This window comes from Mesocricetus auratus, unplaced genomic scaffold (genome assembly GCF_017639785.1).
Source record: "Mesocricetus auratus isolate SY011 unplaced genomic scaffold, BCM_Maur_2.0 Super-Scaffold_100023, whole genome shotgun sequence".
In the NCBI taxonomy this organism is placed as follows: domain Eukaryota; kingdom Metazoa; phylum Chordata; class Mammalia; order Rodentia; family Cricetidae; genus Mesocricetus; species Mesocricetus auratus.
Window position 1 is genome coordinate 19,037,339 of NW_024429204.1, and position 72,089 is coordinate 19,109,427.

General features: G+C 40.6%; 1 protein-coding gene across 1 annotated transcript; it reads right to left on the minus strand.

The window, feature by feature from the left end:
• Positions 1-21,236: 21,236 nt before the first annotated feature.
• Has2 (hyaluronan synthase 2) lies at positions 21,237-47,714 on the minus strand. The gene is made up of 4 exons (XM_013122555.3): positions 47,148-47,714; positions 35,426-36,052; positions 24,451-24,552; positions 21,237-22,903 (listed from the first exon to the last, which is right to left on the minus strand). Exons 2-4 carry the CDS (start codon positions 36,050-36,052, stop codon positions 21,974-21,976), a joined length of 1,659 nt encoding a protein of 552 aa, XP_012978009.1. The 5' UTR covers positions 47,148-47,714; the 3' UTR covers positions 21,237-21,973.
• Between the last annotated feature and the right edge of the window lie 24,375 nt (positions 47,715-72,089).

The following is a 72,089-nucleotide window of genomic DNA, read 5'->3' on the forward strand; positions in this document are numbered from 1 at the left end:
CTCACATTCTCTACATAGATGTAGTCACCTTTTGACAGTTATTCTATTTCATCATTATGACAACTTTGTAAGATATACATACACACACACATACACACACATACACATTCTGTTTTAGAGACACAACTGATGCAGTGGAGTGGGGGGGGGGTGATAATACTAAGCCAGATGCACAGAAAACAGATAAATGACCCAGGACTTTATTTGATTTTCACTTTGCCTGGATTTATGAGCTTATGAATTAGTACAAAGTGGTTATGTGGACTCCACTTGGTGCTTAGAAGGTCGTTAACTGGAGGAGCTAAGGTCTGGAGTGGGGACCTCGGTCTGTCTCCTACAAGGAAGGAAGATGGTGAAATAGCACACTTACTTTGGACTTATCTTCTAGAATGATACCGAATGGACATTCAAATCCATGTTAAGTACTCAATAGTCATTGTAAATTTGATCATTTAGTCTACCAAACTTGTGACTTTTGACTATTCTGTACAAATTTATTATGTTACAGAGGAAGGTGGGGGGCAGAAAGAATATGAGACTTAGGATGGAGGGAAGAGCTACAAAACACTCTCTTTTGATACAGTACATGAAATGCTCTTTTGGTATAATAATGGCTATCACATTCAAGTCACTTCATTTTGGTCACCTGCAGAAGACCTGCATGAAATCAAGCCAACATATCAGTCTCAATCGGCTTTCCAAAAGACAACACTAATTGAATTCAGTGGATAGTTTATAAAATAATAAAATGAGAGAAATAAAGGGGTAATAAGGCGTGGATATATGAAGGGTGATTGAGGGAGTGACATGGGTTGGGGATATATATAATCAAGACATATTGCAAAGAAAAGCTATGTGATAATAAACCAAATTGTAAGAAAACCACTTACTATGTACATTTTAAATTAGTAGTGTTCTTTGACAGTTTCATATGTGTATATAATGCGTTTGATTATTTACCTCTCTTGTTACCCCTCTCTCACCTTTGTCAGAAAAAGATGGCTAAAAAGCTCTTTCATATTTATGATTGTGTCCCAGTGAGGTTAATCAGTGCCGTTTTTCCTGAACTGGAGTTTGGAACTGCCCATTGGAGCCTGGTAGGCTCATGGATGGATATATGACAAGAGTGATTCTCCTAGAATCTGTTAGTAACCAATAGCTCACTGGTGAAGGGTAGGATGTCATGCCCTCATCCCCACATAAGGCTGAGTGTTGGTGGTGACAATGTCACATGGGTCTGGCACTAATAACTGTAGCTGCTATGAGTTGCTAATAGCAAAAACTGTATTATATTTCAAAGATGATATTCACGATCCTTCTCACCATCTTTTCACCCTTTCATTCTTTCTTTTTTTTAATTTTATTTTCCAGTTTAAATTTAGATAAGAATCAAGGTTGCTTCACAAGTCAGTTCCAGGTCCCTCTCCCATTCCCTCCCTTCCTCCCGTGCCCTCCCCTCCCCCCTGTTATCCTCTCATTTCTCCAGGGAGGGTGAGGCCCTCCATGGGGGTGTCCATAGCACCCTTTCATTCTTTCGACACCTTCTTCCACAATGTTTCTGAGCCTTAGAAGGGGAGCTATAAAAATCTTGTTTAGGGATGAGTAAAATTGTCACTTTTCTTAGCACCATTGGTATTTATGAGTCTTTTCGTCCACCACCATTCACTGCAGAGACTTCCTGATTAAGACTGATAGAAATTTAGTGTATGAGCACAAGCATGAATACTTAGAAGATAATTTGTTGCTATATTCTCTTAGTTAAGTAAGAGTAGTAAGTTGCCTGCTAGGGTGTATGTCTTCTTCGGTGATAGGTTTTGTTTGTTTATTTTATTTTTCTTTCTGGATTCACAGTGCCTGGCGTGGATTCCTTCCAGTGAGGCCAGGGTTCAATCCAGTCAGAGAATGTGTGATTGATTACCCACATAACAGTCATTCCACTACCACACAGGTGGGCTTGTATTGCCTGGTAAGGAGGTATTGCAATTCACGGGGTTCACAGCTGATCAGGCTGCTGATATCTTTTTGGCTCTAGTAACCTGTGTAGTATCTTCTGGGACTGTGAAAGTTATCAGGCAGGTTGATGGTGGTATATCTCAATCGTGGGAATCCAATTTAATCCAATTCTCACCCATTTAAGTCTCAACTTTTCGTTATGTTCTTATGCTATGGTAATGTGATTTGAATAGAACCCAATGGATATGAAAAATTCCTTCAACTTAACCAAATACACAATATGCACAATATGGTTGCTGACTCTGTGAATTTAAAAATGGTATAATCTAGGAATTCTTTAGAAAGGATTATGATGAACAGACTGTTCACATGATGTGATTCTTGAAGTATGGATTCTTGAAGGTCTTTGGCTTTCATAACAGCACAAGAGAAAAGGACACAGGTTGTTCTTGGAAAGGGGGAACTAGGGATAAATGAGTTGTAGGAAATTGTTGTGAAGAATAGTGTACTGTTAGCTTCTGTAAATTTATAGTGGATAAAGGATCTTACCAGGAATCAGATCCGTAAATGCCATCCCTCATTTCTAGTCAATACCATGGTTGTTTAGAACTCAAAATTTTTGACACAAGAAAGGGCAAGAGAGGGTAGAAAATGTTATCTGTGAACTTTAAAAGGAAGAATCATTGGTTTGGGGAGTAATTAGCCAGTCATTGCAACAGAAATGAACTGATTTGACTAGATAGATAGATAGATAGATAGATAGATAGATAGATAGATAGATAGATAGATAGATAGATAGATAGATGCACTCAGGAAACTTAAGGTAAAGATTCCAGGCCTCTTTGTCCTTAATTCTTACTAATTGTACAATAGTCATTAGTCTTTAACACAAGTTCAGGTCGGTTTTTATTTTATTTTTGGTAGAAAGACAGTGAGATATGTATAAACCTGTTTTGAAAACTCAAAAGGATTCTAGTTGTTCTCATGATTAGCTTGGACTCTCTCCTATAACTGCAAACAGAAGATTTAAAAATATACAAAAAAATTCAGAATCAATTTTCATGAAGGACTTGGATTGGGAAAAATGTGAAATTATTCTTGCAAATCTATGTTCCCATAACTGAAAAACCTAATCATCTATATGTTAATTACTACATATGTGAAAAGTGAATAAATTGTCTCCTGCTACCTTGCTACCAAGGAAATATGTGTCCAAGTCGTGCATAGAAAAGAGAATTTCACAATGAGTAAGGAAAGGAGTTAGAGTAAAGTCAAAGAGGGAATGGAGAAAGCCTAGGAATTCTATGACAACTTTTACCAGTGATTTCAGCATACTATAATATGTAACAGTAACAAAACTGTGATGGAGAAGAAACAAAAGTTCCCCCAAAAGTCTGCAAGATGAACAAAGTTGTGTTGTTAGTAATTGACAGCCAGTATTGTGGGTTTTGAATCATACTATAAGGCAGGATGGGATCCGTGCATAGTTCTACATACCGGTTAGATGATGGGAGTTGTATACTCCCCAACTCTACCAAGAGTGTAAACAGTAGTGTAAACTAGTCATCAGTCTTGCTACTTAAGTCAGCCACAGAATCCACTGTGTGGAATTTGAAAGGGACCCTCAGAGCCAGGAGGTCTGACTCTGACAATTGTGTGCCCCTGGCTTCCGCTATATCCTAAGCCCTCATTGCATTTTTATACGCCAAGGTCTCCTCTCTAATTCTGCCTTTGAAAAATAATCCTGGAGAATACAGAACTGCCTTCTGAAACACTTGTGTTGACTAGAAAATTAGCATACTGAAAGAGCATCCCTCTATCACCACCACTTCTGAAGGGATATACACACACTGAAAACCACTGCTCTGTTCTTATCTTTGTAGTTTGATTATCTGTAGAGAGTTAAAGGAATGCAATCATCTGGCACGTGACATTTTGACAATGTATTTTTCCGCTCAGTAGCTCAGTATAATTATCTTGGGACACATCCACGTCGTGTAAATTAATGGCTTGTTCATTTTTATTGCTGAGTAATATTCCACAGCATAGATACAGCACCTTGTTTCATCACATATTCCCTGAAAATCAGTTTGACTTGGTTCCAGTGTGCAATTACCAGGCATAAAGTTGTAAACATTGTGTACATGTTTTTTGTGAGAGCATCATCCATTTCTTGGAAACACAGGGCCAGAAGTAGCATTGATTAACCAGATGATAAGAATGTCTTAGGGTTTTTGTTATTTTTCATTTTCCGTGTGGTTTCACAATGTGGCTGTAGCATTTGATATTCCCACCAACATAGTGTGGGAGTCACAGTGTCTTTGTTCTCACCCATATTTTATGTGTGTTGTCATTGTTGTACTCTACTTCTACATGTAGATGTTTAATGCCCTTGTGATATCCTGTTAATTTTTATTTCCTTGGTGAGAGCAGCACTGAACAATGTTCAAAGCTTATTCAGTATCCAAGTTTTTTTAAAGTGGCATTGACCCTCCTCTTCAATGTCTTTTGCCTTCATTTTAATGAGCAATTTTGTTTTTTACTGTTACGTATTGAGTGTTCTAGATACAACTTTTCTCCCATTTGCAGCTTGTTTTGCAGTTCTTGTCATAGGGTGAGTTTCTCACACATCAGATGTTCTCATTAAGTTCATTTTGATATTCATTTTCTTTTTCTGGGTAGTAACGTCAGGGACATGTCACAGAACTACTCACCAATCCCTGTGTCTGGAGGATTTTCTCCTTATCTGAAATGTTTGTATTTTTTATATATTATATCTAGACATATAATCCATTTCCATGGATTTTAAAATTATACACACACACACACACACACACACACACGCATGCGTATGTGTACCTGGAGAGTCATGAAGAAAGTGTTGGATCTCCTAAAGCTGGAGTTCCAGGTGGTTGTGAGCCTCCTAATATGTGTACTGGAAATTCAACATGGGTCTTCCATGAAGTGAGCATTCCCGATGCTGAGTCATCACTCCAATTACTTGATGGATTATTACATATTGTATTGTTTGTTTTGTTTTGTTGTGACTATAAATTGAGAAAAGGAGAATATCCATGTTTCTCACAACATATCTGAATTTAACAATAGATAGTGTAAAATTTATCATTTTCTTTATTCTTTTGCTAACTAAAAAAATTCATTGTACTATGTATATCTAAGCACAGCTTATCCTCAAATGCCAAGCTTATTATGACACCCAGGAAGCTAATGAATAAAACTCAATCTAGATATTCTGATTCTATACTAGTTCATATCCAGTTTGTCTACTTGTCTCAAACTGGATCCAGTCAAGGCCCACTCATTGGTCTTCAAAGACCCTTTAATCAGTCTTTTTCATAACATGATGGTGTGTTGAAGAGAGGTCATTACCTATCCTGGACATCTTGACTTTCACAGTGTGATACAAATGGAATCATCACTTATGGTCCACAGCTGAGTAAGAAACAAAATTGAAGACAGAAGTAAACATCACATAGGTTTTACTCAATCTAATGGAGCCATTTCTTAGCAACTCAATATATATTTCATACAAACCACACTCAGAGGGGCTAGAAGTTGGTAAGGCACTACCTCTTATCAATGAAATAAAGAAATGTTTGGAAAAGTTACAAAATCTGTCCAGAATGTTCCCAAGAGGTCTCCTCGGAAAAGGAGACACGGCTTAAAACACAGTTTGATTTAGATGCTGGCAAACAGGGGTACCCAGGTGAAGATATCACTGTCAGTAGTATCTTTCACTAATTAATTAATTCACTGAATTTTTCTTGAGTGACATGGTCACTAGATAAATAAGTAAAATTAACCAGGTAAAGTAGTATGTAACCTCTAAGTTAGGGAAGATAATTGTTTTCTCCCATTAATTGAGTCAAGTTTCTTATCACAGTGACCTCAGAAGAAGATAGAACAAACTATACAAGTCTAGATGAATTAAAACACCTGAAATGTTTTTGTCTGATAGTTCTAGAAGCTGGAAGTCTAAAGCCAAGGTATTGGTAGAACCACATGCTCCCAAGTGGATTTGCGGAGCACATTGTATTGTCTCCCTCCAGAATCTCCTGGATGATGGTAAGGCTTGGAGTCTTGACTTGTGGAGTCCAACTTTAGTCCCTGTCATCACACAACAATCTTCATTTTGTGCCCCTTGCTTTGTTTTCACAAGGACACCAGCTAAGTGGGGTCAAGATCCCATCTAGTTTAGAATGGACTCCCCTTAAGTTCATCTTTTTCTCATTTCCAATTAAGGAAAATACTTTGAAGCATATATAGGGTTCAGACTCCAACATTTGGTTCTATGATTCAAAGTGATATGTGTCACCTTATAGTAGAAGCAACTGCAAAATTATTTATGTATACATTGATGACAACATACTTTTTAAAAACTGATAGAGTTTCCTATAAAACAGTACTCTGAACCTCTGTAGAACTCCACAGTCCCCAGGGAGACAGGATATGCCAGGACTCTGACATGCGATTTGGTAAGAGCAACGTGTGATCCTACAAGTTTTGTGAATTGTGTTCTTTACTTTTATTATTGAAAAATGAAGACACATTCTATGATGTTATGGTATATCCACCGTGTATTCTGCAATTGTAATCGGCAGCTTTGAAGGGCCAGCATCTACAGTTGGATTTAATAACAAATTTATGTTTCTGGTTAGTGAGGGCATGTTTCACCACTTAGAGGTTTCTTGGCAACTGAGCTATTTTTACCTAGAGAGGAAAAGAGGAGCTGAGGGGTGTTTAAAAGGACAGAGTCCCAACTGTTTGGAATTATGAGTCTGTGTCCTTGTTTAATGGCTTCCTGGACAGCTGCCTCCCCCACTAGGGCAGCTCTGGAGTGCAGCAGCCAGCACACACACAGACTCTCTGAATGCCTGATGTGCATTGCCTTGGTGTGTATGTAGGGTGGGGGGTTGCCAGTCAGACAAGCATCTACAACTTGTCAATAAATGTCTGTCAGATGAGAGAATGCTGTTGGGAAGTGAATGTCATTCCTACTTTAGGGAGTGAATGCAATTTATGTCAATGATTATTTTTATAAGCAGTGTCTGGATATCACTGCAGTAGCTCAGCGATGTGTGCCAGAGACTCGGCGAATCATCTTGGCTCAGAAAGTCTTCATTTGTGGTTCTCAAGTTATTCTCTTAGCCTCTATACAGCTGATAAATCTCAAAAGAAAAAAAGAAAAAGAAAACTAGCATGGGAATAGCCTGGTATTGGTCTTGGTGTTTGATGTTTTGCAGTAGAGAAACTATTTTTGTTATTGTTTTGTTGCTGTATTTCAGACAAGACCTCATGAACACCACCCTGGTGATAAATTCACTGCATACTGAGGATGCTCTTAAACTTCCTGCTGTTCCCACCTTCCAAATGCTGGGGATAGAGGCACATGCCACCCGTCTGGATGATGTGGTACTGTGGGCAGATAGCAAGGCATTATTGTACATTAGGCAAGCATCCTGAGCTCTATATCTGCAGTCCCTTATTATCTCTGTTCTTTCCTCTCCTTGTTCTCATACTACCTCCAGAGCTTCTGAACAGAGCTTCATTGTGTATGCACACACACACACACACACACACACACACACACACACATACACACACATGCTTTTTTGAAATTATGATGAAATATGTCATTTTCCTTCCTTAATCTTTTCCCATGTTCCCGCCCTTTGGCACAGGTTCTCTCCTCCAGCAGCTGGCCACCCTAAATGTCTGCAATTTAGGGTTTCTGTCAGGGTAATAAAATGTCTAGAATTTCTTCCTTCAAGATGATGACATAGACTTGAGAAGAACAAACAACTTTTTCCCAGTTGCCTTTGTTCATGTCATTGTCAAATTCTCATAACCTTCGTATTGTTGTCACCCATATTCATAATCACAGGCAAGAGTCTATCGGGTACTAAGGGCTAGGCAGTGCTCTACTGTGCTTCATTTGGTCCTCACATAAGCATTGCCACAACCTTGTGAGGTGGTAGGCAACGCTCTTTTCCACCCAAGGCAACATGATGGTGAAACTTAGAGCTTAGACATAGAGCTGAACCTTCTGAGTTGAAATCCCTGCTCAGTATACAACTCATAATACCTAGGGCATGTCATTTAATAGCCCAGTGTTCTATTGTTATAATTAAGCTAGGGGTGATGATTATGATAAGATTACCTGTCTCATAGGAATATTGTGAAGATTAGATATGAAAGCATACAGGGCTTTGAATACATTTCATAGAACAAAAAAAATCAACAAGTGTTTGTTCTTTTATCTCCACTGATTAGATGAGGAGACAGATTCTGGGGCGTTAAATAGCTAGACTGAGGTTACACAATTTTTAAATAGACAAGCTGAAATTTAACCACAGGCAATTTGATTCGCACAGCTTCAATTCAAACCCTCTACAGTGAACATCTCAACAGGGCTTAGTCATGAAATCCACAAGCCATTGAGGAGCTGGCATCATGCCACCTAAATCCACAGGCCAGTGAATGAGAGACACGGATGACAGGGCCTCACAGGGTATCCCAGTGGGCTGGTGTGAAAGTGAAATCTAATTCTTTTGGGAGATTTCTGTGACACTCTCCAAACAGGGTGGAGGCCCTCTGGTTTCAAACCCTCCCAATCCTGGAGTCTGAGTTGCAGCAAAGGTCAAGAGTTGGGATATGGGGATCTCTCATTTGCCTTTTGAAGCCTGGACTAAGTAGAGTTTTAAAAGGAAAAGATAATTGCATTGTTGCCTTCTCTTTTGGTGGACTGGACTGGAGGACAGGCTGTTCTGAGAATAGGTTTAGAACAGAAGTTGGACACCCTGGGTGGTACAAGTTGCCGAACGGAATGTGGAACACAGTTTCTACGTCCTGCGACTTTGAGTGAGGCTTCCCTGCTCGGGTATTTAGCCTGGGTGCTGAAATGAAAAGCTAAGTCACCCTGGGTCTTCACCTCGTGGTGGGTATCTCATGGATTCATTTAGCCACAGCTGTGCCTGACCTTTGACAATGGAGTTTTGATGACAAATAAAAGCCATGACTCTGTATTTTATAAGAACACACACTTTTTTTTTCCTTGTTATTTTTTATTATGTGCACAGACCTGAGCCAAGCTTTTCCAGGCTCCAGGAGTTTCTTGTTTTGCTATTTTCCCCCTCCCTTCTTAAAACTGACACCACGGATATTGCAATGACAGAACTGATTCAGAAGTGATCTGTAAAGCTTCAACTTGGGGGGGGGGGTTGGGCTAGTCAGGCTTAAATAAAAACCAGCACGGCAAAACCAGAGGCGGGGGAACCGAAAGTCTGAGAAGAGCAGACTTTGCAATGGAGACAGATCGCCAGGGACCCTCCTCTTTGTTAGAAGGTCAGGGGACTTAGTGAGGCATCCCAGGTTGTGGTGTTCTGTGTAGAAGGCAACTGACTCCTTGATTTGAAGTTTTCAATGCATGATTTTGTTTTCAGTCCGAATGTGGAGTCTGATAGGTGCCCCCAGGAAAGCCCCTTTACCTGAAGTAGTGTTCATTCTTCCCTTCTGTCATGTGTCCTTCATGTCACCTCCTCCTACTTCATTGGGACTCTTAGTGTTGACATTTTTTACAATTTCTAGAATTCTGGCCCCAACATGCAGCTAACGTCTGAGATACACAGTTAGTGCCTCGGGCCTACGTTACAGCCATGAGAGGAGTTCTGCACATATCCGAGTAGGATCAAAGGATTTTAGGGATTTCCTCATTCACTTGACCTGCTATTGTCTTCAATTCCCCATACAACTGGAAAGTGATTTCAAAATATCCTATGCAATATATTGTGCAATTTATAAAACATTCCTTGTAAGCTCTTTGGATCTTCTGAGCTGGAAGTTTTATGTTTGTGATTTTATAATTAATATTTTGATGATGATGTCCCACAAGGGCACTCCTTCCATCTCAAAGAAAACTATCATGAAGTATAAAGAAGTGGTATAAGAAAGCCTCAGGGTGGCCACAGAAATCACTGGGGCCTTGGGTAGTAGATCAGTGTTCACCATAGTTTATGAATCATCTTTGGGAGCCCATTCCAAATAGAGAGATGCTCTCTCAGCCTGGACACATGGGGAAAGGACTAGGTCCTGCCCTGAATGAAATGACATACTTTGGAGATACCCCCAAGGAGGGCCTCACCCTCCCTGGGGAATGATGTGGGGATTGGGTGGGAGGTTGGGGGGCTGGTGAAGGGACAAGTGAGGAGGGGTGGGAGAGGGACCTGGGATTGACATGTGAAGCATTCATGTTTCTAATTTAAATAAAAACATATATTGAGGAAAAAATAAAGAAAGCCTCAGGGCCCCTTTTTTGTACCTTTGAGATTCTGGGTGCTGCAACTGGTTCCCTTCTCTCCCTTTCCCTTACCCTCCCCCTCTCTCACACAGCCCAGCTCAGTCTGGTCATGTCCATTCTGAACTCTCCCAGATAATCCTGCCTCTACCTATGCTCTTCCTCTTATCTACAATAAACTTTGTCCCCCACCATACCTAGGAGCAGTCAAGACCTTTCCTTTCCCATTTGTTTCCTTCAGGTATTGTCCTAGGGCCCCTCATGCCACAGGTGGTGCTGTGCTCTGCAGGTGACTTGTTAGGAAAAGGTGCCATGCAAGCCTACAGAGAAAGCTAAGACTGATCTCTACATGCCTGGGAGCAGCGCTAGTGACTCCTGTAGGTAGCTGGTCTCAGGAAGGAATCATGGCAAAGGCTGCAGCCACTGAGGGCAATCTTTCCCAGAATCTGAGTCTTGTGGTTCTGCTGAACTGTCTGTCTGGGGTCCAAGCGGCTGGCTGTTTCTGCTTCTCTTTGATACAACTTTACTGTTGGCAAGTTATGGTCTGGATCACCATGGCACGTAGTTCAAGGCCAACTGAACAAAGAGACTTCTCTTTTCCTACGAGAGTGAAAGCAACTGCCTCGTCTCTGGTGTTCCGGGGGAACAGATTGAACGTCACAAAGATACGTGAATAGCAGGTTGACGCTCTGAAAGACGGAATCGACTTGTTCAAACACCAACCCCTTCACATGAAGCCGGAGACTAACACAACCAGAGAGCCTCTCACCCAGCAGACCAAGATATGTTGGTCGCATTAAGTAGATAGATGTTTCACAGAATCCCGGGACCTGAACTCAATGAACACAAAGTGTTGCATGTTGACTGAAGAACTAGGAAGCAGCTAAAGATGATCCTGGACCCAGCTGGACAAACAAGATGTGGGAGAAAAACAGAGATGTAACTGCCTTCCTAAAGATGACGTCACAGGGGGACACAGGACCTGGCTTGAGGAGTTCAGGTCAACCTGGGGAGAAAAGTCGGAGCCTTCAGCCTCACCAACTGCTGCTCCAAACATGAGCCAACCTTTGTCAATGGCCAGCAAGCCCAACATCTGTCCTGTTGCTCACCCTCATCTTCTTCCCGAGCTTCTTCCCTGAGGAGAATCTTTTGCAATGACAGACTGAAGATGCTCTAGAGAAGGTCGTGAGAATTCATCTTGTGCAGACCCTCTCCTGTTCACAAGCCTCAACCAGATGAATTGCAATGCTGCCAACAAAACATTTCATGTTCTTTCACTCTGTGCTAGACACCTGGGCCCTTTCTTAAGCCCTTGCACTGTTTCCTTGGTGCTCTCTGGTGGGAATTTCCACAAACATCAAACTATTGGACTAGAGATCTGGAAAAGAACATGGTTATGTGTCCATCCCTAACATAGGAAACAGGATACCCAGATCGCCTTAGAGGAAGTGTGATGTTATTACTCCTGTGTAAAAGTATCTAGGTCAGTGTGAGACAGACTATGAAGAATCCGCCCTGCCGAAGGACTGCACAAACCTCACTTTGCTGTTCATGGTGTTGTTAAGATAGTTTTACAAATAACTAGTAAGAGAATAAATGGAGGTCAAGAAGAAAGGGCCTGGGCCCTGTCTGAATTATTACTCCACTATGTAAATATGTAATCATCTTACACCAAAAATGCAAAAAGTTTTGATTCCAGAATAGAAGTGCTTTGTGGGGAGCTGGTGGGGGTTATTCCTATCATGCTGCCATCAACTCTAAACTAAACTCATCTTTAGTAGAATGATTTATCTTGATTGGAGAAAAAGATCTCTTGCTGCTTTTTCTTCTGAGAAAAAGAGAGAAGACAGTAACTGATTGGCTGACATTGTTCAACAAAGGATTTTGTTACCATAGGATGAAGAGGTATGCTAAGGTTTACTGTGTTGCACTTTAGAACTATCCTTGCTTAAACCTATCTAATGTGGCAATATTACCAAATTTTTTCTTAGGAAACAAATTCAAGTTCAAGTTAGGGCTGAAATTGTTGTTATTATTATTGCTGCTGCTACTGCTACTACTATTACTACTGCTGCTACTGCTACTACTACTACTACTACTACTACTACTACTACTACTACTACCACTGCTGCTCTGCTGCTGCTGTTATTGTAGCAGCTGTTGTTAAAACTTGGAGTTTACTGATCCTCAGAACAGCCTTCTGAAATTCAAGAGGATGCAGGGACAAAGAGAAACCATAGCAGGCAGCATCTCTGGCCCCTCTGGTATCTATATTGCTGATTGTGGAGTTTGTTCATAACACAAATGCTCTGTCTATAGGACACAGGCAGTCCTCCACCCTGGTTTTGAAGAAAAGGGGAAGCACCATGCCAATGTGTACCATGCTTTGTGGGAGACACCCACCTGGCCCAGATTTCCCCTGGAAGTATATCTAAACATTTTAGTGGAGCATCCCCCCTGAAGACTTTAAGTGTATCAGAGACTTGGATACAAGATGTCGGACATTATGGAAAGTTAGGGGACACCAGGCATATTGCCTTTGGGAGGCACTGAAACTTAGTATCATAATATCATCTCTTGAGAAAGGAAGAGAAAATAATGGCTGTGAAGCAATTCAGGAAGCAATGAAACAGGCCTTGTCATTATGAATTTTCCAGTGTTTGGGGATGTTCACTCTTGCCAGGGACAGCATGGGAAATCTTGTAAAGGGACATCTTGCTAATGAAAGGGAGGGAATTCTTCATGGAGATGGAAAGAAGAAGGAAGAAAATGAGTCTTTCCTCGTAGAGGCTGGCTCCGGTGTCCCTTGCAGCAGGATAGCTACCAGGCTGTAGAGAAGATACAGGCCAGGGGATGCAGGGGTCCTGGAGCTCTGGGCCAGGTATTTTGACTAAAGTTCCCTGCCTGGGAGGCTGAAATGAGCACAGTGTAGTCCATGCCATGCCAGCTCCTCTGCCTTAGGATACAGTTACTCATCCCTCCCACTGCCAAGTGTTGAGTACTGCTTTGAATGACAGCTGAGTTACTCCCTAGGAATTTCCCAGGGAAATACCTATGCTGAGTTGTTCCCTCTGCACTTACAATAGCCCTAAAATAACTTTAATTTCTGGTTAGTACAGTCTGTGGGGTTACAGAGACACAGTCCAGTAGTCCCTTGTCCGAACTAAGGACAGACTGGAGGGCTTTTTCATTCCCAGAAACCTCAGGCAATAGACTCGGGCCTCCATTGCAAATGCATCTTCCTGAAATCTTTTCTTCTACACACCATTGTCCTCTTTCACACTAATTTACACGTGGTTTTCCTGGTTGCACTTTGCATTAAACCGTAGGTAAAATTAGAGGCGAATTCCATCTCAAGGAATGTATGCTAGGAACACGTGTAGAGATGTATAATAAATACTAAGAATTCATTTGAGAGGTTTGTTTCTGGAACTGGGGAAAAATCAACAATGATAAAGCCTTTAGTCCTGGATTGTGTAGTATAAGCCTCCTGAGTTCTTACTCATTTTATTAGGGGTTTAAAGGTGACGATTGAAGGCCAAGTGAAAGGATTTTACAGACATTGTGCATTACAAGAGACAAGCTCATTGTAGATGGGATAATGGAGTGACAGATACAAAAAAAAAGGCACAGCCTAACAATAAAGTTAAGTCAAGATCATGCTGGGCAAAAGGAAAGGCGCCCAGCACACCTTTCACTTACCCATGCAGGAAGCGTCTGTGGCAGAAACTCCCAGGACTTGGAATGCTGTTCAGAAGTTCATAGAAGATGGAGTTGGTTTCTGTAGTCCCCATCACATTACTTCACCTGATTTGTTTAAATTGACTTGTATTTGATTACTGCATGTGGCTGACACTGTCCATCTCCTCTTATCTTCCAAGTGCTGGGCTCCACAGACACCATTCAGGAGCTACTTTACAGCTATAATTTTTAAAGATATGGGGTGTTAAACACAGGCTAATCAGACTCTCTTCTTTAGTGTGTAGACGATTAATTATTATCTTCATGTAAGTTCATTCTTCTTTGTTTCCTCTGGCATGAACCCTGATGAAATTCAATAATATATTGAGTTCTAGAAACAGAAGGAAAGTAACATTTATGGACCACTATACTGTGCCAGATATTCAAAAGAGGCGAAATTACAGACCAAAATAATAACAAGATATCTGATAGAAAAAAAATCACTTTACCCAGAAAATAATCTTATTTGGAAAGCATGTTAAATGACTAATAAAATATACCCCTTGGACCCAGAAAAACTCAGTGTGGGAACAAACTTTCCAGCCTTATCATTCTCATTCATTAGGGACTATTTTCAAACCTTAGTGAGATTTCTAGCAGAGGCTTCTCATTAGCCAAATGAGCAGTTGTGGACCCCTCCAAAGAACCTTGTTTTTCTTTACAAAGCAAAATCTTGCAGCACTAATTGTTCTTCAAGTGTTTGAAGGGACCTAAAACCACTAAAGTTCATACGTAGAGTAATCGGATAAGGTGTTTGAAGCCTTAAAAAGTCAACTAACCAAAGTGACTTGAATAGGATGTGGCTGAATTGGCGTGATTATCTACTAACCAGTGTGCAATCTAAAGTTAAGTCTGCCTTCATTCTACCAATTTGTTTTAAGTAGAAAAAAATAAACTAGTTTACCTTGTCAGTGGGTTTTGAGTAGAAAAGTTGGTTTGTTATCTGTTCCCATTCCCAATAGTAAAGGGAAAAGAAGATGAAGGTTATTACTAAGAAAGGCCACATTTATTGGACTCTGGAACTCAGCTGCATTACATCAGCTCTAGAGAAATAATTCAACCTTTATAGATGGATTCTTACCCAATTGTAATTCTACAGGCTACTCCGTATCTTGTCTATGAAGGAAATGAGTCAAGCATGAGGAGGGAAAAAGGGAAATACCTACAGCATCATTGGAGTCACCCCTTGCCAGATAATGTCATTCCCATGGAGACACTTTCTCAAACAAGCCTCATGCAGTCTGGGCTTCCGTCCATTCAGTGAGATATCATCTCTATATGCCCAGAAGTAATTTTGAACAATTTGGAAAGCAGCCACCTGCTGGGATCACAGCAACACCAGCAGCCTCGGTCTGTCATCATCAGGGGAAGGTCGCTAGGAGTTTTCAGCTTCCTTTGTGTTCCCAATTTCTGAGCTTCTTCTGCCAAAACTCTAATTAGGGAAAGTTACTGCTAGTTACAAATCACAGCCCAATACCTACATCCTTGACTGTACAGAGCAAGACTGCTTTCATCCTGGGCTAGATGTTTAGAAAGTAGTAACTTCAGTATTACAGAAGTGTTTACCTTCCTTAGATTAACAGCCTCATATTTAGACTGGAAAAAAAATGCTACCAGATAAGAAAGACATATTGGGGCTTAAATACACATTCCTGTGGGACTGATCAAAAACATTCTAAAGAGACATCACTCTGGTTTCACAGTCTACCCAAAATCATGCCATCCATTTTAAAAGTATTTGCTTGGGTCTCTAGGAAAAAGTTCTTAATTCATGGCAGTAAATGGCAGGGTGAAGAAGAAAACTTAGGTTTTATCATTCAAAGAACAAATTAGCTTTCAACTTTTGTTTCCACTGAGTTTGTCATAGGCTTCAGTGTTGGTCAATCAGGTCCAAAGTCAACTTCCCTCAAAGATACTTCTGGCCATTGAAAGATGGTATCTCATCGTGTGGACAGAAGGCTAACATCTGTGGACAACATCTGTTTCAAAAAGAACCCCCACTTTTACAAAAAGCCACAACTGGTTAATATAAATAGCACAACTGACCTTGGGGATCACAGCCCCAGTGGATCCTCTACAAAAGGAGACATGGCAGAAGTAGGTAGGAAAAGACATAAAAACCAGAGTTCTCTGAAACCTGCCATGGGATTGTGTCTCCTAGAAATGGCAGGCAAATTTCAGCCATGATATCGCAACAATATGAATGCCTAAGTAAGACATGATTAAGGGCAACACTGACAGACATGCTAACAGGGAAGGGATAGCCTTCCCCCACAGAGTGACCCTCTAATTAGATACATAATACCGGTGATCAGCCAGGAAATCATGTACGTGCAATGCTGAAGAGACTCTGTAAGTTGTATTCATACATGGATGCATATACATATATATATATATATATACACACACACATATATATATATAGCAACAATACAGGAAGAGAGGGGAAGAATTTGGAAGGGAGTCAGGCAACAGGAGGAGTAGGGGTAGAAAATGTAGTTGTGTGGGTGGGAGGAGTAAGAAGAAGGAAAGGGAATACAGGGAAATGATGTAATCATATTTTGAAAAATGTTTTGAATTTTTTTCTAAGGGTTTCTATGGAAATGACATTGTCTGGCAAAGGGAAAATCCAATAATACTATAAGTTATTTTACTACTAAATTTATGGGAAGTCGATGATATTTGACACAACTCCATGTGTATGTGAATTAAGCCACATTCGTTAGCACTTTCTGTATTCCAAGCACTGTTCTTGGCACTGAGATACACAGTGTGGCTCTGGTCTCTGATGTTTATGTCCTATGTAGTAAGGGAGTTACCATACAGTCTAGTAAATAAATGAACATTCTACCTTCCAATAATGATAAAAAAAAAAACAAACCTTTGAGTAAAGTAAAAGAAAGTGGTAGCAGACATTGGAGGGGATTAGAGTACCACAATCCACAGCATGGTCAGGTAAGGTGTCTTGAGGAGGTGATCTGTATGACAAGAAGGAATCAACCATGGTAACTTCTTGGAGAAGAGTGCTTTGGGCCAAATAAGTATTAGCTCTTCATGACCCAGAGAAAGAACAAGCTTGTGTTAGCCAGGGAACAGAAAAAAATAAAACGAAGTGCAAGTGTATAATAAATAAGGAAGAGGCATGTTTAGCAAGCAGCTATGAAAAGAGACAATAGTGAATCTATTGAAGCTTATGGAGCATGGCATCCTAAGCAAAATGGCACACAAAGCCATCCAAGCAGGTGGGTGACAAGCCCTCCCACTGACTGTTTCATAAGGAAATAAAGAGCAGCAAGAATGGATAAGAGGCAGATGTCTCTGCTGATAAGCACAAGGTGCTGAGAGGTTGGCCAGGGACAATCATGGTAAGACTGAAGAGAAGTGTACAAGAAGAATGGATGACCTACATTTCTCTATCATGGAAAAAAATCTGAGTATCTCCCAACATTCGTAAATACAACCATAACAAAATCTGAAGACTTCCTCTGAACGTCAAATGACTTCCCCTTTCAGTTATTATTTTTTAAATCTCAATAACATTACTAAAGATATTGCAGTAGGGATAGACTCTTCAAACTAACAAGCAGGGTGTCAAATAAGACACTGAGGTGCAGTGAGAACTATAATCCCCTGGGTGCCAATGTCACATCCTTTCTCTCCTACTGTCCCAATATTTTGAACATTCTGAAAGCCCTATTTTGTCAGATGCCAAGTTGTCAGAGATGAAATTTGTTCTGGACATCATCACACACTGGATACTTACACAGTTCATAAGAGAGTATTAGAGTTTTAATGAGGATCTAGAGAAAAGTTTAAAAGCTCCAATGAAGAAATAACCAGCAAGACCATGTGATAATATATTCTGATCACCATGGCAATATATTACTAAGTGCTTTGACAAGAGTTATCTCTGGAGTACTTTAACTGAGAAATGAAGAATGACCCTGAATGTGGGTGGTGCCATCCTATAGGAAATGGTTCTGAATGGGATAGAAAGGGCAAATCAAGCTGACAACTGGAACCCATGACTGCGCTTCCTAACTGAAGATTCAATGTGATCCTAATTATAGATACAGTGTGACCAGTTGCTCCATAATCCCTCCATGTGATAGACTGTGAAGCAAAATAAACTCTTCCTTTCTCTAGTTTACACACACACACAAACACACACATGCCACATACATTACTTTTTTTCTCACAATAGTTAGGGAAGTACAGAAAATTGGTAGCAAAGACTTGACTGCTTCTGGGATAACCCTGCTCCTGTGATTCATTGTCTTAGAACAGCTGTGCAAGTGGGGGTAGTGGATAGAGGAGTTTGGAGACTGTGCTGAAGAATCCCTAAGATATTGTAATCAGAGCTTAATGGGCTGTTCCTGTGGGAGCCTGAGAACCAAAATGCTAAGATATTAATAAATGTGCACAGTGGATGCCTGGTCATGAAGCTTCAAGGGATAGCCAGGGCTCCATAGAGAACTGGGTCAAGGGTATTCATGTTATGTCCTGGCAAAGAAAGTGGATTTTTTTCTACACATGTCCTGTGAACTGGATTGAAGTTGAATTGAACAGTAGTTAATTGGCACAGGAAACTTCCAAAGAGATCACCATATCCTGTTCTCTTATTCATATTGCACATGTGATAAAGCAGAAAAGATCTGAAGGAAAGGAAGATTGATATAAAGGGATTGCAAGCAAGTAGAGAAATAGTGGCCAGTGACTTCTACTGTAGTCTGTGGTTTTCAGCATAACCTGTCTCATAGCTGCTTTGGTAATGCTAACAAACTAAGAACTGTCTTTGATTTATTATTGTAACATTGTTTTGCAAATTTCATAAAGATGATCTATAATATTAACATTATTCAAAACCTCCAAATTTCTATGGTCATGATCAAAGTGCTTTGGACCAAAGACTCATGAAGTAATTTACATATCACCTGTGCATGTTTTCTTTGCGCTAAGATAGTAGATGTGAGAATTTTCATAACATACCTTCAGGTCATCAACATCAGAAATATAGACTGTCTTTCTACATTACAAGATTGCCAAACCTTGCTATAGTATCAAGAGACTTGAGTGTTAAATTTCTAGAACTATAGTCAAGAATATCTCTGGTCCCTACGAATCCCAACTATCTGGTAGATCTAGCTTCATGGTAGCATTGTCAAAGAAATGAAGGATTCTTAGAAACCAATAAAATAATTTAGAAAAATAGATGAATTTTAGTGATAACTGGAAAAATAAAACAATTAAGCATCAAAATTCCTCAAGCAAGCAAATGCTATTCAATACCTCAACCTACTTTTTAAAAATGGCATTTATTACACTTTTCCTTTGTGTAAAGACAATACATGTGTATGATACTAGAAAAATACAGAAAGTTTATACAAACTATGAATTAGCCATATTGCCATAATTAGATATAATCACATTTAAACCCTGGTCATTACAAAATTAGGATGCTACTGTACAAAATGGTCATGTAAGTTCAAGTATGACATTCTCATATAGTCTCTGATAGTGTCTTTAGTGGCTGACAACATTCCATTTAACTGTTATTTATGATATTAACATATACTGTTAATAAACCATTTAACTGTTGCCCAATGGCATTTGATTTTAATTACTTTAAGGTTTTGTTGTTTTGTATGAGTAATTCAATGATAAACTTGTTTATTGCTTTTCGTCACTTCTGCAATTTTTCCAGCTATGAAAAATTAATATGATAAAAATTTTGGAAACTATGTAGGAAGCATAGGGGAAGAATTCAGAGACAAAGTTAATGATAGTTGATAAGGTGTCTCTGTCTCCATCCCTCTGGGGATTTCCAGATTTTCAAACCACACCAATTTGGAAGATTTCTACTCAGTATAGGAATCATCAGCTGATATATTATCTTTCACCAGTCATGATATTTTTCTACACACCCCAGTTTCAGACTTGTACCATTACAGTCAGATAAACAGCTCCACCACCTTCCCTTAGAAAAAAAGAGACAGTAATCTTATCAAAAATATTTTATTTACAAAAATCAATTATACTATACATCCTATAATGGAAGTACATTGAATAATTGCTAAAATAAATACAAGGCAATTAATTCAACTTCTTATAAGAATGAGAAAATTTGACATTTGAATGTTATCAAAGCTTAACTTAGAACATAAATAGTTAAAAAGGCAAACTCAAGTTTTAGTCTCATTATTGTCAAGGGTGTGTCTGTTTTCCACTAGCTGTCCATGCAGTGAGAGTCTGAGTGTTTCAGAACTTGAACAAACCTCTTAGTACTCACAGGTAGAATGTGCAGCTTTTCCTTAGGTGAGTTGCAGGATGGAAGTCTGCATGCTACAGAAGCAGAACACTGACTCCACGTCTGCTTCTCCACCACGATTTTTCACCCAGCTGTCCTTGTGTTCTGAGTGCGTGCTTAGCCAAGCACCATGCCACAAGGCAAGATATAAGATGGGGAAAATCAAATTGAATAATGGGGGCCATTAATAACTGAATTACTCAAGTTTGGAGGAACCAGGTCGTCACTTCTTGCATGTACCCGTTCTTCATAATACTAAGTAAATCTCAACGTCATTTCTACTTGTGGACATCTTTAGGAAGGCCAAGTATGGAAGAGATGAAAAGGTTACCTGTACAATTCAGAAAAAAATACCCTTCCTGAGAAGTAAAGAGGACACTTGGAACATCATAAATGTGCCAGTTCTGAATTGTGTTTTATGTTAGTCTAAATGCACTCAAGTAAACATCACCAACATGCAGAGTGAATTGGCAAACTCAGACACTAAGCAGGGGAAACATACTTAATATATATGTTAAGATCTGCCACATACAGGTCACAGAATAAAACTTTTGATGAATTGCATTATATTTGTCCCAATCAAAAAGAAAAAAATTTCACCAGTTTACCATTTTCCTAGGCCTACACAAATATTGTCATCATTTCTACAGATGACCCAATTTTGATGTTCATGTATATCCAGTACAAAGGTGCCCAGTGTCTTCTTTCAAAGGCTAGCATTCCCTTTTGAAAAACTTATATTCAAAATTGCACTTTTCTACCCCTTTGGCCTCAAATTTAACGATTAGCTCTTGTGCACATGTGAATAATGTATTTTTACCTAAAAGTTGACATGTATGTTGGCCCTTTCTAGAAGAAACAAAAGGTTAGAATATTGAAAGTTTGCACATTTTTTTCACAGAAAACAACTATTCAATTGTAAAAGGTAGAGAAAGAGAGAACCATTTTATTCTTTCATGAACATCGGTCAACAAAGCTTCACATTTTGGGCAGGTTAATTTTTGTAGTATGGATTTTTTAGAACCTATTTTATTATAAAAAGAAAAGGAAATGCATATTTTGTCAGAGAAGTAAAATATAGACTATGATGTGAAATCTGTTTTTTTTTAAATTGGCATACAAAATGTAAAAACACAGTACAATTATATCAAAGTACAGCATAGCCAGTGGCCTTTAAATTCTCCTTTGGCATTTCATTTGGTAGAGTTAAAGACAAACAGTTTTCCTTAAAAAAAGAAAGAAAGAAAAATCATCTATCAAAACAGTCCATAAGTTAGGTTGTATAGGTTGAAAAAGTGTTCCCTTGAGTTTTCTGAATGCTTTTCTTCCATGATCACCCACATAAAGCATGGCTAGTGAGGTATATAGATCAAACACTGTCACTTGGATGCACAGTAAGGGAAAAGTGCATGAAACCAAGAAGTCATCCCAACGTTCCCAGAAAATTTGGATTAAATCTGAGTTTCTTCTTACTGATGTATCAATTTACTTTGGCAGAATCAAAAATCAACCCATCAAACGTCTTTGTTCAAGTCCCAGCAGCAGTGATATGTCTCCTGTGGTGGCAGGGTGAGATGCCACAATACTGTACAACCCCTTGAGGAGCTAAGAAGTGTGTGTGTGTGTCCCCATGTGTGATTGCAAACATCACCGTGTGATCATACATCAAGCACCATGTCATACTGTTGTCCTTTCTTCCTCTTGCCACACTTATTGATCAGAACCACATACAGAGTCAAAAGCATGACCCAGTAGCACGCATAGATCAACGTCCCCACAATGAGAACAGTCTGTTTGGATTCGGAAAATGGCTTTTTCGATTCCTTGTAAATGGTGAAAATCACACCACCTAGAAGGATTGTAAACCACACGGACACTGGAATGAGTCCTATGAAATTAACAACAATGGTCTTCCTTCCGGATGTACCCCACCCAGCTTTGTTTATGGTTGCAATGGCAAACATCTTGGCCGGAAGTAGACTTGACATGTACAACACTGAATAGAGGGACATGAAGACCATAACGATATTTCCTCTAAGGCAGCTGGCAAAAGATGACTTTATGAGACCCACTAGCTGGACAGTTAACAGGAAGAGAAGGATGTTCCAGATTTTACCCCGGTAGAAGAGCTGGATGACTGTGGCGATGAGAAAGAAAGGAAAGAATCCAGTGATAACAGCTTCGTAGGTCATCCACAAGTGATGCTTGTGAAACCACATGGCATTGTACAGCCACTCTCGGAAGTAGGACTTGCTCCAACGCGTCTGCTGGTTCAGCCATCGGAGATACTCTATAGGTGTTTCTGTAAGGCACTTGGACCGGGCTGTGTATTTCGTTGCATAGCCCAGACTCAGCACCCTGTTGGTAAGATGCCTATCATCACCAAAACTGCATTGGTTGCCCATGAATTCCTGGTTGTACCAGTCTTCTACAAACTCATGCAGCAAGGAGTTTCTGTACATTCCCAGAGGACCACTTATGCACTGAACACAACCAAAATAGGACTGGCAGGCCCTCTCTATGTTAAAAGCCATCCAGTATCTGACACTGCTGAGGAAGGAGATCCAGGAATCATACTTGTTTAAGATCTGCAAGTGAAAATAAGTAAAAATAAATAAATAAATACATACATAAATACATAAATAAATAGAAATGAAAGTTTGCTTTGGCTTAATAGCACCCAGAAGCCCCGTCGCCCCCTTAGATCACTGCCTGGCATGACTCCAGTTAGGTTCCTCTCCTCCTTTTGCCCTTCCCTTCTCTTGTCTTCTCTGGTTTTGCATTATGGAATATTATATATAATAATATGAGATAAGATTGATTGGTTGGGTATATGTGTCTATATATTAATGGAGTTTTTCCTGCCTCTTTTTTCTCATCTTCTTGCTATATTCTTCTGTTGGGCACTAACGCTGAGGTATACTTTTAAGCGTCAATAACCAGTTCCTAAATTTATCCCGATGTGCTTTTGTAAATTACTATCTAATGTTGAAGGGTTTAAAGTCCTAGATGCTTCTGCTTCCATGCTTCCAATCCTTATCTGCTCATTTTCCTTCTCCATTTAATAAGGCCGGGGATAAAAGACTCCCCGGAAAATATTTAATCTATCTGAATTCCATATGCTTCTCTCCTCTTTTTAATCACCAGGCTATTTCTTTGTTTTCCCTAATATGATATCTCATTTTAGTAGCACGCATGCATACGTGGTCACATAATACTAATCTTCATTTTGAGGTTCATTTTCTTTGTACTTCTCATCTGGTATCAAAACTGAATATCATACTTTTAAGGGACTCTGATTTATAATTTACATATTTCCACATACTTAAATTTCTGTCCAAGAGCTTTATTATTGTGTCATTAATAATTGTTTCTCCATTGCTAATAAATGATGGGCCACTTATTAATTGTGTCTTTGTCTATTCTTACTGATGTAAATTTGAATTGCCATTTCTCTTTTTCTCCTTTGTTTATCAGTCTATACTTTAAAAAAATTATATGTGTGAGTGTTTTCCCTGTCTGGGTGTATGTTCATTGTATGTGCGCCATGCCCACAGAGACCAGAAATGGCAACAGAGTTCTTGGAATTGGAGTTGTGATGGTTGTGAGTCATCAGGTGAGTGCTGGATGCTGAGAGAAGCCAGGTCCTCCGCAAAGGCTATAAATGCTCTTAACAATTCAGGTATCTCTTTAGATCTTTCTTTCTGTAATTTTAACCTAACACAGTGTGGCCAGATTTCTAAATGCAGAGGCATACATTATATCATCCACTCCTGAATATACTTCCATTTCATTATTTCTGTTACTAAATAACTTCGATATAAGATTTTAGCAGGGTATTGAATATTAAGTTGTGGCCTGAGGGTGTCTGGTGGAAATCACTATTCATCTATACATTTGCATCATGTGTAACTTATAAGTCATGATGAATACATGTTTAACACCAGAGGTAAGCATAGATATCCCAAATTATTTCAAGTTAGGTAAGAAAATCAGGATTAAAATTTATTTGATGCATGTTCTCATAATTGTCCAGTACCAAGACCACAGAACATTGAACCAATAAACATTAAATGAATCAATGTATGAGTGTTATTAAAACTATTTCATACAAGAACAATGACGCCACATGTACCTGGACATCTCCCCCAACACCTCCAACCATAGGGTCTTCTTCTAAAACTTTCACCATCTCCACAGATGAGGCGGGGTCCAGCATGGTATCTGAATCACACACCTGCAAAGATAAAGGAGGGAATGATTTAAAGAGAACTGTGATAGGACCTCAGGAGCTTATTACTATACTCTTAGCCTTGTTGTCACAAAACTTCCTTCAGAAAATGGGACAAATTTGACGGACGATTCTGCATACCATGCCCAGTATAGATAGACTTCCATCAAGCTCAATACACTGCTAGGCAGGCCCACTCAAATGTTAGTGGAGTGTAGATAATCAGCCTGTCCTGGTTTCCCAGTTAATCTCATTGTCCTGTCACAAGTCTGTGATTGGCTTTCTGTTTCTTCATCATAGTGTATATACAAGCCTCTATTAGGTGACCGTGAACTTCCTAGCCTCTAGAAATGTGGGTCAAATAAAATTCATTATCAGTTATCCAGTCTCAGGTATTTTGTTACAGCAGCAGAAATCGTCTTGGATAAGATCACCACAACTCTTATTAATGGGACATAGTACTCTTTTACATTAAATGCAGCAAAGCCCTAACAGATGTAAATTGACCAGAGTTGCTATGTGATGAACCCCTGGACAGCCTCTTAAAGTTTTTGTGTGAAATGTCCTCTGTGGTTTTCTCTGTGTGGACTTGGTCTCTAATTGGTGGCACTGGTTTGGAAGTTTATGAAACCTGTAGTGTATGGAGCCTCAATGGAATCCTAGGAGGCAGGGCTTGCAATTTTTAGATTGATTTCTGTCCTCCCTGCTTCCTAATCCACAGAGAGGTGAGTCAGTAACTGTAGCAAGCTCCCATGATCATGTATTCCCAGTCATGACGCATATATATTCCTTCAAATTCAGGAGCAAAATAAATACCCCATCCCCTAAGGTGTTGTTTACTTTCCCTAAATTCTGTTTTCTGAAATCAGTTCTAGCTCTCTTCTTGGTACTAACTCATGCAACTCAATGATATTTTAGTCAAAGATGGGTGACTTGTGTGCTGGTGGCCTCATCAGATCATACCATCTAGTGGTTTTATAGCCATTTTAGTGTATGTGATCATATTACCTGATGTCTGCCGTGTATAGTACCATCATCAACTGACATTCAATCACATTTATAATCAAAATGGGCAATCTTAACAAGTCTCCAAATCCTTAAAAATATTTGAAGAAATAAATAAGTTGTAGAATCATGGATTCTGAGGAGCTGAAGACTTTTATTATATGTACTATGGATCACTCAATTCACTATCTAAGGAATCCCAATGTTTTAAAAACCTATCTCTTTCAACTTTATCAATGACTGTTTTCTGAAAAAAATTCCTCACTAGTGAAGATTGCTGAAAACAGTTCTTTTAATGCAGTATTGGAATTTATTAATTTAAATATTGTATGCACATAAAACTAGAAGTAAATTTAAATAATTCCAGTGAATTTGCACCTAAATTACAGTTTTAAATTTGTTGTTGTTATTCTACTAAGTAGAAGAACTCTCTTACAAATAATAAAAAAAATGGTCCATTGTTCTTGTTGCAGTTGTTTGTTCTGTTTTTCTGATTTTTGAAAATTACAGTTAGGATCACTATGGTCATTTATTTTGAGGAGGACAAAATTGGCAGAGGGAAGACTTCAGTTTTTCATTCTAGAACACAAGTCTCCACCAACACTCGTTTTAAACCCAAGCATTCCAAGCCTGAATAAGCTACATAAAATCAATCAAAGAGCGACTTTGGCTCTCTCATGACTTGTTTATTACAAGTTTGCATAAGCCTACATGCTGGGCAGGAGGCCTGAGCTAAGGGGAGAGAGCTGTAAAGGTGCAAGTCCAGCCCACCGCTAGATTTCACCATCCCAAGTTAAGGTCATATCCACCTCTATTGACTTAAGTCAGGAATGGTAGAAACCAAAGGCTAAAATAAGCTTAGAACAACAGGAAAAGAGCAATCCAGAAGTAGCATTCACATAACCCTGCCTGTTTCTGAACACAAGCAAGTAAGACCTGCAACTTTGAAACCAATAAACTTGAAACAAATCTCTCAAATTCGTCATATTTAAATTGGCCCCTCCCATTTTGCTACAGAAACTCCAGACAGTCTCTGAGACAGGCTGTTAGTACTGTAGGAAAAGTTCTCAGAAATCTCCCGGGAAGGGGTTTGTTATCATAGGATTTAAGAGCTTTAGAGAATTTCAGTTTCTGGATGTTGGTTAGTGACTGAATGCCAACTAAAAATCCTGTCTTTGCCAGTTGGAAAAACCATATAAGCTCAGGGGCACAAGAACATTTACTTAATAAAATGTGAAGACTACAACTGTAGTCCTTAAAATTCATCTCATAGGATATTGTTCCTAGTTTTCTCCTCACCAGTTACTAACATGTTCAAAATGAATGTTGCTTGCCTAGCTCAGGGTTAGAACCTAGGAGATACACCACTGTATGAGTAACTGAAACTCACATCAAGAAAAACTATAGGATGGGATCAACACACACACACACACACACACACACACACACACACACACACACACACACACGAGACAGGGCACAGATCAAAAGTCTTTGTCCATACTGGATATGACTGGTGATAACTGAAGCACATAATAGTTATACAATTTCTCATAGCAGATAAGAGAAATGAAGAAGGATAACAACTTCTGAATAAAGTAAGGGAAAAAATGTCCAGTCCACTATTGGAAAGCATCAGCCACCTCAATTTAACCACAGAAAGACCAGTCTTCTCCTCTGTTTCTCACTCCTGCCACAAGTTAAAAACACCTTCTATATCTCTCCTTACATTAAGCAGAGACTGGCAAACTAGGGGCTTTAGGTTAAGACTGGCTTGCCACCTCTTTGGATACTGCCTAGTGGTTAAGATGATTTTATGTGTCTGAATTTGAAAAGAAACAAAAGAAGGATATATTGTCATGTATGTAAATTATATGAAATTCAAATTTCATACAGCCGCACTTGTTCATATAGCTGTTGCCTTCTACTGTGTTCTCTTTTCAGCAGAGTCAAACAGTGGCAAAACATAATACTTATCTCCTGTGTTTTACAAGCAATAGCAGCTCTTAAAGGTTCATTTGTTCAACGATTAAAGTCATTTGCCAACCTTGGATTTAAAGTAATTGGTTGCAGGAAAAGGCTCTGCTTTCACAAAAGAATCAGCAACACTGAGATTAAAGGTCTTAAATCCCAATTTCAATTATGCTGACTTTTCTAAGGTTCTGTTCTTCCCCATGTGGTACATAGACTCATAGAGAAGAGAATAGTAGCTAGTTTATGTATTTTCTAGAGTCGATACTGTCTACTTAAAGAACAAGTGTTCACATGATCAAGAAACCTAGATTCTTGAGTCTTGCGTCTTACTAGTGCATGGCTTTGAACTTAATCACAATCACCGTGTATTAGTGAGACCATGAATACGTAAACACTACATGTGTTACAAAGCACTGTCTGCTATTAGTATAAAATAGTAAATAACCCTTAAATGACTTCTTTCTTTCTTTTTTTCCTCCCTTTTTAAAATTTAAGTTAGAAATTGCTTGCTTCGCATGTCAATCCCAGCTCCCTCTCCCTCCCCTTCTCCCCAACCCCCCCACCAGGCTCCCCAGTCCCCCACCCAATCTCTACTCCAATCCCCAGGGAGGGCGAGGCCCTCCATGGAGGATCTCTAGACTCTGTCATTTCATCCAGGGCACCGCCTAGGTCTCTGGAGGAAACTCAAGCCTAAAGGATCTCTATTCTGTGGAAAGTGCTCAATAGAGAGAAGCATAAAATGGACTCAAGACATGATCACATGTAGAGCATTTCTTATATAAACAGATTGAAGTTTACCTGGAACCATCTACAACAGTCAGGAACCTCACAACAATCTAATTGGAGCTCTTCCCAAGAGTGCTTTTTACCAAATCCCTTTCCTATTCGAAGACCCAAGTCTAAAAGACAAAATCTGCATGTTTCGTTCAGACTGTACCAGATTCACTAATGGATTGCCTTGGTACTTCAGACTCCATCAAAGAGCAGTGCAAAGCCAGCTGAGCAACAGAAAACCTGAAATTGCTGTGGTTGACTTTTATGAGGAAACAAGTTGAGAAGAAATCAAGACCTCTTCTGGTGTTTTGACAGTTCTACTCCTTCCTGATCTTGACCCCTCATCCTAACCTTGAACCTCCATCTCAACCTTGAGTCTTCATCTTAACCTTAACCCTTCATTTTAACCTTGAGACAGTGCAACTATTTATAGAGTATGTGGAACTTGGTTTGGGTTCCTGCTACAACTTAACTGTAAAGTAAGCTGATATTCTGCTTCTCTCTCCCAACCAGTGTCTCTAAGTGATGGAGGGCAAGGGTGAGCAAAACAAGTAAGAAACAAAAGCAAATAGAAACAATAACAACAAAAACCCCTCACAAATAGTTACCAATGAGGAAACAGAAAATGGTGCTCCCTAAACTCCTCTAATGTTGCACCACAGTAAGTACAAACTGGAAAGGATGAAAAGGGAGTGGGGGAAGGGAATGATATTTAGTTTACTGGTAGAACATTCACCTAGAAAGCACAAGGCCCAGAGTTTAGTCTCCATAACCAAAGCAAAAGGAAAGGGAAAAAGACAGAGAGTGGGTCAGGAAATAAAACAAAAACATCATGCAAGATTTTAGAATGAAAACAGAACCATTCCCAACCCGCCAATTACATAAACTTGGACCAGATTCTTAACTTGAACCCCTCAGCTCAAATCTGTAAGCCTCCGTCCCTTAAGACAAACATAGATTAGTATTATCCTTATCAAACTTTGTCAGAATGGTTTCCTGATAAGATAATATATGTATACATCATTGGGTAATACAGAGTAAATGATGAGCAGAAATGAGATACATAAAGAAGTATAAGAAATAAAGATGTAAACTCGTGTTTCTAGCTCCAAGAAAGAGCTCTTGTTAAAATTAGTTTAGCTAAATTATGACCCACCCCTAAAGCAGAGGGAACCCAGAGCTTCAATAATACCTAACAAATTTAGATGATGCAAGGGATATAAAGCCAATGGCTAAAAAAAAATCCTAGATTGAGTTACAGTTTAGTGGAAGGAAATGTGAGGTGTAAAGTGTGGTTTGTACTTGACCCCAACTAATTCATGACTTGGTTGCAATACAAACTAAATCACTTTCACTTTTCAATCTGTTGTCTTCTCCAAGGTTGAGTCCTTGAACATAGCCCTGATGTAAGGGCCTCATACTGAGCTTTCCTGGCTGCCTTCATGTGTTTTTGTTTGTTTCAAGACAAGAACTCACCCTACAGCCAGGCTAGCCTCCTATTCCTGATCCTCCTTTGGCCTTCCCTGTGCTGAGATTGTAGATGTGTGTCACCAGGCCCCATTCTTATTCCCTTCCTTATGTTTTGATTTTTATTGGTGTCTTTTCTCTCTCTTCTCTCTCTCTCTCTCTCTCTCTCTCTCTCTCTCTCTCTCTCTCTCTCTCTCTCTCTGTTTCTCTGTGTGTGTGTGTGTGTGTGTGTGTGCACTCGCATGTGTGCGATATGTATTTGTTAGTGCAGGAGTGTATATGATAAGATGATGGGGGGAGGCATTTGAACATGCATGTGCTTGGATGTGGAGGCCTGAGGACTACAACTATGTTTTTCTTCATGTATCTCCATCTTTATTTTTGGAGAAAGGGTCTCTCACTGATACTAAAGTTCAAGGATTATGCTAAACCAGTTGACCAGTGAGTTTCAGGGTTCATTCATCTCTGCCCCACCTGAAGTGGCAGGCACTAGCTGTGTGCAGGCTTTTGACTTGGTAGGAGGTGAAGGGCCGTGGGGGGATGGGGGGCAAAGACCAAATAAACAGAATTCTGAAAAACAAAAATTGTACATCTTTATGGGGGGTACTATGTGATGCTTTATGAGATATGTATCTTATAATGCTTAAACCTAACTGATTGTATCTTTTGCCTCAAGAAGCAAAGAGAAAATGAGAACTAAGACAGCAACAGATATATGAAGAGAACATTCTGATAAGACTTGTGCCTTGGTGTTTCCTCGGCTAGATCTTCAGTGGTTTGCTAGAAAGTATCAAAATGTAGGAGGAGTTAAAATGGTACTAAGTTCACCCTTGCCCTGATAAGGACTTGTCAATCATGAATGCTACCAGCAAAAATGGATACAACCGGTGCCAAGTTCACAGCAAACAACAAAAGTGGAACTTCTTGTTCCACTTTCAAAGCGCACTCAATCTTATCTCTCCAAACACAATACTCTCAACACTGCCATGGGACTATTCCAATTTCTTGGGCTTTCTACACAGAATAAAAATAGGCAAATGTCACAAAGCAGTTATCATTATGTATGATATCTGTTCTATACTTTTTCACAAAGACAAGTAGTAGTAATTAAAAATATTTCTAGCAGAAATCCAGGGCTAAGCTTCTCTGACCCACTGATTATAGTTTCAACTGTTACTTTTTTAAACATTTTTATTAGCAGTTGTTTGAGAACTTTATATGTGTATGTACCTGATCAACACACAACCTTGTGCTTGTGCTTCTATTCAAATGTCTCTTAATAAATAAATATTACTGAGTATTAACATTAAATTCATGATCAGTAATACATGCCTGGAGAAAACTCATCTCTATGAGGCATATAATAACTTCTTTGTACCTGGGGTCAATTTGCAAAACTAAGCTATAAACAACAAGCACACAGAAATGTAGATATCATGGCATTAAATGGATATATAATTATTGAAACAAGAAAGCAAAGTGTTACCTTGCTTGACTCCAGTTAAATCATGTACATTGGCTCACTCATAAATGTATTTCTCATTGTGTCTATGCATATGATTCCTAAAATACCTTGAATACTGATTTGGAGGTAAGTGGTAAATTTTCATGAGCAGAAAAATTTGAAAATGTAAACTATAGAATCCATGTTGCTTGGGGCATGTCTCAGTGGGTAAAGAAAGCTCCAGTAAGTGGTGGACCTTAGGTAGAGTCCCTAGAGAGCACAGAAGAAAGGGTATGGTTACATGACAAGATGGCAGGTGGAAACTGGTGAAATATATGGTCCAGTTAGCCTGATGTCTGCAGCAGAGAGCTACATGCAGTGACATTGGAAAACTACTACACGTACTCCACAGTGTATGTGCTCCTGCACTCACACAATGCATGTGCACACATACATATGTATATTTAATCCATGAGCATGATGATCCCAGGTGCTTTATGAATTACATAGCTATTTTCCCAATCAAAGAAATATGGATACCACACATACACATACACACACACACACACTCAGAGAGAGAGAGAGAGAGAGAGAGAGAGAGAGAGAGAGAAAGCCAGGCGGTGGTGGCATACACCTTTAATCCCAGCACTCTGGAAGCGGAGGCAGGAATATACAAGTTAGAGACAAGTTTGGTCTACAGAATGAGTTCCAGGACAGCCAAGCCTACACAGAGAAACCCTGTTTCAAACAAAACAACAAAAGTAAACAAATTAAATCTAGATACCTATGATGCTGCCAGATTAAATAAATGACACAGCTGCTTCTTGGATTTCTCCTTTTAGAAAATGTTCATATTTATTGTATTCTTTCTACCTGGGAAATCCCTCATGCACACATCAGGTGATTTTGAATTTTTCTTTGTCTTACAGATTGATAGCCACTTTGTTACATGTCTTATGCATGTTAAAAAGATAGCAGAAATGAATAAACAATTATATAATGTGAATATCAAAATGTCTCCCTGTATGATAGCATTATGTAAAAATTGAATGAAAAATTAAACATAATCAAACTTTTGAAAACTCAGGAAAAGCAACAAGGGTACATTTTAGAAAACATTGGCCCATCATTGGTCAGTTATTTCCTGCTGATCATTTAATTCTTTTCCTTGTGATTTTTAAATATGTAAAACATGATTGTAAATGTGTGCTGCTTTAATAAATGAGATAGCCTGTACAAGCATGATTTTGATTACGTAAACAAGACATTTCGCCTTTGGAGATGCATCGGCACTTAGGTCAACTTATCTCCTTCTTGTAAACTGGTTTCATTATGAAAACATCCATTCAGATGTCCACATTCCTCTCCTTCCTCATGCTCCCTTCTCCACTCGTGGGGTTTACTTTCCTTTCATTGTGCTTTCTCATTTTAAATTCTTACTGTTTTTCTACCTGCTCTGTCTCTAACGTAACCACCACCATCACAGATAATCTACCACTACACTACCTTTTCCTAGTATTCAGGCACAACATTAGATGCTTGAAAGGCTACAAGACTTAGACAGTAGTCAGCCAAGAAGACAGACAAAGAGAGAGTTCACATTTCTGAGGCCTTCATCCTGAGCAGACCAGAGGGAGTCTCCAGTCCCTGGGGATTAGCTCTAAAAGATAGCACTGATCAGAGAGTCGTTAAGGGGTGGGTGCTATTGAAACAGGATGCACAAGAGAGGGTAAGGACGCCTTTAAGAACATTCAGTATCCTTGGGTTTCTCCTTCGTGGGAGGTGAGGTCATCTGTTAGTAGTTACGCAGGGAGGAGTTTGGATGGGTAACTGGGAGCATGGTGAAGATATGAAATAATAGGTCATGAAAAACAATAAGCCAGAAACCAAGTGCACAGAGTACAGAGATGCACTGCAGGTCAGGCGTGACTTAGAAACCAAACGCCTTGGCCATACCTCTCCATGGTGAGTCAATATTCTCCAAGAAGTACACAGAGGGTCACAGCTTCTTCCTCAGACCTTCATTCTGTGTCGTACCCTTGGGGTCTTGAGTACTACTCTCCTTCAGTGGCTTCCCACCAAGTTCAATCACTAGCAATATTTTGCCACCACTGTCTTCATGCCTCCCTCCTTTTTGTCTTAATGTGGCCTCTGCTTGACAATGTCCAAACTTTGGATCAGCCACAAGAGAAAATTAGAGCATTCAGTGTTTAGCTTGAACCTTAAACAGCTGCCATTTTTGTAGTCAAGAAAGGTTATCTTTCAGGGGTTGTGTTGAGGGATGCCCAGCTTTGGGATGCCAAGTGACTTTTACTCCTGTGTGTGTGCTTCCAACTGCATGGGAGTCTCAGGAGGGCTCAGAGCCTAGAAACAAGCAGCTGCTATGGTCAGTATTTTAGAAAGTTCAGCCTGGAGGAAGACTCCAACAGAAAGCCTACTCTACCCTTTCATGTTCCTTATTACTTTTTCCTGGACAAGTAGAGTGCAAAGTTGTCAAGGAAACAAACAAAATTCAAAACAAGAATGATGGGAGAAGGGGGTTTGGGAGGAGTAGGTTAATAAAAAGGAGGAATTAATGCACACAATGATGTGTTCATTGGAACTGACAAATGTAACTAGAATTAAAAGCAAACTATCAAGACAGACATTTTCTCATTTAAGGCACAAAGCTTCATTATTTGTGTTCTAAATTATCTACCATACCTTCGCTGGAAAATATTCCTATCTAGAACCAAAGGTACTTCATGTGAACATCAATTGTCCAGAAATAACTAAAACTCCCTTAATAGCAAAAGTTCTACCAATGGGAAATTAGGAGACAACAGAAGATATATGCTGATTTCACAGAAACTTATTAATATGCAAATAGAAACCAGTAAAATACCTCCCACTCTTCCCACACTTTCTGAAATTAACCCCATGACAACAGATGATGCATACTGTATACTTTAGTATAAACTGGAGGGTGCTGTGATAAACAACATATTTACAGTAAAAATTTTAGCTACATGGTCAATAACATTGTAACTTTTGTTAAGCCCTAGGGATGTCTTATTTGATCTAATTATTTTAAAGTACTTTCAAGATTGGTTTATTCCATCTGGTAAACTGAGGCTCAGGGGATGGAATTTCTCAGTTAACAGCTAATAATCCCTGCAATTAGATCCTCAGGCAATGACTCTATAATCATTACTCAATCATTATTGAACCTGGGAGCATGATATGTGTGAGAAAAAAAAAGACCCCTGCACAATAGGATTCCACTTCTGAAAATAGGGTTTCACTTCTTAGGACAGACAAATGGTTATAAAGACTTTCTTCTACCAGATCTACTCCTCTTTTCTTGGTCTCATCATGGACAAAATCTAACTAAAGAAAGAAGCTGAAAGCAAATGACAATGAGAAAATTGCCACATGCTTAGTGTGAACAGGAGGAGAAACCTTACAGAGAGCTAGAAGGGAATTAAGGAGAGACAGAGCCTGCCTCATTTTCCAGCAAGCACACATCATCCCAAACTCTTTCAAAAGGTCAAGTTGCAGTGAGGTAATGCTGTTTTGGGAGTGAAGTAAACATTACATTGATTTTGCTCCCTCTAGGATGGTTTGCCCCTCCTTTTCCTTTTTCTTTCTCCCTCTCAGTTTTACAACCCTTGCTCTTTTGAAAAATCAAACCCATTCTCGCCACTCCCCTTTTACTGAGTCTGCACACCAATAATGTTCTAGTCTTGCCTTCAGTCTGAAGCTGTTCTTAAGACCTTTCCACTCAGGGTATCAGGCAGAGGCTATTTTCTTACAGAGCTGCTGTTGCTGAGCGCTGCGTGTGTGTGTGTGTGTGTGTGTGTGTGTGTGTGTGTGTGTGTGTGTTTAAACAGTGTGGACAAGGATGTCGGATTTGACTTGGCAGAATCCGGAGGCACAGAGAAGAACTAAGGAAAACGTAGAAAACGAAAGGAGGGGTTGCCTGTCCAAATAATCCCAATTTCTGACCAATTGCATGGACAAGGAAGCACTTTCATAGATGTTCCTAACAGTTTTACAAGATTTTTTTCTTCTGTCTTTTAAAATGTGCTTTCAACAGTCATGCTTTTTTCCAATGGACTGAAAGGAACACTGTGTTTAGAAGGGACAAGGATGGGCTATAGCATAGGACTAGAGAGATACAAAAGCTGCTTTATCTCGATGTATGTTTGCCCTGGCAGGAGTTTTCAGACCTACCTGCACATAATCCACACTCCGCCCTAGTGCTCTGAAGGCTGTGTACATGACTTCTCTCTTCCCGCCCCATTTTTGCATGATGCAGACGCTTTTGTTAGACAAGACCAGTTGGGTTACATGTTGTGAGCTTTCTTTGTGGGACTCCTCTGTCTCGCCGGGTCCCTTTTCATGGTAGTTGTTCTTCCAGATGTAAGTGGCGGATTTGTCCCTGCCCATGACTTCACTGAAGATGTCCATCATGTAAAGGTCATCGTCTGAGTTCCCGTCGATGACCATCACGACTTTAATCCCAGGGTAGGTCAGCCTTTTCACAGATTGCAAACACTTCCGCAAATAGTCAGGGTCTTCTTGGTAGGCAGCGATGCACAGAGCGACAGTTTTGTTCAGCTTAATGGGGGTTTCAAGGGACTTTTTCATTTTCCGGTGTTCCAAGAAGGCAAAGAGGCTTTGGATGATGAGGTGTGATGCTAAAAAGGCACCATAGAGTCCAAAGGAGAAGTAGTAATTATCCGTTTGGATGAACTGGTAGCCAACTATGTAGGCAGCTGTGATTCCGAGGAGAAGAGACACTCCAAAGAGTGTCGTTCCAATTATTCTCAGGACACATAGAAACCTCTCACAATGCATCTGCAATGGAATCAGAGACACGTGCGGTCAATCACTCTTGTCCCGTGCTTGCCAGCCACACACAGGTATCACGGGTGGCGGGGGAGCCCTGTCCAAGGAGCACTCATGAATTGCCCCCCTTTAGTTTTGTTCGTTTTGTGTTTATTGTTTGGTAATGTCACACTTGTATTCGACAGATCTGGTCAACACCGCTGCTTACTTCCTCCTTGCCAGCTCTTCCCATGCTGCCACCGCCATGCCCCCCCCCCGACTTCACCATGTACTCTTTTTTTTTAACCTGCATGGTCCACTTAGTGCTGCCAATGTGTGCATAGATACAGCGCCATCCACTGGAGCAACCCAACCGGGGCTGCGTTCCTGACGAAAGCTCAGTCTACATTCTCCAGCAGTCATCAACAACCAATGATTCCTCAGCTGGGAACGGGACTTGGTGTGCCCCTCTCCCACACGGCATTCAAGAATTGTAACAGTGAGTTTCCCACTTGACTTATTACCTTGACACCAGGGCTCGTTTTCGAGCCAGGATGTCAAGGTAACACAGCTCACGGGACTGTCTCAAGAACCAAATGGGTGGGTAGTGCCAGTAACTGTGACAATACATTGAACACCTACCCGGATGCTTTGTTCTCGGTGTCTTAGGTCCCATGTCTAAGGCAGCTCCCACTTTATCTAGACACAACTAGGCATCAGACTAAAATTTCCTAAAGAAATCTTTTTGCCTGCTCAATACTTTCTTCAGCCCCTAATTACTGATGAGTAAGAAATCCGCAGAAGATTCTGCTGATCTTCCCAAGTATGACTTCATTTCATCTCTAACACTTGTCCCTATGCTTATATCTCCAGGAAGCTGGCCGAGGTTAGAGACTAGGAAGACTGGGTTCTGGGATTAGCTTATCAGTTAGTGCTGTGACCTGGCAAGCATGATCCCACGTCCCTGCATCTCAGTGTTTCTGTTTGCCCATGTTTGTTTTTAAAGACCTGTTCCATAGCAATGCTCACACTTTACAAATCACCCTTTGATGTTAAAATCTGTCTGTCCCTTCTACCCACCAGTGTCAGGTGGTACAGTTCTGAAGGTCAGGAAAACAACAGCATCACCATAGAACAAAATCCATATTATTAAAATAATGGCTATATTGAGTGAGGAAAAAAAAAACATCCCACTGGATTCCAAGAGCTGAAAGTCCATCCTATCAAAAGAGATAGCAGGTCAGACCTTAAGCTTCTCTCAACTCTAAATTCACCCCTAAATTCTGCATGTATCCTAAGTAAGACTGGGGGGTATGTGAGTGTGCATGTTTTTGTGTGTGCAAGTACATATGCACCTGTGTGTGCATGCATTTGGAAACCAGATGACAACCTCCAGGGTGTGACTCCAGTGCTATCTAACTTCCATCCTTCTTTTTTCTTTTTGAGACAAGGTCTATCACTAGCCTGGAATTTTCCAAGGCACCAGGAGAGGAAATCTTAAGAATCTGTGTACCTCTGCCTAAACTAAGTTTTAAATAATCTAAGGACTCGAGAGCCAGTTTTTTTAATCTGTGTTTCCTTAACCACTTCTCATACTAAGCATTAAAATTTTGCTCCACAAACTTTTTCAGTTTATTTTCAGCCCCCTTCTAAGAATGAACTACAATAAGGCATGTCACTGTTTTAAGTGCAGTGTTCCTTTGTTCTCGTTTTTTTTTTTTCCCTTTGGGAATGTGTCATATTTGCATGTCAAGAATACATATTAATTTTATGTTTTTAATTTTTATTTTTAAATTTAAATTAAAATTAGAAACAAGGTTGCTTCACATGTCAGTTCCAGGTCACTCTCCCTTTCCCTCCCCTCCTGCTGTGCCCTCCCACCAACCCCCCCAATATCCCCTCATTTCCCCAGGGAGGGTGAGGCCCTCCATGGGGGTGTCTATAGTCTGTCATTTCATCCAGGGCAGGGCCTAGACCCTTCCCCAAGAGTCCAGGGTGAAAGTGCATCTCTCATTGTTGGATGGGCACCCAAAGTCCATTTGTATACCCAGGATTAATACTGATCTATTACCCAAGGCCCAATAGATTACCTAGGCCTCCTCACTGACAGCCACATTCAGGGGGTCTTGATCAGTCCTATGCTGGATTCCCAGCCATCAGTCAGGGATTCAAGAGCTAACCCTTGTCAGGTCAGCTGTTTCTGGGGATTAAAACAGCCCAGTCTTAACCTCTTTGCTCCCTCTCTGTCACTGGATTCCTTGAGTTCAGCTCAGTGTTTAGCTGTGGGAGTCTGCCTCTGCTTCCATCAGCCATTGAATGAGGGTTCTGTTTCGTAGACTCTCTGGCCATGGGATTGTAGGCTGGCACTCCCCAGATCTATGTCTAAAATCCATATATGCCATGTTTCTCTTTTTGTGACTGGGTTACCTCACTCAGGATGGTTTCTTCTAGTGCCATCCATTTGCCTGCAAATTTCAGGATTCCATTGTTTTTTTCTGCTGAATAGTACTCCATTGAGTAAATGTACCACATTTTCTCTATCCACTCTAAGGTTGAGGGGCATCTAGATTGGTCCCAAGTTCTGGCTATTACAAATAATGCTGCTATGAACATAGTGGAACAGATGTCCTTGTTGTATGAATGTGAATCTTTTGGACTCCACTCTTAGGCACATATTAATTTTATAGCCCAACTAATTTTGAAACTGGGTTTATGTATTTTAAATGAAAATAATTATCTCTATAAAAACCTCTCCTTTTGTACATTATTTATAGTCTCCTAGTCATTATCAAATTGCAAAAACGAATATCCCTTAGGAAGCAGTAAAATTTTGGTTATTAACACCTGTGCATGTTCACATTTTGTTACACCTAATCATACTTGACTGGGTCTCATTCTCAGAAATCTCGATGGTCTACCCACAAAACTGTTACCTTTCCTGGTCCAGAGACAATATGGTAGAGTCACAACATTGTGGCCTGCAGAAATTGAAGATATGCCTCTTCTAGTAGAGAAGAGAAAGATTTTTCAAAAGATAGTCTCCCTCCAATCCATCTTTACCTTCCTCTGGTAAAGCAAGGTTCTGGGGGTATATATCACTCCAAGAGAAAAGGAGAGGTTGGTCATTTCATTAAATATGGAATGCAGTGATTCATCTTTCAAGGTGGCTGCATGGACCTGTGTCATCAATAATGGACTTACAGGGCTTTGCTTTGTTTTAAATTGGCCATTAGACGTTTCTAGATCTCATTGACCGTAATCAATATAACGAAGGTCATGCAACGTACGCCTGAGACCAAGATGCTGTTCATCTTTCTACCTTGTAGATATCACTTCCTTCTGATAAATGGGCATGCTCACCAGACGCTTCAAAACACTGTGCAGAGGAGCCAAGTGGGACAAGAGAAAGTGTTTCCTTGCAAGTGTCAGTTGGTAAGGAAGCTGAAAAATATTCAGAACAGAGCAGAGATGCGGCTGACACTTTCCCCAGCTAGACAGGACAGCACAGTGTGTGGTATGGGAGTCTGATAACAGCAACCTGAGCAGAAATGGAAACTTGAGTCTGCTGGAAAAGGGTGAGCTGCAGAGTTTTCAGTGAGTGGTGAGCAGGGATTGCATCCCTTGTTAATTAACACAGCTGACAGGATCCTGAGCACTCCCAGAGGCCACGTTAACCAGTGCCTAAAGGTGCTGCAAGCACCAGACTTGGAACTTGTCATTTCCAAGACATGAGTCATTCTCACAAGAGTGAAAAATTTCAAAAGGACCAAAGCATTTGCCAGGGAGAAGCTTAAGTGTGTGCTCAGCTTACATTTAAAAAATCCACCATCACTAGCAAAAGAACAGCCTGCCATTCTTTCATTATTCACATTTTCCTTGCTTTTTATCAGCACACACGGATGTAGAGAGTGGTCACACAGCATCTGCTGGCCACAGCTGAGGTGGGAACACCCTCTTACATCATAGGTGTCTACAGAATGTCCTCTAGAAGCCTGGGAAACTTGTTAACAAACTGCAATAATGTGGTTAGAATTGAACCTTTATATTCCTGCTGTATCTCAGTACTGTCTGGTGTGACACACAGAGCATCTCAGAGCTGGTCAAAGGGCAAAAGGCATATTATAAAGCCTGCTTTGCTGAGTGGATGCATTGACCTCAGAGTGACACACAGGGTGTGTGTGTGTGTGTTTCTGTGTATACCTCTATGTGTGTGTTTCTGCCTATGTCTGTGTGTCTGTATGATTGTGTGTTTCAGTGTCTCTGTGTGTGTCTGTGTTTCTGTGTGTGTATTTCTGTGGGGGGGGAGTTGCTTAATTGCTAGGAGCAATTAATTTCATAGATGTGGGCACCATATGTGTAAAATTTCTGAGACAATCCTTAATTCAAACACCCTGTTACAGAAACCTACTTTCCCATTAAAAGAAGAATATGTATGTGACTTTTCTCTTGAATTAGAGAAGCTGGGTTATTTTAGTCCTAGATCCTAAGAAAGAAGACTTAGAAATTAGAATTCTGTAAATATTTAAACTGTAAAACTTAAATTTGGGGAGTGGCAGGATCAGAGTTTAGCCCACCGGCTTTTGAATTGCTACTTCATCTTAACTATTTAATAACATCTATTGCCCCCCCAAAGCTAAGTCAAAACAAAATGTAAGAGAATGGATTGCTCTAATACTGTATAAGCTCACATCTCTATCCAAATATCCATCTATACATACATCAATACACATATCTATGTATGTATATATATATTTCCATGCATATATTTATCTCTGCTGATTTTACTAATGTATGCTATGACATAAAACACTGCCTAATTTACATTAAGTATTTACTCTGTTGATTAAATGCCTCCATCACAATTGCCATCATCGTTATCCTGTTTAGTGGCAGCTCTTACTTATTTGTCATTTATTGGGCTTTAAGCAATAAAGAAAGGCTTTTGTTTTATTTTTAAGACTTGATCCTATTTCATCTTAATGTCTTTTCACACATCACAATGCATATATATGACAAAGAAACCAAGATGCTGAGTATTGAAATTACTGGACCAATGTTACAAACCAGGAGTGGGATCCACAAAGTGCCCTAAATCCAGATAACATTTGCTGAGAAAGATTTTGAATACTCATGAGAAATTATGCAGAAGTCTTTGGTTTCTAGCTAAAAGCTGTATGTCATAAGGCGAGATAAGGGGAGAACTTGAAGATATGTTCCTGTCATTGTGATGTGTAGAGAATGAACAATCCTGTGGGTTCAGTTATGTGGCAAGGCAATATTCCAAAAGTTCTGGGCTTGTGTACCTTCCCATTTTTGTGCAGCCTAAAAAGATAAAGAATAGCGTTGCTTCCAAATAAGCTTCTGGCCCATCTAACCAAGTATGATTTTAATGCCAGCAGCAGAAATCCCATCATGCCATGAGAAAGGGACTACTGTTTCCAGTACTACCACCGGTGGAGGAGACATAACGCTTACTGGTAGCCCATCTCCCCCACATGGGACACTGGGTCAGTAAGCATCAGAGCCTTTTCCTCACCTTTGACCTTTTATGTCATAAAGACAGGAAACTGCTGGACAAAGAGAGAATATCAACTGCTTTCTTTTTGGTCTTAGTGCCATATTGAGAACTGAGTTTCCATAGATTTCAAGCAGCATCCTTCTACACGAGATCTGAGAACTCAGATTTGTTGCATGAGCATCTGGGAAGAGGAGCAGATAGTAGGTCAAATGGTGCCTCCCAGTGTGCACAGTTCAATGACTGTGAGGAGTCCCAGACCAGCCCTAGAAGACTTTTGGGCAATAAAGATAATAATGGCAGAAGATAGGCATGGTCCCTGAGAGCATCCAGAGCAATTACAACTTGCAATCTGAGCGACTTTGAGTCCAGGGGTCACGTTTGGGCTGTGAGGGATAAGAAGTTTCTCTTTTAGGAACCACAAAGCTATCCCCTGTAGTCCTATTCTGTTCATTAACCCTTACACCACTTTAGAGTTTTGGTCTAATGACTTGTATGGTGTGTGTGTGAGTGTGAGTGTGTGTGTGTGTGTGTGTGTGTGTGTGTGTGTGTGTGTGTGTGTGTGTTGTCTCTTCAACTGGAGAGATTAAGAGGCATTGGTTAGATTAGCAAAAGTTTTGAAGTCAGATATACTTATATTCAGATCTCAGCTTTGAAATTCACCCCATAGAATTTGGTCTAAAGCAACAGACTGAGTTGAGGTATAATCTCAGCTTCTCCTTTTAATCAATGGGTAATGGATAACTTGGAACAAAGTACGTAAGATAAGCCAACTTCTATGCCGTAAACTATCATATAGAGTTGCATAGGAGATAATGAGATTGATGAAAAGGAGAAGTTCATTTAAATACTTAAAAGAGATTGCCATCAATTAAATCTTCACAATGCTGTTTTCCTTCCTTTGGTGATCTAATTACCTGCATTTGCCTTCCCTGTAACTCACTGCTACTTGTTAGTTAACAATTAAGAAAGCATGACATAATGAACAGCACAGAAGAATTAGGGGTTAAAACAAGTTGCTTCCATCCAAGTTTTGCCTTATACCAGCATTATACTTTACACAAACTTTTGAAGGTCCTGTGGAAAAGAGCATCAAGACTCATTAATTTTAGTATTGTAGCCTTCAGCATCATGGATAAACATGGGTTACACTAAATTCTTCATTTCCATGGCCTTTACTATATTTACCCGATGAGATGCTGGTATCCATTCTATAAGTGACTTGTGAACAACACCATTTTGAGGGATAGTGCATGTAAGAAATGATTTACTTGAAGTAGGGTTTGTATTGAAAGAAATGGTTTAGTCATTATGGTTGATACAAGCCAGTATTTTAATGCAAATAAAGATTAGTAATTTCTAAAGTCACTTTCTGCTTCCTCTCCTCATTATACTCTCAAATCCATTGAAGGTTCTACCTTGTGACCAATACGCCATCACATTATGACACAGCGATGACAGGAGACACTTAGAGAATGTTTTTTTCCTGAAAATGTTGCTCCAGACTCTGTCAATATATATAACTGGTACTGCAACATGAACTTTATTTGACATAAATTCATTTAAATATTTTATAAATGCTTCTTTTTTTCTATAGGCTGTATATGCTATGTGCAATCTTTAGAACTGGGAGTATTGATGCAGACATGTGGCATCTGCGAAGATGATGGAAACTGGCTTTTCATAATAAAAGATACTCATGATAGCTTTCTGCTAGCTAACCATTGACCAAAAAAAAGGATAGTAAATATAAGGTTAAAATTCAGTGGTCGCCAACTGTTTATCTCTCATCCCTATGACCTGTTCTCTCTTTGAACTTGCCTTTCCGTCTCTAGTCTCACCTTAGTTTTTCTACCAAAGACCCTGAGCCAACTAAGCAGGATCAGAATACAAAGCCTTTTAACCACCGCATCACTCTAATGGAACTTCAGGCTTCAAATTTCTCTCCATTGCACCATCACTCTTAACCAAGTGCTTCTAGAATGTCATTCTTCCCAAGTGGCAAGGGACTCCTGAATGTCACCATCCTGCACTGTGTTTATAGTGGAGAGGGAATTCACTAGGATTTGACATACAATCATCCTGACTACTAATACTTTGACTTAGAAATTTAGGTTGAAGTGTTATAATGTCAAGGGCAGCACAAATGTCCAGTTTATGTGAAATAACATAAAGCCATATATAGCAAGTCAGTACTCATTCTACAGAAGTTTTTGTGCCAGGGAAAATGATGAAAGTCATGCTTTGGTAACTTATGGCAATGGGTTTTCTATACAGGGAACTAATGCTTGCTCAGCTAACACAGCAGCTTCCAAGAGCTCTGTCCCTATCCTTGCAGCTTCTAGAAGAACACAACCTGGGTGTGCATGGATGAAAAAAACTTGGAAAGACACAGAGCTTATGAGTTAGTCCATCATTGCATTAATCTGTGGACTGTACATCATGCAAGATATAAGTAATTAATAATACACAATTCCTTGTTACTTGTTCTCAGATTTATAAAGATACTGTGTAATAAAAATTCCCCAAAGGGGATCTCCACTTGGATCCCAAAACAAAGGCTTTCACCAGAGTGTCCAAATTAGGAAATATTTACAAAAAGGAAAATGTTTTTTAAAAAGAAAAATCAAAAAGAGAAATGTTTTTAAGTCTTGAAGTAAGGTGTGGTGGTTCTGAGAGCTTTCAAGTTCGAGATAAGTCTGGGTTCCAGAGTGAGACCATGTCAAAAGAAAAAAGGAAGGAGGGGAGAGAGGCATAGAGGGAGGGAGGAGAAGGAGAGAGAGAGGGGGGGAGGGAGGAGGAGGAAGAAGAAAGAAGAAGAAGAAGAAGAAGAAGAAGAAGAAGAAGAAGAAGAAGAAGAAGAAGAAGAAGAAGAAGAAGAAGAAGAAATCTTAGTTGGTAAAGATAACCCAAATGGAAAAGCATTTATGAAACTCATTGCTGTGAATTCCCACCCTATAGAACCAATAAGGAGTATCGCAAGCTACTTTACTTTCTAGTAACTATTGCTTAGTCACTCGTTACACAAGTTTCATTTTCCTGCACAACAGCTGACTGTATACAGTATTTGCTTTCTAGAAAGTGATATTCAAATTCGATGCTAATAACTCGTGTTCTAAATACTTGGATTTGTATATGCTGATAACTTTATTGGGTAAATTTTGGATTCAGTTTGGGATATAATATAAAGAACCTAGGTAAAATGCATCTAATCAATACATTTACAGTGCAGGTGTCAAGTCATCTGACTCTTGTAATGGGTAAGGGAATGAAAATAGGAAGGATGATATCCCGGGTAAAGTGATCTCCACATAAAATTTGTGTTTGTCCAGAATTTTGAACAACAAAGCGTAACATACAGGCCACAGCTGTGCTTTATGTCTCTAAATTTTCACTGAAAATGTAAGAGAACCACTACTCTACTAGGAAAACCGTTGCGAGAAGAGTTTCAGTATTCAAAAACATGATCTCATTTGAATAGCTAATCTTATCTAGGAAAATGCAAACATTAACCCTGCTAATGAATCATTTTGCATAGGCTGGAAGGCAAAGAGAAAGATTTAACATTTGAGTTATTTACATTTGCAAAATGTAAACGTTATCTGTAAATAAATAGGTTGCTGGGCATGAATATTTGTTTTAGCTCATTCCACCGAGATGCATCACTCAATTTAAACACCTCATATTCTAAGATCAAATATGTGTTGCCTATTCAAATCTCTATCTTTAAAACGACCTATGAAAAACAAATCACAACCAGGTTTAACACCTCCAAATGTACACTGTCATCCGCCTCTCTTTAACAGGAAATCCCAGGCTAAGCCTTGAAATCTACAATGGGCAGAGAGGCTGCTCTCCCAAGTAAGCACCGCAAAACTTCAAGGAAGCCAACCTACTGATTTCCTTTTCTTTACACTAAGCAGATTTTAAGAGTCTGTATATACTCTGGCCTCTAGCGTGGGGGGTGGGGCGAGGTGGGTGGAGGGAGCCCTTCCTGGCCAATCAGAGACTCCTACTCTATTGCATCACACACACCCCTCCCAGGGTGTGACATCAAATGCAATCCCAGCCCAGCCACGTGGGTTGAAGGAGTGTAGCGTTTCTGTGCAGCTGCCTGGGAGACTCATTTGGCAGTAAAGGGTCCCAGGAGATAATGAGGAGAGCTGGGCAGGGATGGGCTGAGCTTCTACACGTTCCAAGGCCGGACGCAGTTGCTGCAGCTGGCTTCCCTAGTGGCTCGGGGTACCTGAGTCAGGATAGTGTGACCAGGCGTCTGGGGCATGTCCAGTGTAGGGCTGGTGGAAACTGGCGCCTAGGACCTTGTAGTAAGACCCGAGTCTCATAAGCCCTAATACTCAGACACTACCTTTGCTTTCTGTCCTTCTCAGTCTTAAGGGTTCTTTCAGAGCTGTTTCCCCTGGGCTGCCTTTCTTAGGTCAGAGGTAGCCGCCTCTATCGAGAGGAAGCTCACACCCTTACATAGACCCTCCTTCCAGACCCGCCCTCTGGTTCACGGGGACCGATTTCTATGCCCTGGCTCACTCTGGGCGGGAACCACCGTGACGAATTCCGCCCAAGGTGTTGATTATCCCGTCTCAACCCAGTCTCTGGCTCCTCTCCCAGCTCCACTCTGCCTCCCAAGGCCCCTCGACCCCACCCTGGGCAAGGGTCTAGGGACAGAGCTCCCAAGTCCCCCACTCAGCGATGTCTCCAGCTGCAACCGAGGAAAGAAGCGCCAGCGTGCTCCGTGCCACGTCGTATTTGGCTCGGGAAGGGGTGCAGCTGCCCGAGTGAGCGCAAGGCTGTCCCCGCGCGTGCCCTGCCTCTCGGCTCCTGGTGGACCGCCTGGCGCAAAGAGGGATGCGCGCCCTCATCTCGCCTCCAGTGGCGACTGCCACCGCCTGCGTTAGGGACCCCTTGCCCCAGAAAGGCTTCCGCAAGGTGGCTGAGCCCGGATGCCCCCCGCCTGACACTTTAATGGAGTTTGGAAACTGCAAAAGAGTGGAGGCCCTGGAAAAGGGGGGAGTGGCTGAACCAGGATGGTAGCTGGGAGGTGGCGCAGGACTTTTCTTACTTGGGGTCTCAGCCCAACGGAGCTGGAAGCCGGGATCGCTTAACCCTTTCAATGCAAGCAAAAATCGAGCCCCCCCTTTTTTCTTCTTCTTCTTCTTAAAGCACACATAACTGTGTCAGGGTGTTCCTGCCCACATAGTGGCGGGGGTGGGTGGATAGGAAGAAGGGGAGGGGTGGGAAGGTAAGGACATTTTCCTTACACAGTGGAAATCCTTGTTTTCTAGCTCCGGAGCCGCTTTGACGCTCCGGAAGATGCTCAGTGGAAAAGTCCATCTTGGGACAATAAGCTTTGCTGGGACACACAGTTACCTGTGCGCTCTGAGAGGCAGCGGATTTCTGGCTTTAGCGCAAGGACGATAAAAGCCAGGGTATGCTGCGGGACTCGATATTCCCCTAATATGCAGTCTGTGGAAAACAGAACACTTCAGACCTCGCGTATTTCTATAGAATATTTTTTCAAGCCCCGTGGATAATTTCTTCCCTGCCCCGGATCTTTCTGGCGCATTCATAGCTCACCCCAAAGCCTGTGGAACGTACCTTGTTCAGCTCCTGCTCATAAACTCGTCCTCAGCCTGTCTGTGTGGTCCCGGAGGGTCGTGGAAGGCAGTCTCCAAAATTGAGGTAATATGAAATCAGATGAATTTGAGACGACCAGCCAAAAAAAATAAGAAATTTAAAAACAACATTTAAAAAAAAAAGACGGGGGAGCCTTAAATGCTCGGTCCTCCCCTCTTTGAGAAGAAATTGCACTAAATATTCTTTTATTTCCGTTGTGCTTAAATCTTCTAATTCTTTTTGTGAAACGTGTTTTAAAATAAATTAAACTCCCCCCCCCGCTTTGCTATTCTCTCTAATCCCCCTCCCTCCGATAAGGCAAAGTCCTTTTCACATCAGCCTAAAAGCCCGGTGTAGACCCAGCAGAGGCTAGGAAGCTCAGAATGAAGAGCGAAGTCTTTGGCTGGTTCAAGTCCCCCGTTCAATGGGCTGCTCGAAGCCAGGACTGGCTAATTCTTTCCAGACGCCTTGACTTCTCCTTCCTCGCTGTTGTTGCCTCCTCCAACTTAAGGGGGTCCTAACAAGTGAGCCGGTGGGTGTTTTAATAGGACGGCGAGAGTGGGGGAGAGGGGAGTGGAGGAGGGGGGTGTGGACTGGGGAACCCGGAGGGGAGGGACTGGGCGGGATGGGAGGCGGGGAGGAGTGAGGGGGGAAGAGGGAGAAATTGCCCATTCAAAGCCCTCTTAGAGCTAGAGGCCGCTTCTAAACTCCAATGAATTCAATTAACTTGATTGTTAACGTGTGCAGAGAAACGCAGCGTACAGATGCCGCCCACCTCCTTCCCTGCGGCAGCAGAGAGGGGAGCCCTGCTTTGCAAATAGGCTGTCTCGGTTAAAAGGATTCCCTCGACGGGATAAAGTCCCTCTCGCGTATAAGTGATTTGTTTTAAGTCCAAATGTTGCTCTTAGGTTAAATCACTGCCCTGGGCAAGATAGCGGGGTGTGTGTGTGTGTGTGTGTGTGTGTGTGTGTGTGTGTGTGTGTGTGTGTGTGTGTGTGTGTGTGTGTGTGTGTGTGTGTGTGTGTGTGTTTGTGTGCACGCCCGCGCTACCTGGAGGCTCCGCAAACTGCCTAGGAAGCTAAAAAGAGGGCGACCAGTCTGCCATTTGTTAACCCTTTCTTTCTTTTTTTTTTCTTTTTGCCAACTCCAAACTTTCTAAGCTGAAGGCAAATGTCAACGCCTCTGTGCTGAAACAGTTTTCGCTGTGGGTGGGCTGAGAACTGAGGGGAGAAGTGTTTTAAAACGTCTTCTTATTATGGTTCCCAGATATGAAGGCGCACAAAAGAAACACTTGAGAAAGAACACCTATAATGATGACGATGATAACCATAACCCTGAGGACGCTTAAGGAAGGGAAGCGGCTGTCTCTGAAGCGCGCTAAAGTTGACTTTTGTTTTTTGAGAGCCTTTAATTTAACGATTTCAAAATACTTTACAAAATCTCAGTGCCACCGAGACTGGACAGTTCGTTTGCCCGGTTATTCCCTCAACCTGAAGGCTTTGGCTTCTTTTTCCTTGATCCCTGCGGCCCCAGCCCCCGCCCCCACCCAAAGTAAAAGGTAGAAAGGAAAAAAAGGTTCAATGAGTTACAATGGACAGTAGGTGGCGCTGTTTAGGAAAAAATGAGAGCGGATTTGCGCAGTCACTTGGTCTTTGAAAAGTGGCTCAAGTAATTTGGTGAAGTCTAACTAGCCTTTTATTTCCTTTTCTTTTCTTCCTTTCTCTCTGTTCTTTTTTTTCTCTTCTACGTGCTATTGGTGTGGACTTCTTTTTAATTTCTACTGGACCTTCATGACTGGCTTATTTGTTCATGATAAGATCTGATTATAAATTCGGGTCTTAGTCAAAAGGTCAGACAGAAACAGAAAGGTAGACTAAACCTAGGGTGCGGCCTGCTCTGCATCGGATAGGTGTGGAGTTGGGGGGTGAAATAGGCTTGCAGAGTTTGGCTACAGTGCAGGTAGTCAGCTGGCCCATCCCCCAGAGCTGGGTCAGGAAAGCCAGTCCCCACCCCACCCCCCAAAACACTCAGTCTTTCCACCTCTGGGGAGCTTTGTGGGATGACTTAAGGTCACTTAGGGGAGACCACTTCCTCATTTCCCCAACACCCCTCTCGGCTTCAGCCTTTGAGCCCTGCTTGAGGTGATTCAGCTCCTGCAAAGACTGGCTTAGATTTCAGAGTACAATTTCATTTCACTTAATCAGACTTGAATTTCCTGATTTTTTTCAAAGTTTGGGGAACGGTGCATTATTATTTTAAAGTGTTTCCCAACTTCTACAGCATGACGTATAATGCACATTGAACTGAGTTTGGAGTAGGGTAGAAGCTGTGGGGTGCCAAGCCTCTACCCGCAACCCCCACCCCCAAAGGGCCTCATAGCCTCCATCTCCAAATCTCTTCCTGTTGTTTAGCAATGTTAAGCCATCCCTAGGCTGGCAAGTCAAGCAACAGAACACCTATAAAACTGAGTTTCTTTACTACAGAAAAACACATTTGTCGTTTCTGTCTTGTCACTCGTAACCAGTAACTGCTTTTCCTTCAGCTGTGGGCAGATAAAAACTTGGATTCTACATCTGGGGACTCCTGCCACCCCTCCCTTGCTGAGACATGAGAGAAAATGACAGTGCCTTTTAAAACTGCAAGATGAGGTTCCTTATAAGAAAAAAGGGATCCACAATAAGGGTCTTGACACTCACTCAAATCACATCTTTTATATTCCTTGTCTGTGGAAGTAAAAGGGTAGCTCACTTTTCTGGATCTTCAATTTCGTAGTTGCGAGTAGAGAAAAATCAGGAAAACGGAGCATCTCTCTCTCTCTCTCTCTCTCTCTCTCTCTCTCTCGTGTCTGGTGTGCACGTGTGTGTGTGTGTGTGTATGTGCATTTACTGTCTAGTCTTACAGAAGAAAACTGAGCGCTTGTATTTGCTTGGAATTTTCCTGTTGCTTTGATAGCACTACATTCAAAGGGAGCTGGCCTTTCCACCTCTCCGTCACCTGAAATGTATGAATGTTTTAATAGTCTTCCTGGACAGCCTGGGAACCTCCGCTGCTGAATCTACAAAAACAGGAGTGGACTTTGGGTACTCTGCCACTTAAAAACTCGTTCACTGAACATTCTAAATTGTGTATCTTGATTGATACTGTCATTATTGTCCCAGACATCAAGTGTCTGATGCAGGAAGATCATGAATTCAAGCCAGCCTTGGCACCATGCATCTTATATATAAATAATAAATAAATAAACCATCTTTTAAAACACTCATGAAATTGTAACAACACATGTTCACATGGAAACCTATTGGTTTTCTGGGTTATTCAGATGTTCAAATTATTAGTGTTACACTATGAAAAAGCACACACAGTCATTACCACCATCTCCAGGCTCATCTACTGTATTTCCAAGAACTGGAGGCTTTCATACCAATCATGAGAAACAAATATCCCACATAGAAATTTTCTCCTAGATGCTTAGGGCTTCCATCAACAGCAGACACTCTTAGACTTTGACATTGGGATGGCAGGTCTGCCTCATCGAATTAGAAGAAATACTTAAAGCTGAACATTATTAGTACACAACCATAATCCCAGCCCTTGGAAAGATGAGTCAGGGGGATTTGCGTTCAAGGCTAACCTGACCTACAGAGATGATGCATTGTTTATGATTTAATGAAGCCTCAAAATCAGAATGCAAAGCTAGCCACAGCCAGAGATGCTGGACATTAGTGGCACATGCCTTTAATCCCAGGACTCGGGAGACAGAGGCAGATGGATCTCTGTGAGTTCAAGACCACTCAGGGCTACATGAGAGTGAGTCAGTCTAAAAGAGAAACAGAGCTCACACCTTTAATCCCAGCACTAGAGATGTATGTACCATGGCAGCAGAGTCTTGTATTCTGGAAATTAGTCTCCGGTCACATTGACAGGATCTCCCCAGCCTTCGTAAAGGTGAGAGCTTTCTGGTGGCTTGGCTGCTTTGCTTTTCTGATTTTCAGCTTGAACCCCAATATCTGGCTCTGGGTATTTATTATTCATATTACATAAAAATAAATTGGAACAATAGAAGTTTGTCTGGTCATTAAAGTAAGGATCACGTTCCAGGACCAAAGTACCGGATATACAACACAGGGAATGGAAGCCTATCCAGCCGACAACATGGTGGTTAAATGCATAGAAGAAAGTTTTTCCGTGTGCTTCCCAATCGTCACATAGAGTCTTAAGAACCCATAAATCCAAGGGTTGAAATGTGGTCAGGAATCCACACTGCTTCACCTATGACTTCTCAAATGAAACTACTCTTTGCTCATGAGTGTGCCTGGGGGTCACTTCAGTGGAATGGCTTGTTTCTCCCTGAAAGCCTGGCAGCTCAGCCACCACTTTCTGCACCAAGACAACAAATGGGGACAATAATCATAACACATTAGTATTGTTATAACTAGCTTAGATAGCCTTGAGGCGTCTTGGGTTGCCACAAGAATTGAAAAAATACTATTTTGATTGGGTGGTGCTGGTGCACGCCTTTAATTCCAGCACTTGAGAAGCAGAGGCAAGCGGATCTCTGTGCATTCCAGGCCAGCCTGGTCTACAAAGCTACACAGAGAAACCCTGTCTCGAAAACCAAAAAAAAAAAAAAAAAAAAAACAGAGAGAGAAAAGAATATCATTTTATGTTATATATACTGAAGGCAGTGGTATGTGACTCTGTTTCCTTGTTAATTTTATTTTAAGATTTTATACAAACTCTTGCTGATAGAGATCTAGATCTAGGACTACAGATGTCTATGTGTTATATGAAACATAGCTGTAGGAAACACTCAATGCTTCTCACGGCCACAAGACCCAGAGAATCGGACAAACATTTGATAACTTTTGGCTTACTGCATGAGGACAAGCACGTTTTCTACAACATTGAAGAGACAGAGGTCACAACGGAGAAAGGAATTCAGGAGGCTTTGCACAGCCTTAAAATCAGCATATGTAAAAAACGAATTGACAGAAAAGAAATCTGGGGTCCACCCTTCCTGCCTGCACCTCCTTACCTCCATCCCCTCACTCCCCTCCACCATTTACTACTTCCCTCCCATGCTGGGCACAGTAAAAAGCAGCTTGTGTCTCTGGCTCAGGTGTAAATGCAGTGGACACTTAAGATGCTAATGAGGCAGAGGACACTCGGAGTCGCATGCAGAACTAATGGAAGAGATAGAGCAGACACATCAAAGTCTGCGACCTGTGAATGAGCCAAAATGCTGGAGCTGTATTCAGGAAAAGGCCTGACCCTGTTACGCCGGCCAGCTTCCTCCCTCAGAATCTAAGCCTTGCTTAATAATCCTCTTGCTTTGCTTGATAATGTCTAGGCACATGTCTGGTTTCTTGTTTAGGGACTGGAAGATTGGAGAGCTCCTGGAGAGTTTAAACACCTCCTCCCCGGACCTTGATATAAGTCAGTATCACTAACTGTGTTCACCAGGAAGAATAAAACCACAGGACTTTCCAGGTGTACAAATGGTCTCATTTTAAAACAAGCTTAAGCTCAGTAATGACGGAAAAAAAACCTCAGAATTTATTCATTATTGTTATTATTTTTCAATTTGATTGATACCACGGGCTTCCAAAATCATATAGAAATCAGACTATTAAACTATTCCTCTTAACAGTTGTATTATTAATTCAGAAAAACAACCGCAGAGGTTATTACTATGTAAGTGGTGTTCACTGGATTTGACAGTGGGGATTCTGGGAGCTTTAAATAGACATCTGTCACACCAAATAAAGTACACTAAATGTAATAGAAGAGATCGATATGTATGCCACTTTACTGACACAGTCGAGGAGGGTTTCTTTTTTCCTCATAGGTTTTGACAATCTCTGAGCATTTCAAGTTAGATTCTGAAGGTTCTTTGAGCTGTTTTGAAAAGATGTTAAAAATGAAAAGTAAAGAGACAGAAACCCAGACATCTATCAGCAGCCCTTTCCATAAATTAGGGGGAAAAATCTCCAAACTATTATATGACTCAGGTTAAGCCCCAAAAATAAGTAATTCAAGACTGTCCTGGTGACACACATTTGTAGTCTGAGAAGTTGGACAACGGAAGCTGGGGGGAGCATGAGTGCAAGGTCAACCTAGGCTTCTACTGAGATCATTTCAAAAGAGAAAACCAAACAAAACACGCACACATGCACACTGAGCCAGGAAAGTATTCAGAAGTACATTATGTCAACGATTATGAGCTGACTAGCATTAACTCTCCAGATTAGAGGGATCACCACGTGGGTCATTTGTTTCACTTTATTTCATTTTTTTTAATTTACATTGATTTTTCTGTGCTTTAGTGTTAGTCTGAATGTACGTATGTGTGCCTGGCACATATGGGAGCCAGAAGAGGATGTCTGATTCCCCTTCACTGGAGTCACTGACAGTTGTAAGTTGTCTGCAAGGACAGAAAGTGCTCTTAACCACCAAGCCATATCTCCAGCCTAGAGTCACTTATTTAAAATGCAGAAAGAATCCCTGTGTCATGGCATAGGACCTTGCCATGCTACTTTAATTCTTATTTAATTTTAAAGAATCATCTCCCAGTTCATTTCTGTTTCAGATGCTAGCTACAGGAAAGTATAAGAACACCCTTAAGTGATATCATGTTAATCAAGAAGAGTATGTACTTAAATGACTGAACAAAAGCAGAAGTGTTATTAAGGGGTCTTCTGAAACATAGGTAACTGTCCTTTGATATTTTACTTGTCTTAACCATTATGACAGAAGAGAAGATTTTGTTCATAAATAACTAATAATAGTCTTGGCTGTGGAAGTGTGTTAAATATCTACATCATAGAAATAATCTTTAGTGTCACAATAGTTGAATAAAGCGCTTGTCATTCGGAGGGTAGATTTCAAACTTTGTCACCACAGACGTCAAATGTGTAAGGCATAGGTGCTTGATTTGGCCTGTGTACCTTGTTTTAAAATATTATAACAACAGTTCTTATGATAGAGATATTTACAGCTATTTGCCAATATGTAATAAGAGCAGTAGGTAAAAGAGGGATCAATAACTTTCCTTAGAAATTCTGTGGCATGTCATTAACTCATGAAAATCTTAGAAACTTCATATGCATTGAATGAGTAAATTGTTAGGTGTGAGCTTATTTCTTAGTTGAAATTATATTAACTAAACTTTCCTGAGGAAAGGGACCTTTCTTATTATTTGGTTAAATAATTCCCACGCAGTCAGAAGTTGCCATGTGATTTCAGAAGCCCCCTACTGCCTTCGACATCTGTTCACACAAATTTAAAAATCCATTCCAGGGGAAGCACTGTAGTATCTTTGAAAAGACCATAAATTCCAAACTCTTTCTAATTATCTAGACAGAATGATATGTGCTTAAAATTCTTTTTAGAAAAAGAGAAAAATGCTAACATACTGTCATCTTCTCTAATGATGCACACTTGGTTTCTTTTACTGTTCAGAAATCAATTTGGAAGAAAATGTTTAGAGTTGAGAAAGCAATTTGGAAGAAATATTAAGGAATGCTTGGTACTCTGGGAGAATTCTGCAGATGTCAGATTCTTCAAGATTTTGTTACATCTGTTAACTCAAGTATTGACACCTGATTTTAGGTTAATACAAAACTTTTCAGGTTAAGAAAGTTTTCAGATTGAGAAATGTCTAAGCTAGCACTCAGGAGTCATAAGCAGAAGCAGAAGCAGAAACAGGCAGATCTCTGAGTTCAAGGCCAGTCTGGTCTACAAAATGAGTTCCAGGAGAGCCAAGGCTACATAGAGAAACTGTGTCTCAAAAGAAGAGAAACAAACAAATATATATAAATATATATATGTACATATATATATCAAAAGAAAGAAAGAAGCAAAGGAAGGAAGAAAGCAAAAAAAAATTCAAGTGGCAAAAATTTGGGGGAGCTGTATCTGGACTCACAGCGTAAAGTGATGTTGCATCCTGTTAAAGGAGAGAAGGGGCAGGGCCACACCCAGTTATGGGAATTACCATTCCAAATGCACCCGAAGGCAAACATTACTGCTGTCAACCCAACTATCCTTAAGAAGTGCTACTCCAAGCTTTAGTCACTTCCTAACCATCAGGGTAAGTTAAGAATGAAGGCAAGAAATGGTGGGCCTTATCGAAGAAGTCCTGTTTTCTTGAGTTTCAGAAATGGGGCCTCCTGTAGAATTCTCTTCCCAGCACCTTGTCATTTCTTAGTTCCATTAGGCTAATGTGGGCATGAGATCTGAGCTTGGATACACACTTGGATATTGGGTTTTGCTCTTGGTTTCTTTCTCACAAATACACCCTGTTGTTTATTCATTCAAAAATTGTTAGACTTTTAATTAACCAGTTTACGGAGAGGTTTTGATGTTAAAGACAAATGACATTGAGAGTCAAAGGTATAAAGAACTATAAATTTGTGTTTTTCAAAGTGGTCAGAGGGTGCTTTTCAGTACAGGCGCTAGACTGCTTTTAAAAAAAAATGCAGATTACTTCAAAGCCTCGGGCCTGACTAGATGATCAGAACCTTTAGTGGCTCCAGGAATTAAGCTTAGAAAATTTGGAAAGCCTCCTGGTAGTTCTGATGCATTCCCAAAGCCTGGGAACTTAGCTTAAGGAACCAGTAACATTGGAGGTGAAAATGAGATGCCCTGTGCCCTCTGCCCAAGAATATTTGAAGTTACAGCTTTTGTCCATAACACTATTTGGTCATTGAAAGAGCATAACTGCCTCTTTTGCAAGATGCTCCTGGGAATGTCGAAGCATTTCCTGTTGATGTTTTTATATGGTCTTTTACACCGTGAAGTCTGTGGAATCAGTAGGTTACCAGACAGCACTTCAATCCACTGAACACTCAAGAAAGCTGGGAGCCAGTGAAGAAAAGTGAGGGGTCTAAACTCAACTACCTCCTTTGACATCTCTACACTTGCTTTCTGCACTGTCTTGGGGAATTGCTTAACCTGCCTAAGCCTTATTTCTGATTGTAAAATAGATTTGGAAGTGAAAGTTTGCCTTCAAATTACATTGTGGGACATAGCCATAATATTCTAGGAATGATAGGAAAGAAGTGTTAGCCATAATTACTAGTGCTGCTGAAAACGTCACAAGTTTAAAAATGACAGGATCCCTAAGAATTTGTTCTTTACATTACAGTGAGAATGTTTAGCATCCTAAAGCATTGCACACTGGTCAAATCTTCCTGAAGACTTAAAAGCTTTGGATTTGGCTTTTAACACCTGCAGGCAGTTCCTCTGAAAACACCAAGAGTGAGTATAATAAAACACCTACTAGGCATTGACAACAAGTATGAGGACCTACTAGGTATCAACAGTGAGTATGAAGCACCTTCTAAGCATTAGCAGTGAGTATGAAGCTCACACTAAGCGTCATGGGCAGTGAGTTTCAAGTTCCTACGAAGCTGTTTAGATTTGGAATCACCAAGTTTCACTGAAAGCACAGGGAGCTCCTTGTTTTAAATATTCATTTAAGAGAGCTTTTCTCGTCTGAAATGCAGGAGAAAATCACCCAGCATTGAGATGTGTTGGAGAGGCAGCTCCGGGAGGTGGGAAGTAATACTGTCAGGAGTTCCGCTTTCTCTCTCCATGCAGGATTAGTTCCCTTGTTGCACCAGGGGATGGTGATCAAGGGAGGGTTTCTGATACAAAGTCTGGGTTGTCCCTGGGTTGCTTGTTTTTCTACCTGGAGATAACAGAACAAGGACACATTTACCTTGACAAATGGAGGAAGTAAGAGTTCCTAGCCTGCAAAATCGTGTAGCTCTGAGTGCTGGAGTATTCAGCTACAAGATGGAGTCCAGGCTATCAACTTCATCTTATCATCATGGAAAGGTATGGGCTTCATCTTATCACTGCAAGTCTGGGAGGATCAAAGAAACATTGTTTGCAGCAAATGGCGTTCCTTTGTTATTTCAAGGCTTTTTATTTCCTCCTTTACAATTCAACTTATTACGATTGTTGCACTGTGCCTCCTGGAATGTCCAACCACAGCATGGCTTTAGCTGGGTTATGTAAAAAAATATTAAGTGATCACTTACTTACTCATTAGTTTCTCTGGTCAATATTTATTAAATACATAATACTTCTAAAACTTTGACTCAGGCATCCTAGAAGATACAAAAGTAAAGAGTATCATTTTCCTTGATGTTAAGGAAACCCTGGAGTTAAGAATTTATTTTGTTGAAAGGCAGAAGAGTGCATTTGAGAAGACAATACTTACCAACAATAAATATATGGAACGGAAGTAGTATGCTGTATTAAAATTTACCGAATCTAGCTGGGCAGTGATGGCACATGCCTTTAATCCCAGAACTTGGAAGGCAGAGGCAGGCAGATCTCTGTGGAAAACCATGTGTTTTCATACAGGCATCTAAACAAATAACAAGAGCCAATTGCAATGAATAATCTGGAGTAAATTCATTCCTATCATTTATGTCTCAGAGGGGCACAAAAGCATAATCCAAGAACCATTCGTGCTTTTGAAGACACTGAGATCACAAGACTCTTGTCTTGGTTTCTTGGAGTTTTCTCACAAGGGTTCAGAATTCTCTTCTCAGGACCCCATTCTTGAACAAGAAAATGTATGAGTAAAGAACCGAATGAAAGTTAGATAACGATAAGAAATGTGTACGGGATGAAGGCCATGGCTGCGGTTAAAAGCATGTTGTCCCCTTTGTCCCAATTCTGTTATTTCTATATTGGAGGTACTTCATTGTGTGGTATATGTGTTTCATTTGTTTTGCAATAACCTTTTCCTTTTCATGGTTTTGTTTTTCAATAACCTTTTCCATCTCATGGTCATATGCATATTTAAATTGATAACAATTTATAGTGTTACCAGAAACATAGTGCAGAGATCTGTCCTTTTATCCTTTTGGGGATATTAGCAGGTCAGTCTGTGCCCATTAGAAACATGGAGTGATTATGAAGCAAGGAAGAATCTTTTTCTTTGTTCTCCTCTCATGCAATACATCCAGACCACAGTCTTCCCTCTGTCCCCTCCTCCTAGCACCCCAGCCTTCCATCTCCCCCAGATTCCCTGCTCCTCCATTTCCCTAAGGAAGGATTATTGTTCAATGTGACCACCAGGGAAGAAACAAGGGATTAGCATCCTAAGCCCTGTTCTTTGAACACCAAGGGGACCTTTAAGACTATGTATGGAAGAATTAAGGATGAAGGCAAGGGATTTGCATAACTGCCTCCTCCAACAGTCTTGATAGAGCTGTGGTTTCCTATCTTTGTCTCAGATCAGGCTGTAGGAGGACTAGCTGACTCCAGAGAAAGTTTGATTGCTTGAGGGAGCAATTTGCTACTCATCATACGATGAGCACTGTCTTGTGGGGACTTGTGTCTTTATGACTCCTTCTGGGCGAGGACATCCTGAGTTCTCATCACAGGTTCATATGCTTCCGAGATGTGCTATTTTGGAAAACTTGAAAAAAAAAAACACTGGTCTTCAGCCCTGGGAAGAGACAACGCAGGAAGTTGCAGGCAAATCAACCCCGCATTACAAGATTTCAAACACACAGTTCTTAGATGAATGAATAAAATGTGTGTAGGTAAGCAGATATTTGACCCAGAGTTTTAGATGGCAAAAGAAACAGTGGTAGACTCAACTGAGTCTGGACTTTGAGCAAAGGAGTCCTTTAAATTTCAATAGGAGAGTAAGAATATTTAGTAAGTCTAAATTAATCTTTGGGGACCCTTTTCCTTCTATTGGGTTGCTTTGCTCAGCTTTCATATGAGGGTATGTGTCTAGTCTTATTGTAACTTGTTATGCTGTGTTTGTTTGATATCCGTGGGAGGCCTGCTCTTTCCCAAAGGGAGATGGAGGAGGAGTGGATTTGCAGGAGATGGAAGGTGTGGGGGAGGGGGAGTGGTAGGAGTGGAGGTAGGGAAGACTGTGGTTGGGATGTAATATATGAGAGACAAACAAACAAATAAATAAATAATTATGTGGATATTTAAAATTATGGGTTTCTCCTTTAGGTGTTTCCTCAATTCTAATAAAAGCACACAGCACCTACATAGTTGTAGAAACAGTCCACACATTTATATCTTGTGTTTTTGTTTTCATTCATTTTAACAAATATACATATGTATATATATTTATTTACTTTGGATATATATATATTAAATATTTACTTTGGACCTTCTTATCGAACACAATTTATTTAGAAAGCATATACTGTGTCAACAGTATATGTAAAAATGCTCACATCACCACTCATCAAATAAATACAAATCAACACAATAGAATATTGAATGGTATCTGTATTGCTGTACATGTATACTGCATAATTCTGGTGTGCCCAGAACAGTAAGATTCCTCTCAAGAGTAGATTGGAGAGCTGAGTGTCATTTCTAGACTTTAGTAGAGGTGGAAGGAGAGAAAAACTCCATAAAGCGGTCCTCCGACCTCCACATGCATCACTTACATATATACTGTTTTGCTATTGTTAGCTCATGGCTCCTGTTATCAAAGGCATCAATCATGAGGCCCAAGATGGCGCTTGGATTCCTCCCATCACATGTACACACTGAACTGTCTCAAGGAGGGCCATGCAAAGGTTAAAAAGAGAAGTAAATTGGAGGCAGAGCCTATAGGGCATAATGACTTACTTCATTTTGGCCACAAGTGAGTCACATGGTGTTATGGTTTGAAACCAAAATGTTCCCACATTCTGATGTCTGGGAGTTTGCTCTGTTGGCACTGTTGTGGGACACTATGTGTTAAGTGAAGCTTTTCTTTTGCTAGCCGCTTTGGTTTATCCCCCGCCAGTCACCTGGGCTCTGCCGCGCCAGCCTGGTTCCAGAGCCGCATTAGTCCCAAATAAACACACAGGAGGCTATATTAATTATGAAGCTGTTGGCCTTGCTTGTCTCTTACTGGCTAGCTCTGTCTTAAGTAATTACCCCATAATTGTTAATCTAAGTATGTCTCTTACCGGAGAATAGTTCCCGGCTTCCTTCCCCATGGCGTCACATGTCGACTCTCTTGTCTTTCTCCTTCCCAGAGTTCTTCTGGACTCCTAGTCCCTCCTATCTAGGTTTCCTATAGGCTCAACAGTACTTTATTGACAAATGCACAGGACTTCCCCCAACATCTCCTCTTTTCTGTTTAAACAAAAAGAAAGGTCTTAACTTTGACATAGTCAAATTATATATAACAGAACAGCTATCAAGTAAGAATACAGTTGTAATATTTTGTCTATCAACATTTAGCAAGATTTAAAGAAAATATCATCCATCCCATCCTTGTGAGTCCAAAGTTCTATATGTAGCTTATCTTTTATCATAAATAAGGAAAACTATAATTATAACTATCTGTCTTCAACTCCATCAAAGACCACAGAAGGATAATATATAAACACTAGGATTGACAGAGACATCTTACTGCCTGGACAGTCACCCGAAGTTTCTCTGTAACGTTGGGGCATCCATCTTCAGCCCATAGGCCACAATGTGTCTGGAACACTTCTCAGCAAAGCAGGAAATTTCAAACTGTCCATCTGCATTGACAGTCATCAGTCATTTTTCTTTGTCCTGCAGAAAGTCTCGTAGACGCTTCATGAAGCAGGAACCCTGTAAGACTGAGTTCAGTAGTCACTTTCCTGTGGGTCCTGCATGTCCAGTTTATACAGCAACAGTCAGTCTAGGCAAGAACAGTTTCTTGCCCAAATGGCTAATCTTGCCATGTTGAAAGCAAACTCCATAACGAGTTTCTTCGAGGCCCATTTTCCTCTCATAATTGGTGCTGCCAGGAGCAGACATTGTCAAGAAAAACCCTAAACCATTTTAAATGCCATGTTCTGAAGGTCTTTGAGAGGTTTGAAGACTGTCCATCTCAAATATATTTCTGTATATCTAGAAAACCTAACTTACCTAACTATAAATTCTAACTATTATAAGTAACTATCTATTGTCTGTATTTAATTATGCATTACATTTTAAAAGAACAGTATAAGTACAATACTTAGTCAAGAGGAGAAATATACTTATCACAAAATTGACTTTGAATTTGTATCAATAAATGAAAAACAATACCCATACCATAATTCCCCTTTTTACCATTAAAAAAGATTGGCTGTGATCACTAGCCAATTATAAACAATCCCATTTAAATGAAAACAAAGATTTATAAACAAGATGGGAATTGGGACGTCGCTCATTCCAAACTGCTTCCTGCTGGAAGGGGGCGCTGTTTATACCATGGGGATCATGACAAAACTCAGAAACCTGTATAAGTCCATATTTTCGGGGTTTGTAAAGCTGCATCATCTTAGCTGTCTCAATGGTTGGAACACCTGGTCCACTGCTTCCGGGGGTCTTGGTTCGTCAAACCACAGAAGTCTGGAAGAAATCCTCAGCTTTTTATGTTCTGTGGAAACATAAATTAAAACTCCTTTTCCGAGTAACATATCCTTATACTTAAATTTTGAGGTCAAGGCATTTTCAAAAGATAGAAGTTGGATTAATTTAGCAGCATTTATAATCAAGTGTACTTTAGTAGCAGTTCCTTCCTGAGCAAGCAAAAAACTGAAAAACACATTAGCATACAGTATCCAGACTCTCTGTGTATTTTCCATCTTTACGTGGCTTATTTATTTATCTATTATTTCTTTATTTCTTTCACTTTTATTTATTTTTTTCTGAGACAGGGTTTTTCTTTAGAAACCTGCCTGCCTCTGCCTCTGGAGCAATCCTACCGGCGTGTGCCACCACACCCGACTTTTGTATTTATTTACCACTTTGCCGTTTCATTTTCTCTCTCAATCTCACGTATATTTTTAAACACACTGTAAACCTTTAGAGATTTTCTTTATCCAAGTCTGACTTTACTGTAAATCTTTATGTTTTTCTGGCCACGTGTCTTATCTGTAAAACTGCGTCTGTTTTAAATTGCCGTTTCAAGATGGCGGGCGTAAGCGTGACTTCAGCTTACCGCCTCAGTCCATGCTGACATTCAGCAAAAGCTGCCACTTCCAGCTGTACGTACACCCCTTTCAATCGGTAGCAGAGTCTCTTAAAACAACCTTGCTGTTTTTTTTTTCTTTTTATGCTGAGTCAGGAAGACTCCGGTAAACGAGCCACGTGAATCTCGGCTTGTCGATAGCAAAACAGAGCACACCTGAGAAAAATGCTGCTACCAATAATCTGTGCTTCTCTCCGTTCTTCTGTTTCTAAAATTTCTTTAAAGCTTTTGTTATTCTACGTGGAAATTCAATCCCACTCCTGATCACCATTATGTTAAGTGAAGCTTTTCTTTTGCTAGCCGCTTTGGTTTATCCCCCGCCAGTCACCTGGGCTCTGCCGCGCCAGCCTGGTTCCAGAGCCGCATTAGTCCCAAATAAACACACAGGAGGCTATATTAATTATGAAGCTGTTGGCCTTGCTTGTCTCTTACTGGCTAGCTCTGTCTTAAGTAATTACCCCATAATTGTTAATCTGAGTATGTCTCTTACCGGAGAATAGTTCCCGGCTTCCTTCCCCATGGCGTCACATGTCGACTCTCTTGTCTTTCTCCTTCCCAGAGTTCTTCTGGACTCCTAGTCCCTCCTATCTAGGTTTCCTATAGGCTCAACAGTACTTTATTGACAAATGCACAGGACTTCCCCCAACATCATGAACCTGTAGGAAGTTAGGCCTGGATGGCAGAGCTCTCTCTCTCTCTCTCTCTCTCTCTCTCTCTCTCTCTCTCTCTCTCTCTCTCTCTCTCTCTCTCTCTCTCTCTCTCAGTGAGTCTTTGAAAGCTGCTTTGGAGGACTTACTAGTCCCCATTTCCCTCCCATTTTCTCTACAACAACACCTAACATAAGTATTTACTGTAACATGAATAAATAAAGAAAACCCAGAGACAGATCAGGAAGCAAAGCAATTGGCCACTAGCTTCTTTCTTACCTCTACCTCAGGCTGAATGAGCTGATGCTGTCTCTATGACCTCTCAACAAGTCTGGCTGGAGAATGAACGCCTTCTACTCAGTGTAGTTAGTGAATGAATGCCTCATACTTACTACTGAAGACCCTGCTTCTACCTTTTATGCCCCTCTAGTGCTGGTAATAAAGGCATGTGATCTATTGCTCTTTTAGACTGATACTCAAGTATCCCTGGGTGGCCTTCAACTCAGAGAGACCTTCTACTTCTTAATCTTGTTGAGTCCTGGGATTAAAGGTGTGTACCACCACCTCCTAGCTTCTGACTGTTCAAAGTGTTTTAATTAATACAAATGTATGTGAATTTTTCAGGTTCATTCTATTGTGATCACACACAAAATCTGGCATAATTCTAGCCTTAAATGGTGGCGTTCATTGTATAACTTAACACATAATATAATACACACTAAGCCCTGGGAAAAGATTTGTGTGTACGCGAATAACATATTGTGTGGTACAGCTATGTGGAATGTTCTGTATGTACCTGTGTTAGGTCTTTGGCCTCCAGTTTTATTCTAATCTTCTAATCTTATACCCACTCTTCCTCTGCCTCCTCTCCTTCCCCTTTTCTACTTTTGGAAGCACCTCACTAACTAGCCTAGCCTGGAGTAAACTTCATGGCTTTCCTACCTGATTCTCTCTAGTGCTGGGATTGCAAATGTGTGCCAACACTCTCTGTACTGCGATTTTTAACGGATCTTCATTGGAAATTATTATTAAATGTAGAGTATTTGAATTTCTCAGTAATAACATTAACATTCCATTTTTTATGCTCTGGCTTTCTATTTTCTCCCATGTGAGTGTTCATAATTACTCATTTGTATACCATCTTAACAGAAATAACTTTATAATACTACTTCAAAATCGTTTTTGAGAGATGTCAACATATTTGCCCACTTGGTGTCAATAGCCATGTTTCCATTTTCATTGCGTTTGAGCTCTTCCTACTTTGTGGTCTGATGAGTTATTCTAAGTAGCAACTTGGGGTATTATGTCAAGAGATTATGAATTTTGTCTAAAGCCTGTTACAGTCATCTTCTGACATCACTGTGGGGAGAGAAAAGGTCTATCAACCCATTTTAGGTAGTGAGGGTAGGATTTCGGGTTTTCCACTTGACACTTTATGAAGTCTCTTCCTGTTATTACCTGACACAGCTGGGATTTGGGGGAAGGTCTCCAGCCACCTGATGCTATCTACCTGAGGAGGGATAGTGTGCTATGGCTCTTCATGTGTCCTCACTGACCCAGTGGGCAGGAGAGGGGTATAGCTTGTGACTCACAGGGACAATGTGCTATAGTAGTCTTCACGGGTAGTGTCCTAACACAAAGCCGGGGTAGGGCATTTTTACTGCCAGGTAGAGGTGAGGCTCCAGGGTCCCTAATCCACCTCCAGTGACGTCAGGCAGTGAGGGTTCATCACCACAAGACAGGTGCTTCTGGTTCTCCCTATGGTAGCAAACTGGCAGGGGATATTGGAGTTGTGACATCTTCTACTCTAGCCTGATGAAGGGGTCAATCTACCTCCCAGCTGGGCTTGTGCGACAACAAATGGAGGGATGCCACACTTATTTCTGTGTTCCTGGAAGTTCTAGTGAATACTTTGCCTTGCTGGCTGCTCTTTTCTTGACATTCTGGCCAAAGAAAGGAGGCTTTGGTAGGGTTTTGTGGTTGTTGTCCAAATTAATTGATTTTTTTCTAAATAGACAACTTCTTCTCTGTGGTGTGATTTGCAAATTATATGTGTATGTGTATGATATCATATATGTGTGTATGTATATGTTATATACATATGTGTATGATATATGGGTGTATGTATATATATGTATGTATATGATATCATATACATATGAGTGTATATCATGTAAATGTGTGTGTGTCTATGTGTAGGCATGCATATGATATACATATGTGTGCTTATGATATCATGTCTGTGTATGATATGCTATACATGTGTGTGTGTTACTAGGATACTCACAGAAACTCCTGTGTCAGTCAGCCTTCCATTCTCTATCTCTCAAAACTTTCCTTACCTGTGTCTTATGTAACTTCCAATGTTTCTAGTTGAGCACAGGGAAAAGTGTGGAAAAGTATGCACGTTTCACTTTCTCCAGAAGCGTAGGTTTGCTCTAGGTGTTAATTTTTTTTAAGTATGTGAATGTTTGGCAGCCATGCATGCCTGGTGCACTCAGAGATCAGAAGGGGTCACCAAATCCCCTGGAAGCAGTTTGATAGATGATTGTGAGCCACCATGGGGATATTAGGAATTAAAACAGGGTCCTCCGGAAGAGTAGCAATGCTCTTGTCTACAGAGCCATCTCTCCATCTCTGTTCTACGTTTGAGCTATTATAATGAACACATTTAGGAAATTTTACAAAAATAAACAAAATTGATGTGTAGGGGAATTTATGGATACAAACTAAGTTTTTGAAACAATTGCTACAAACGTAGAATGAGAAACTTAACATTTGGAAAGCTCCTGCACTGGGATGGAGCTTAAAGATTTTCTAAGTTCTCATACATTAAAGAAGTCCAAACAAAGCATGAAATGAGTGACTTTCTAATGACATGGCTTTTTAAGAGAGAAATGTTGCTAATAGCACACTTGTGCTTATGCACTGTGACATAGGAGTGACTTTCTATGAGTTTCCTAATAACACACACATGTAGAGCATATCATACACATATACTCATGTGCATATGATATCACATGCTACATAGGTATGTAGCAAACTATTGACAAATTGCTGCGTATAGCTGTATAAAGTTAAAACATCATGCTTCTCTGCATTTTATGACATTTCGAAACATTGGTTGGAAGGACAGACAATGGTCTGCTACATGCTGCGAGGGTTTCGTTCCCCACTGAATGAGCCAGTCTGTCACTCTGGAAGCTTTGATTTTCCCACAATACGACCTAAATCACTACTGAATGAATTCTAAACAGGTTTGACAGACAACTAAAAAAATTCTACCTGAGTTTTGACTTTTAGTTTAAAATTAGTGCTTTTTCCCCCTCCCTGATCATGATTTTGATGACTATCTTATATACTATCCTAGAACCTCCATCCAGTGGCAGACAGAAGCAGAGGCAGACACCCACAGCTAAATACTGAACTGAACTCCACAGAGGGAGGAGTGATGAGCAAAGGCGTCAAGACCAGGCCTGCAAAACCCACAGAGGCAGCTGACCTGAACAAGGCAGAGATCTTGTACCCAGACTGATGGCTGAGAGGCCAGCATGGGACTGATCCAGACCCCCTGAATGTTGGTGTCAGTGAGGAGACCCAGGCAATCTATGGAGCTTTGGGTAGCATTTATCCCTGGCACACAAATGGACTTTGGGCACACATCCCAAAATGAGGGATGCTCTCTCAATCTGGACACTTGAGGGAGGGCCTGGGCCCTCCCCAGCGCAAAATGGCAGACTCCAGGGATTCCCCATGGAGGGCCTTACCCTCCCTGGGGAATGGAGTGGGGATTGGGTGGAGGGCTGGGGAGGCTAGTGGGGGTGAGTGTGTGTGCCAGGGAGGGAGAGGGATCTGGGACTGACATGGGAAGCAAGCTTGTTTCTAATTTAAATATATAATAAAAAAGTGTTTCAAACAAAAAATGAAATAAAAATATTAGTGCTTTTTCAAATTGCCTTTGAAATATGCATTTTATGAGACCTGGTCTTTATTTCTCACACTTGCATATGAATAAGCTTTATAAAGCTAAGCCAGTTATATCTTAGCACCTGCACTTCTGGGTGGCAATAGCTTGACATGGAAAGCCATGTGACAGAGACACTGATGCTCTTTTCTCCTTGGACAGCAGAACAGATACTGTCTAAAACATCAAAGACAGGACACCTACTACTTTCCAAGATTCAAGAGTGAATAACAACTTTTCAAAGTCTAGTGTAAAAGCAAGACTAACAACATACAAAGGAAAAAAAAAACAAAGAGGAATCCACCAATCTTTTCCTTCTAAAATGGTTTTAGGGAAAAAGAAGAAGCCAAACTCAAAAAAATTATTTTTTTCTCAGAAAGCTGGACTTGACTGCATGTATTAAATATTATAGTTCATCCTATGTCCTCACATGGTGGCAAAGAAGATGTGTTTTTGACACATCATTTGTTAAAGAGTGTATAAGAGCAGAAAACAAATTGGTGATACACGAATCTGTGATCTGTGGTCTTTTGTGTTCTAGTCTTGACTAGCTCAGCTAATTTGAATTATTGAATTTAGCTAGTATTATATAATTGAAAGAGAATAGTCAAACAAAGGGATAGGGCCCCAGCAGTTTTTACTATTCCAATTTTATCATGGAAATTATGGACAGAAGAAATCAGATTTTTAACACTTTATATGCACAGTAAGAAAGATTATATTTCCAACTATATTAGAAAATGTTTTCTTTAAAAAAAAAAAGAAAATGTTTTCTTCAAGTCAAGATCACTTATCTGTTAACATAGTGTCTACAGTTGCCATGTCTCCATGTGAGGCGGAGAAGGCGTTGGGTCCTAAATCTGCCAACACAGATCGGAATGCTCTCTTCATTGGCAGCTGTTTCATTTTGAGGAGTAGCTCTTTAACCTTTGGCTTGCATTTCTGCTACGTAATATTATAACAATGACCTCTAATCCTCTAATCAAAACTTTGGAGAGCAGATGCATTTTGTAATATAGAAAATGAAGCATTTTCATGTACAAACTTTTATTGAGGAAATGGTTTAATGTAATTTAGATATGTATTAAACCATTTTGGCACTTTTCATGTACCCTGAACAGTACAAAAATAGATACCAACTGTCCTTGTTATCAGGAAGCTTATACCTGTATAGTAATGCAGAGGACTGTGTGAGTTCAGTACCTGTATAGTAATACAGAGGACTGTGTGAATTCAGTTTCATTGTAGAGTTGTAAAATTCTGTGGAAACTCAGATGAGAACAACTAGAATGGATAAATCAGGAACAGCTTATAAGGGAAATAATATGTGAACTTATTCTTCAATGTTAGTATTTTTCACAAATTCTCTTTATTAATTTTGTTTCTTCTCTGTCTCTTGTCATTTCCTCTCTCTTTAGTGAAGAATGTGACAGTGTCCACCTGCGTATCATCAAAAATTCAAACCCATTTGGGTGACCTTCAAAGAGCAGCTAAGCTGGATTCAGACAAACCAACAAGAACAGCAATGGTGGTGCTACACTCAAAAGGCTACAAATGTAGCTTATACTTAATGTCCTAAAAGCTATGCCTTTATTTTTAAGTCACCTGAAGATGTCTTTATTAGGGTACAAATTTTTGGCCACAGCATTCACCTAGGTTCAGTGTCTAGTTCACATACATTTGATAAACTGGCAGAGATGTATAACCGTCACTGTGATCCAATTGCAAATCATTTCTCTTTTCCAGAAAAAGGATCCAAAAAGGAGTTCCAAATGATCAGAGAGGAAGGCAATAAAAGAATTATGTGTTTTTGTGACTGGGCTACCGCACTCAGGATGGTTTCTTCTAGCATCACCCATTTGCCTGAGCATTTCAAGATTCCATTGTTTTTTTTTCCCCGCTGAGTAGTACTCCATTGTGAAAATGTACCACATTTTCTCTATCCACTCTTCTGTTGAGGGGCATCTAGGTTGCTTCCAGGTTCAGGCTATTACAAATAATGCTGCTACGAATACGGTTGAACAGATGCCCTTGTTGTATGAATGCACATCTTTTGGGTTATACTTAAGAGTGGAATTGCTGGATCTTGTGGTAGACCGATTGCCATTTTCCTGAGGAATCTCCATACTGATTTCCAAAGCAGCTGTATGAGTTGGCACTCCCACCAGCCGTGGAGGAGTGTTCCTCTTTCTCCACATCCTCTCCAGCATAGTCATTGGTGTTTTTGATTTTAGCCATTCTGAAAAGAGTGACACTCACTCATATACGGATTTTAGACATGAAGCAGGGGAGCGCCAGCCTATAATCCCACAGCCAGAGAGTCTAGGAAACAAGGAGGACCCTAAGAGAGATATCCATGGTACCCCAGAGAAGGGGAATGGGGCAGGATCTCCTGAGTGAACTGGGGGCATGAGGGGAAGGGAGAGGGAGTAGGGAAAAGTGAGGGGGAGAAGAGAAGGGGAGAAGAGGACATGGGGGAGCAGGAAAGTTGAGTTGGGGGGAAGAATAGAGGAGAGCAGGATGAGACATACTGTAATAGAGGGAGTCACTATAGGTTTGAGTAGAGATCTGGCACTATTGAGATTTCCAGAGATCTACAAGGATGACACCAACTGGCAATCTAAGCATTAATGGAGAGGCTACCTTAAATGTCCTTTCCCAATAATTAGATTGACGACTACCTTGTATGCCATCCTAGAGCCTTCATCCAGTGGCTGATGGAAGCAAAGGCAGACACCCACAGCTAAACACTGAACTGAACTCCTGGAACCCAGTCGCAGAGAGGGAGGAGTTAAAGGGGCCAAGACTGGGCAGGTGAAACCCACAGAAACAGCTAACCTGAACAAGGGGGAGCTTATGGACCCCAGACTGATGGATGAGAGGCCAGCAAGGGACAGATCCAGACACCCTAAATTTGGGTGTCAGTCAGGAGGCCTTGGCAATCTGTGGGACCTTGGGTAGTAGATCAGTATTTATCCCTGGCATCCGAATGGACTTTGGGAGCCCATTCCACATAGAGAAATGTTCTCTCAGCCTGGACACATGGGGGAGGGCCTAGGTCCTGCTCTGGATGATACGACAGACTTTGGAGATACCCCAGAAGGACCTCAGGCTCCTGGAGAGTGGAGTGGAGATTGGATGGGGAGTTGGTGGGGTTGGACTGGGGAGGAGGGGAGTGAGAACAAGCTGGGATAGACATGTGAAGCAAGCTTGTTTCTAATTTAAATAAGAATAAATTTTAAAAAACACTGCGTGTTATTCAATAATCTAAAGATATATATTCACAGTTTCAGGGAATTTGAAACAGCATTCCCATATGAAACCTGTTGCTATATCTATAGTGCGTCAGATAAATGTTCACTTTAAATAAAGTCTATAAATAAATAGACTGTCTCAAATCAAATTTCACCTCCGAAAGATCGTACATAAACACACCCAGTAATTGAATAAATACTTTCTGGTTTCAGTTTTAAAACTGGAGAGAAAGGCTGACCTGAAATAGTCACTTCCTAGGATGGTTGGGATAGTTCAGCAGCAAGGTGCTTAGCAGAGTACAGGTCCAAGAAGGTGTAAGGTGCTGGGTTTTAGTGTTTGTACCAGAGTTTACAATGCTCCCTCTATGTAGTAAGGAGGCATGGTTCCAGAAACCCCGTTGTTAACTGGTGTGATATTTTGTTGTGAAAGGAGCTGAGCGCTAACACGCCCTAAGTATCCAGCACTTTGTTCTTGTTCACTAGTTTGAGGTTTGTACCAAACATACGATGCAGATGGGAATTTTGATTCCCACTGTATACAGGTCAAGCCTGTCTAAACTTTTCCCACGCAAGGCCCCTTTTCATCACAGAAATCTTATCAGCCCTACATTTATCATTGAATCATTTTCTGATGATAAACCTTAAAGAAACTTACTTAAAGTAATCCTCTGGTGCACATATATTATTATTTATTAAAGGCTAAAATAAATGTGTGCAATAAGATAGTTGTACATATTTCTTACATAATTGATAAAAATCTTGGCTGAATATTTGATTTAACAATAGATAGAAATAGTCAATATTTTCTCTTTTTGTAAAATTTGTTTATTCTTCTCTCTTCTATTGAATCCCAATTAGTTTCTCCTCCCTCCACAGTCCCTCCTCCCAGGTCCATCCCTCCTCTGCCTCTTCCCAGTTTCCCTTCTGAAAAGAGCAGGCCTCCCAGGGACATCAAACAGAAAGGCATAACAAATACAGCCAGCCAGTATCAAAGCTGGGTGAGGCAACCCAGTAGGAGGAAAAGGGTCCCCAAAGTGGGCAAAAGAGTCACACAACCCCTCTCCAACTCCCACAGTTAGGAATTCCGCAAAGATAAAGACGCATAAATTTGATGATAATGTATTGTGATGTGTTGTGGGGTCCCTGCTCAGACACCCCTCGGGGGAAGGGGTGTGAAGACTCAGGCACTGGGGGTCAGTGAGTAGCAGAACATGAGGCAGACTCCTTTATTAAGGAAGTTAGACCTGACTTTATACGGCATCCCAAGCTCCCATTGACTCAGGCGCTGACTCTGGGTATTGTCCTTTTCTCATTGGTGTCTCCGGGTCAGGTGTCTCTTCATCATCAGTCTCTGGGCATAGGGGCAGGCTTGGCTCACGGAGGAAGTGCCTGCCTCACATGCTCATGCGGGCTGGCCTGGGCACCTGTGGCTTGGGTAGGCTGGCCAGAGATTCTCCTACAGTGATCGCTGGTTTTAACTGTCAATTTAGCACAGTCTGGAATCTTCTGAAACATCTGGGTTTGTTTGGCCTGGGGGCATGTCTGTGGGGGATTATTTTTATTATCTTCATTGATGTGGGAAAATATCATCGCCTAAAAGTGGGTGGCACCATCCCCTAGGTTGGTCCAGGTAGGACTCTATAAAGAACAGAAGACAGAGAGTTTTGTGTAAACATATGCTCACCCATTCTTCCTATTCTCTTGATATAGATTGAAGTAGTCACTTCAAGCTCCTATAGCCTTCACTTCGCCACAGTGAAGGACTATATCCTGAAATCATGGCCAATTAAGTTCCTTCTTTTTCTCCCTTAAATTTACTTTTGTCAGTTGTTTTGTCTTTGACACAGCAATTACTAGCCCACAGTAGCATGGAATAGAAACTACAATGTTTTAGCAGCATTTACTGGCAGTGCACAGGTTAACAGAATGTACATTACCCTGTGTTCAGAACCAGCAAGGCTACATTGAAGGCATGTGATACCACACAGGTAAGCGCTAAGGGATTGGGGCTTGGCTCACTTGATAAGATGTTTACCAAGTTAGCATGAAGACCTGATTTCAGATTCCCAGCAT

What these genes read in the sequence shown, in the direction of transcription:
- Has2 (XM_013122555.3), bottom strand. Translation starts at nt 36,052, where the DNA reads ATGCATTGTGAGAGGTTTCTATGTGTCCTGAGAATAATTGGAACGACA. An exon ending in GGAGTGTGGATTATGTGCAG is followed by an intron (nt 24,553 to 35,425) that starts GTAGGTCTGAAA and finishes TTATCTTTGCAG; the next exon opens with GTGTGTGATTCAGATACCAT. An exon ending in GTGTTGGGGGAGATGTCCAG is followed by an intron (nt 22,904 to 24,450) that starts GTACATGTGGCG and finishes TTTCACTTGCAG; the next exon opens with ATCTTAAACAAGTATGATTC.